The sequence below is a fragment of the Oncorhynchus masou genome, chromosome 12 (assembly GCF_036934945.1).
Source record: "Oncorhynchus masou masou isolate Uvic2021 chromosome 12, UVic_Omas_1.1, whole genome shotgun sequence".
NCBI lineage: Eukaryota > Metazoa > Chordata > Actinopteri > Salmoniformes > Salmonidae > Oncorhynchus > Oncorhynchus masou.
This window is the reverse complement of record NC_088223.1, coordinates 63,053,925-63,126,013: the sequence shown is the minus strand read 5'-3', so window position 1 is coordinate 63,126,013 and position 72,089 is coordinate 63,053,925. Positions and strand designations below refer to the sequence as shown.

Sequence of the window (72,089 nt, the reverse complement as noted above, 5' to 3'; positions counted from 1 at the left end):
AACCTCATGCTAAACGCATTAGCCTACGCTAGCTCAACCGTCCCGTAGGGGACCCACCAATCCTGAAGAAGTTTTAAACCCAGAAACATGGATTCTGACGTGAGACTGTGAGAGCTGGTTGCAGCACCAGGGGCTGGTTATGCCATTCAGCCCCACTCTGGAGCAGTAAAACACTGGGTGTCCCCTGGTCCTGTACATGGTCCCCTGGGTCTCAGATGGCACACAACACTAACACATTTACTGTCCTCGTTTGTTCACAAATTGGCCAAGAGATAGGGTGATATGGAACATGAGCCACCACCACATGCTGCTACAAATATTGCTGTTATTTAGAAAATGTTTATTCCATGGATGTTTTTTTAATACATGAGATGGATGTGTTCAGTGGTGTAAAGTACTTAAGTAAAAAATACTTGAAAGTACTAGTTACAAGTTGAAAGTCATTTTTGGGGTACCTGTAATTTACTTTACTATTTATATTTTTGACAGCTTTTGCTTTTACTTCACTACATTCCTAAAGAAAATGATGTACTTTTTACTGTATACATTTTCCCTGACACCCAAAACTACTTGTTAGATTATGAATGCTTAGCAGGGCAGGAAAATTGTCTCATTCACACACTTATCAAGACAATATCCCTGGTCATCCCTACTGCCTCTGATCTGGAGGACTCACTAAACACATGCTAAATTTGCACATTTGTAAATGATGTCTGAGTGTTGGAGTGTACCCCTGGCTATCCGTAAATAAAATAAAAACAAGAAAATGATGCCGTCTGGTTTGCATCACATAAGACATTTGAAAATATTTATACTTTTACCTTCAATTTTGTATAGTTTAGTAATTACATTTACTTTTTATACTTAAATATATTTAAATTGAAATACTTTTAGACTTTTACTCAAGTAGTATTTCACTGGATGACTTCAATTTTACTTGAGTCATTTTCTATTAAGGTATGTACTGTATACTTTTACTCAAGTACGAAAATTGGGTACTTTTTTCACCACTGGGTGTGGTAGACTATTATTGAATTGCATATTACTTTGTGTTTTACTTTTATTTTCTTGTGGGAATGTCATAGCAAAAAGGGTTAGAGTCAAAGTCAAATGTGCCCAGCATGTCTTTCTCCCACATGTACACATATTCTGCCTATTTCTAAAAACAACATACCAACAAAAGTATTGAACAGTAGTTAACTATTTCCCCCAATATGTTGTCACACTGAGCAGTCCACTGATACCCTTTCCCTCCTTTGCGCACACCCAAAATAAGCTTAATGTTCATCTAATCCCCCTCTCTCTCTCCATTTTCCTCTCCATGATCCCTCCATCTCTGTCTCCTGAGACTAATATGAGAGTGTGGCACGGACCGTCTTAAATAGGGACTAAGAGGATGCTTCAGGCTGTCAACACACCACTATTGACCTCTGCTGTGCTGAGGGGATGACTCTGTGTGTAGGGCTGCATGGGGATGGGGAGGGGTTTAAGTATGCTAAATGAGGATTTCCTCATCGTTTATTAGGAAAGTAGGCATGCACTCCACTTGATACCTTGGGTGGCAGGGTAGCCTAGTGGTTGGAGCATTGGACTAGTAGACTAGTTGCAAGTTCAAACCCCCGAGCTGACAAGGTACAAATCTGTCGTTCTGCCCCTGAACAGGCAGTTAACCCACTGTTCCTTGGCCGTCATTGAAAATAAGAATTTGTTCTTAACTGACTTGCCTAATTAAATAAAGGTAAAAAATTTAAAAAAGCGTCGGGGCCTGTGTGTTTCAAGTTGCATTAGTCGTATGTACAGGATATACATGGTATACACCGCCCAATGAAATGCTTACCTGTAGGTTCCTCTGCAACAACAATAATAAATAATCAAATATAAGAATACAAACAAAGTAAATGGCTCAATAGAATAGAATAAACATTTTAGCATAAGTATAATACAGGAAGACAAAATTTACAGACCAATATTTACACATGTATCAGGGAAGGCGGGATGGTGCAGTATTTAGAAGTCATAATAAGAGACTGGTAGCAGCAGCAGTTATTTGTGTGCGTGCGCGCGTGTGTGTGTGTGTGTGTGTGTGTGTGTGTGTGTGTGTGTGTGTGTGTGTGTGTGTGTGTGTGTGTGTGTGTGTGTGTGTGTGTGTGTGTGTGTGTGTGTGTGAAAGTGAGTGAGGGTATGCGTGCTAAGGTGCGGCGAGTCCAGTTCAAGTGTTCAGCAGACTGATTGTCTTGCAGATAGAAACTGTCTCTGAGCCTGCTGGTATCAGACCTCATGCTCCGATACCGGCGGCCCAACAGTAAGGGAGTGAACAGCTCATGGCTGGAGTGTGTGGGGTCCTTGTTAATGCTGCAGGGCTTCCTCAGGCACCGTTTCAAGTAGATGTCCTGGATGGGTGGGAGCACAGTTCCAGGCTGTCTTCATCACCCGCTGGAGGGCCTTGCGGTTGCTTCCTGAAGTCAACAATCAACTCCTTTGTTTTGCTGACGTTGAGTGAGAGGTTTTTGTCCTGACACCACAATGCCAGTTCACTTACTTCCCCTCTATAGACTGACTCCTCGTTGTTTATAAGGCCTCCAATCGTGGTGTCGTTAGCAAAGTTGATGATGGAGTTGCAAAGCCACACGTTCATGGCTGAAGAGGAAGTACAGCAGAGGGCTGAGGACACACCCCCTGGGAAGCCCCTGTGTTAAGAGTCAGTGTGGAGGAGGTGTGGTTGCCAGTCTTCACAGCCTGTGGTCTGCCCATCAGGAGGTCCAGGACCCAGTTTCAGAGGGTGGTGTCCAGACCCAGGGCTCCAAGCTTGGTGTCGAGCTTGGATGGAACAATAGTGTTGAATGCTAAACTAGCCAATGAACAGTATTCTCACATAGGTGTTCCTCTTTTCCAGATGTGTTACGGCCATGTGAATAGCGATGGAAATGGTATCTTCCGTGTATCTACTGGAGCGGTAAGGAAATTGGAGTGGGTCCAATGTGCCTGGTATGCTGGCCTTGATGTGGGCCATGACCTGCCTCTGGAAGCATTTCATGATGACCGAGGTGAGTGCGACGCGGCATGTCACCTTGTTTTTCTTGGGCTCTGGGACGATGGTGGTCTCCTTGAAGCAGGTGGGGACTATGGCCTGGGAGAGCGAAAGCACCTGGTCGTCCAGAGTCTCCCTGGATGACTCGGTATTGTCTGCCTCGAAGCGAACATAGAATGTGTTAAGTTCAGCTAGGAGGGAGGCTTTGGTGGTCACCATAGAGACGGATTTGCCTTTGTAGTCATGATGGTTTGTTGTCCTTGCCACATGCGTCATGAGTCTGAGTTGTGAAATATCAATTCAAGTTGAAGCCGCTATTGTCTTTTTTCTTTCATAATAGATTTGCGGAGCTCGTACCTGCTTGCCTTGTATGCGTCACCCGCCACCGAGTCATCGGGGTTCATTCTGCTGACATTGAATGCTGCATTACAGGCTCTCAGCATGGTATGGATATCTCCGTTCGTCCAGGGTTTTTGGTTGGGGTATGTCAGGATTGTTATTGTGGGTGGGTGTGTGTGTGTACCTGTGTAAATGTTCAGTATTTGTGCTTTATAGTTTGTTTTTGTTGTTGTTGTTGTTTTTTACAGTACAGCACCTGGCAGCACTCATTTTTATTGACTGTACCTGGGCTCTCTTGGGTATGTGAGACAGTTGGTAGAGAGTGTGTGAGACAGTTGGTAGAGAGCGTTTGCGTGTGCATGCGTGTGCGTGTGTAACTCAGGGGAAAGAAAGCTACTTACTCACACACACACACATGCACGCACACGCGCACACACACACAAGCACACACACTCTTCCTGGGTTGGCTGCTCTGACGGAGACAGCCGCTAATGGGTTAATTTAATTCCAGCAGGCAGGGCACTCCGTCTTGTTGGGAACAATTAGCGGGGAATGGAGTGGTGAATATTTCATGAAGAGCAAGGTAGAAAAAGAAAACAGAGGATGAAAGAAAAAAAGCTTATTCCACTTAGCAGAGCGCAATGAGGGAGCAAGCTCACCCACCCTGCTGTCTTCCCCTGCCTCACTCGCTCTCTCCACAGCTCTCTCTGCCTTTCTATAGTCCCTTACCAAACCTGCCCCTTCCCTCTGTTGTTCAGAACAAGCAATGTACTGCATATTTTTATTTTATTTTTACCTTTATTTAACTAGGCAAGTCAGTTAAGAACAAATTCTTATTTTCAGTAATGGCCCAGGAACAGTGGGTTAACTGCCTTGTTCAGGGGCAGAACGACAGGTTTTTACCTTGTCAGCTCAGGGATTCAATCTTGCAACCTTTCGGTTACTAGTCCAACACTCTAACCGCTAGGCTACCTGCCGCCACATGTGTGTATATACTCTACACGCTTGTGCCTTTGTGGTGTCTACGTACTTGTGTGTGCTATGCACATACGTTGTGTGTTAACCTTACACCCCTCACCCACTGAGACTCACTCAGAGCTCACACAGAGAGACTATATAATAGATAGACTATACAGTGCTTGTTGATTGACAGGTGCTGTTGGTCAGTAGAGGCTCAGTATAGCCTGTGGCCTGAGGTGACTGACTATAATACAATACACTACAGTTACTAGCTTCTATCTGTCAGTCAAGCTGTCCTCCCAGACCCCAGAGAGGAGAAAAACAAACACAACTCGTTAATTGATTTATTGATCGTTACCAGCCAATCAAATGGTTGAATTATTAATCAAATAATTAAGGATACTGTATGTAGATAAACCAAAAATGTTATGTAGTGTAATGGCTTTGATTGGGGACACCCAACACTTATATGTTGTCATGGCAATAATGGGAGTGTTAGTCATACTATGGAGGAGGATATTGATTGGCTGTCTGACAGCTTTAGTGTTCAGCCCATAATCTTCTTCTGCTGGTCTGGACTAGTCAGGGAAGGGCTTTGCAGGGGTTAACTCATGAATGTCACTGTGTAGCAGATTGTTTTGGTGCAGTTGTTATGCTTGGTTGTCCATACACAGCAAGAAGCAACGACCTTAGTGTATTTGAATTTGGTATTTGAGGTCAGTGTTGTCTGAGGTAGGTAGGAAGTGTGATGTCTGTAACATCTTTGAATCCATAACACAGGGTTAGTAATCTAGTGCTCTCTAAGAACGCTCCTTTACCCTATTCTCCTGTGTATTCTCCCTCAAATGAAGTGCAGGGATATAATGCACCATATTGATATTTGACAGACAGTACTTCAATAATGAAAAACAACAACAGTAGAAAATGACCCAGTGTGTCTATCCCTTTTGCAGACTCTATATGATCCATACATCAACAGACCATCTCACAGCCAGGTGCATTAATGCCTTTTGTTCATATCAGCAGTTCAGAGACCATTAAGAAGAGAGAAGAGCATTGATAGAACTGTGAAGCCTGTTGGATCAGACAGTAACTGATGACAAGCTGCTCCTATAGCAGAAGTCTCTACAGAACTACAAAACATCCAATAACGTACAGATGTCATTTAAGCCAGTTTGCTACAACAGGAACATAATCCTGCAGCAACTGGAAATGTGAATTATTATGTGTATTATAATTCATGTATATTGTGTGTATGGGTTGATACACTCTTTGTTGGGGCAAATCAAATTAAGATCATACATATTTATTGATTCAACAAATCCTAACAATTAAATTAGTTATTCGAATAGCGGTAAATCTCGGATTATTGTGATATGATTTCACAAGAGCAAATAATTTGAAACAAAAAAGTGTTGAAAGTGTTATTATACTCACAGTGCAGGTTAACAATGTTATTTGATAAATATTTTAAACTGACACACACACACACACACACACACACACGCACGCACAGGCGCGCACGCACACACGCACGCACACACACACACACACACACACACACACACACACACACACACACACACACACACACACACACACACACACACACACACACACACACACACACACACACACACACACACACACACACAAACACACTCACTCTCTCTCTCTCTCTATCTCTCCATACACCCTCTTTACTAATCCAACAGTATTTTTTATTTTTGTCTTTTTCTTTGTCTTTCTTTTCTGTCTCACAAAATCCTTATCTGTCTTTCTCTCCTTCCCTTCTTTCTCTCTCTCTCTGAAAGTGTTATTATACTCACAGTGCAGGTTAACAATGTTATTTGATAAATATTTTAAACTGACACACGCACGCACGCACGCACACACACACACACACACACACACACACACACACACACACACACACACACACACACACACACACACACACACACACACACACACACACACACACACACACACACACACACACACACACACACACACACACACACACACACACACACACACACACACACACACACACACACACACACAGAGTGGCTGTATGTTTACAGACAGACAGGGAGCAGGATGAATAAGTGATAGCACTGATGTATAATGGATGCTCTTTGTTCCTTACACATTCTCACAATCAAGAGGCCATTCCACAGGCCAAGAGGCCTGGATGCTGCCTCGGTCCTGGGTGGATTCATTGTAGACCTGCTGTGTGTCTCTCTGTCCAGGCCTTTTGGAGTTGATAAAGGTATAATTGCCACAGTATGTGGGATTGAAAACACCTGTACAATTGTCAGACAAAGGTACAGTCAAAACCAGCTTTGTTTAGCAATATGTTTAGCCTGACAGCATGGAGTCAATCACCCCAGCAATACCAGCAAGATGCAGATTATCAGTGATGTTTATGTTCCCAGACACACAGAGGGGATGCCAAAGATATCATGAATGAAAGAGGGATCCAGTGAAAGAGAGACGGGAGAGGGGAATAAAACATCCCCTTAGGGATGAAACCAGGGAGAAAGGTGATGATGACTATCTCTGGTTTTGTAGGTGTGCTCATATAACTCCTCCTCTCCTCTTCCTCCCGCCCCCACCCCTCCAAGCATGCCATATGATGGGCGATGGGGTGTCCCTCCCAGGCCCATAGTGGTGTGGAGCTGCTGCGTCAGCTGGGAGGCCTGGCTGGGAGGCCTGGCTGTGGGCCGTGCGTGGCCATGCTGTAGCCCAGCTCAGGGTTTTGTCGGCTGGGCAGAGAGGCTGAGAGGGCTGGGCCCTGCCTTACCAATTACCAGCTTAGCCTATATTCATTACAGCTCACCCCCACTGACGGGACACAATGGGCCTAGGGTCAGCTGCTACTCTGTGTGGTACTCCGTGTTTGTGCTGCTGTGCTTTTAGCTTGATCAACAAAGTCTGTACAGTGTCTGTCTGTATAGTCAGGTTTCATTCACTATTTCCCTTTGTGTCTGTTTCTCTCTCTCATTGATCCTCTGTCTTGTCTGTCTGTCTGTCTGTCTGTCTGTCTGTCTGTCTGTCTGTCTGTCTGTCTGTCTGTCTGTCTGTCTTGTCTGTCTGTCTGTACAGTTGAAGTCAGAAGTTTACATACACTTTAGACAAATACATTTAAACTCAGTTTTTCACAATTCCTGACATTTAATCCTAGTAAAAATTCCCTGTCTTAGGTCAGTCAGGAACACCACTATTTTAAGAATGTGAAATGTCAGAATAATAGTAGAGATGATTTATTTCAGCTTTTATTTATTTTATCATATTCCCAGTGGGTCAGAAGTTTACATACACTCAATTAGTAATTGGTAGAATTGCCTTTAAATAGTTTAACTTGGGTCAAACGTTTCGGGTAGCCTTCCATAAGTTTCCCACAATACGTTGGGTGAATTTTGGCTCATTCCTCCTGACAGAGCTGCTGTAACTGAGCCAGGTTTGTAGGCCTCCTTGCTCGCACACGCTTTTTCAGTTCTGCCCACACATTTTCTATGGGATTGAGGTCAGGGCTTTGTGATGGCCACTCCAATACCTTGACTTTGTTGTCCTTAATTAAGCCATTTACCACAACTTTGGAAGTATGTTTGGGGTCATTGTCTATTTGGAAGATACATTTGCGACCAAGCTTTAACTTCCTGACTTACGTCTTGAGATGTTTCTTCAATATATCCACATAATTTTCCTTGCTCATAATGCCATCTATTTTGTGAAGTGCACCAATCCCTCCTGCAGTAAAGCACCCCCACAACATAATGCTGCCACCCCCGTGCTTCATGGTTGGGATGGTGTTCTTCGTCTTGCAAGCGTCCCCCTTTTTCCTCCAAACATAACGATGGTCATTATGGCTAAACAGTTCTATTTTTGTTTCATCAAACCAGAGGACGTTTCTCCAAAAAGTACAATCTTTGTCCCCATGTGCAGTTGCAAACCGTAGTCTGGCTTTTTTATGGCGGTTTTGGAGCAGTGGCTTCTTCCTTGTCGAGCGGCCTTTCAGATAATGTCGATATCGGAATCGTTTTACTGTGGATATAGATACTTTTGTAGCTGTTTCCTCCAGCATCTTCACAATGTCCTTTGCTGTTGTTCTGGGATTGATTTGCACTTTTTGCACCAAAGTACGTGGTGTTTATACTTGCATACTATTGTTTGTACAGATGAACATGGTACCTTCAGGCGTTTGGAAATTTCTACCAAGGATGAACCAGACTTGTGGAGGTCTACAATTTTTTTCTGAGGTCTTGGCTGTGTCGCGTTCTGACCTTAGTTCTTTTGTTATGTCTTTGTTTTAGTATGGTCAGGGCATGAGTTGGGTGGGTTGTCTATGTTAGTTTTTCTATGATTTGCTATTTCTGTGTTTGGCCTGGTATGGTTCTCAATCAGAGGCAGCTGTCAATCATTGTCCCTGATTGAGAACCATATTTAGGTAGCCTGTTTTCTATTGTGTTTCGTGGGTGATTATTTTCTGTTTAGTGTGTGTCGCACCTGACGGAGCTGTTTCGTGTGTTCTCTTTTGTTACTTTGTATTTAGTGTTCAGTTCAGTTTATTAAAAGGATGAACACTCACCACGCTGCGCATTGGTCTGACATTTCTTACTCCTCATCAGAGGAAGACGACGAACGTTACAGGCTGATTTCTTTTGATTTCCCCATGATGTCAAGCAAAGAGGCACTGAGTTTGAAGGTAGGCCTTGAAATACATCCACAGATGCACCTCGAATTGACTGACTCAAATTATGTCAATTGCCTATGAAAAGCTTCTAAAGCCATGTCATCATTTTCTGGAATTTTCCAAGCTGTTTAAAGGCACAGTCAACTTAGTGTATGTAAACTTCTGACCCACTGGAATTGTGAGACAGTGAATTATAAGTGAAATAATCTGTCTGTGAACAATTGTTGGAAAACTTATTTGTGTCATACACAAAGTAGATGTCCTAACCAACTTGCCAAAACTATAGTTTGTTAACAAGACATTTGTGGAGTGGTGGAAAAATGAGTTTTAATGACTCCAACCTAAGTGTATGTAATCTTCCGACTTCAACTGTATATATTTCTCTTTCCCTCTCATCAACCTTTTTCCTCCTCTCTCTCTGTTCCTCTCTCTATATCTGGTAATTAACTCCATTGCCTGTATGTTTGTAAATGGGAGGTGACGGGAGTTCAACTGGGAAGACGAATAGTCCCCGCAATATGCAACTGTTCAGGGAAGTCAGGAACCAATACACGCAGTCAGTCAGGAAAGCTAAGGCCAGCTTCTTCAGGCAGAAGTTTGCATCCTGTAGCCCCGACTCCAAAAAGTTCTGGGACACTGAAGTCCATGGAGAACAAGAGCACCTCCTCCCAGCTGCCCACTGCACTGAGGCTAGGTAACACGGTCACCACCGATAAATCCATGATTATCGAAAACTTCAACAAGCATTTCTCAACGGCTGGCCATACCTTCCGCCTGGCTACTCCAACCTCGGCCAACAGCTCCGCCTCCCCCCCCGCAGCTCCTCGCCCAAGCCTCTCCAGGTTCTCCTTTACCCAAATCCAGATAGCAGATGTTCTGAAAGAGCTGCAAAACCTGGACCCGTACAAATCAGCTGGGCTTGACAATCTGGACCCTCTATTTCTGAAACTATCCGCGCCATTGTCGCAACCCCTATTACCAGCCTGTTCAACCTCTCTTTCATATCGTCTGAGATCCCCAAGGATTGGAAAGCTGCCGCAGTCATCCCCATCTTCAAAGGGGGAGACACCCTGGACCCAAACTGTTACAGACCTATATCCATCCTGCCCTGCCTAAGGTCTTCGAAAGCCAAGTCAACAAACAGGTCACTGACCATCTCGAATCCCACCGTACCTTCTCCGCTGTGCAATCTGGTTTCCGAGCCGGTCACGGGTGCACCTCAGCCACACTCAAGGTACTAAACGATATCATAACCGCCATCGATAAAAGACAGTACTGTGCAGCCGTCTTCATCGACCTTGCCAAGGCTTTCGACTCTGTCAATCACCATATTCTTATCGTCAGACTCAGTAGCCTCGGTTTTTCAGATGACTGCCTTGCCTGGTTCACCAATTACTTTGCAGACAGAGTTCAGTGTGTCAAATCGGAGGGCATGCTGTCCGGTCCTCTGGCAGCCTCTATGGGGGTGCCACAGGGTTCAATTCTCGGGCCAACTCTTTTCTCTGTATATATCAATGATGTTGCTCTTGCTGCTGGCGATTCCCAGATCCACCTCTACGCAGACGACACCATTCTATATACTTCCGGCCCGTCCTTGGACACTGTGCTATCTAACCTCCGAACGAGCTTCAATGCCATACAACACTCCTTCCGTGGCCTCCAACTGCTCTTAAACGCTAGTAAAACCAAATGCATGCTTTTCAACCGATCGCTGCCTGCACCTGCATGCCCGACTAGCATCACCACCCTAGATGGTTCCAACCTTGAATATGTGGACATCTATAAGTACCTAGGTGTCTGGCTAGACTGTAAACTCTCCTTCCAGACTCATATCAAACATCTCCAATCGCAAATCAAATCTAGAGTCGGCTTTCTATTCCGCAACAAAGCCTCCTTCACTCACGCCGCCAAACTTACCCTAGTAAAACTGATTATCCTACCGATCCTCGACTTCAGCGATGTCATCTACAAAATTGCTTCCAACACTCTACTCAGCAAACTGGATGCAGTTTATCACAGTGCCATCCGTTTTGTCACTAAAGCACCTTATACCACCCACCACTGCGACTTGTATGCTCTAGTCGGCTGGCCCTCACTACATATTCGTCGCCAGACCCACTGGCTCCAGGTCATCTACAAGTCCATGCTAGGTAAAGCTCCGCCTTATCTCAGTTCACTGGTCACGATGGCAACACCCATCCGTAGCATGCGCTCCAGCAGGTGTATCTCACTGATCATCCCTAAAGCCAACACCTCGTTTGGCCGCCTTTCGTTCCAGTACTCTGCTGCCTGTGACTGGAACGAATTGCAAAAATCCCTGAAGTTGGAGACTTTTATCTCCCTCACCAACTTCAAACATCTGCTATCTGAGCAGCTAACCGATCGCTGCAGCTGTACATAGTCTATTGGTAAATAGCCCACCCATTTTCACCTACCTCATCCCCATACTGTTTTTATTTACTTTTCTGCTCTTTTGCAAACCAATATATCTACCTGTACATGACCATCTGATCATTTATCACTCCAGTGTTAATCTGCAAAATTGTAATTATTCGCCTACCTCCTCATGCCTTTTGCACACAATGTATATAGACTCCCCTTTTTGTTCTACTGTGTTATTGACTTGTTAATTGTTTACTCTGTGTTGTCTGTTCACACTGCTATGCTTTATCTTGGCCAGGTCGCAGTTGCAAATGAGAACCTGTTCTCAACTAGCCTACCTGGTTAAATAAAGGTGAAATAAAATAAATAAAAAAACGGGGTGGGGGGAGTGTTCAAGGGGTGTGTCGGCTGGAGAACAAGGCTTGTCTATGACCCTGGGGCCCCTCTCCCACTGTGCCTGATTGGAAGAGAACAATAGAACCTGCAGGTCAGCCGAGTGTTCTACAAGTGATCCACAGCAAGACATTTGTCATTGGGCCATACGGAAATGTCTGTGCGCCTTAGAGCCAGCCTCACTACACAAACACTTGTGTAGTGATGATGAATTTGGAGGGTACTATGGTGTTAAATGCTGAGCTGTAGTCGATGAACAGCATTCTCACAGGTATTCCTCTTGTCCAGATGGGTTAGGGCAGTGTGCAGTGTGGTTGAGATTGCATCGTCTGTGGACCTATTTGGGCGGTAAGCACTCAACTCCAGCCACGTTAATAATGGGAATTGATGGGAATTGATGTAAAATATATCACTAGCCACTTTAAACAATGCTACTTAATATAATGTTTACATACCCTACATTATTCATCTCATATGTCTACGTATATACTGTACTCTATATCATCTACTGCATCTTTATGTAATACATGTATCACTAGCCACTTTAACTATGCCACTTTGTTTACATACTCATTTGATATGTATATACTGTACTCGATACCATCTACTGCATCTTGCCTATGCCGCTCTGTACCGTCACTCATTTATATATCTTTATGTACATATTCTTTATCACTTCACACTTGTGTGTATAAGGTAGTAGTTTTGGAATTGTTAGTTAGATTACTCGTTGGTTATTACTGCATTGTCGGAACTAGAAGCTCAAGCATTTCGCTACACTTGCATTAACATCTGCTAACCATGTGTATGTGACAAATAAAATTTGATTTGAACACACACACTGCTACACGTGATGACAAATTCCACCCATTGCTATGGGTAATGCTCCATAGTGCTCTATACTGTTGCTTAGAGTCAATAGACTGCCATTTATCTATATTTCATTGTTCTCTCTTTCGTATTGCTCATTCTCTCTTTCTATCACTCCCTCTCCTTATTTATGTCATATCACTCTCTTTATCTTTCTCTCTTTCACATCAATCTGTCTCTCTCTAATGTAACTTCAGTTTGAGACTCCAACAGGTTGTTTTGGTGTGGAGTGGATTGTTTTGGTGTGGATTGTGTAAATCCTTTATTTCCCAGTGTGTCTTTGTCTTGGGGCCAGAGGAATCATGTCAGTCCAAACCGTCCAACTCCTCTCTTATCTCCTCTGCATTGTGTGGTGTGTCTGTACCCATTGTTCCCAGCATTCATTTTGTGTGTGTGTGTCCTGTCAGGTGTGTGTGTGTGTGTGTGTGTGTGTATCATATGACCAACCTTGAGTGTTGGCGGGGGATTTCAAAAGGTGTGTGTGTCCAGCCTGGCGTGTGTGTATCACATGACATGCCTGAGCATTGGCGGGGGAATTGAAAAGGTGTGCGTGTCCTGTGTAACGTCTTTCCTCTTCCTCTTCTGAGGTGGAGTTGCAAGGATCGGACCAATACGCAGCGTGGTAAGTGTCCATGATACTTTAATAATCACTGAACACAACAAAATATAAAAATAACAAAGTGAATGAAAACGAAACAGTCCTGAATGGTGACAAACAACAAAACAGGAAACAATCACCCACCAAACACAGGTGGGAAAAGGCTACCAAAGTATGATTCTCAATCAGAGACAACTAACGACACCTGCCTCAAATTGAGATCCATACCAGGCCAAACACAACATAGAAAAACGAACATAGACAACCCACCCAACTCACGCCCTGACCATACTAAAACAAAGACATAACAAAAGAACTAAGGTCAGAACGTGACATCCTGCCTACTTTGTCTTGCATGAGCAGCCTGCAAGTGTGGCGGGGGATTTGAAAAGGTGTGTGTGTGTGTGTGGGCACTAGGTGATTCCATTGTGTTTTGTTGGGTCCCTAAAGGTGTTGAGTAGGTTCCCCTGTGGGTGAGATAATGCACCATGATTCTACAAAACCTTGACACATCTGTCTCTGACCTGACTCGACAGTATTAACAGTATTGATGACCTTACTGTCTCTGACCTGACTCAACTGTATTAATGACCTTACTGTCTCTAACCTGACTCAACAGTATTAATGACCTTACTGTCTCTGACCTGACTCAACAGTATTAATGACCTTACCGTCTCTGACCTGACTCAACAGTATTAATGACCTTACTGTCTCTGACCTGACTCAACAGTATTAATGACCTTACTGTCTCTGACCTGACTCAACAGTATTAATGACCTTACTGTCTCTGACCTGACTCAACAGTATTAATGACCTTACCGTCTCTGACCTGACTCAACAGTATTAATGACCTTACCGTCTCTGACCTGACTCAACAGTATTAATGACCTTACCGTCTCTGACCTGACTCAACAGTATTAATTACCTTACCGTCTCTGACCTGACTCAACACTATTAATGACCTTACCGTCTCTGACCTGACTCCACAGTATTAATGATCTTACCGTCTCTGACCTGACTCAACACTATTAATGATCTTACCGTCTCTGACCTGACTCAACAGTATTAATGATCTTACCGTCTCTGACCTGACTCAACAGTATTAATGATCTTACCGTCTCTGAACAGACTCAACAGTATTAATGACTCAACAGTATTAATGACCGTCTCTGACCTGACTCAACAGTATTAATGACCTTACCGTCTCTGACCTGACTCAACACTATTAATGACCTTACCGTCTCTGACCTGACTCAACACTATTAATGACCTTACCGTCTCTGACCTGACTCAACAGTATTAATGACCTTAGTATTGACCTGACTCAACCTGACTCAACACTATTAATGACCTTACCGTCTCTGACCTGACTCAACACTATTAATGATCTTACAACAGTATTAATGACGTCTCTGACCTGACTCAACACTAACAGTATTAATGACCTTACCGTCTCTGACCTGACTCAACAGTATTAATGACCTTACCGTACCTGACTCAACACTATTAATGATCTTACCGTCTCTGACCTGACTCAACACTATTAATGATCTTACCGTCTCTGACCTGACTCAACACTATTAATATTAATGACCTTACCGTCTCTGACCTGACTCAACACTATTAATGACCTTACCGTCTCTGACCTGACTCAACACTATTAATGACTCAACAGTTAATGACCTTACCGTCTCTGACCTGACTCAACAGTATTAACAGTATTAATGACCTTACCGTCTCTGACCTGACTCAACACTATTAATGACCTTACTGTCTCTGACCTGACTCAACAGTATTAATGACCTTACTGTCTCTGACCTGACTCAACAGTATTAATGACCTTACCGTCTCTGACCTGACTCAACAGTATTAATGACCTTACCGTCTCTGACCTGACTCAACACTATTAATGACCTTACTGTCTCTGACCTGACTCAACAGTATTAATGACCTTACTGTCTCTGACCTGACTCAACAATATTAACAGTATTAATGACCTTACCGTCTCTGACCTGACTCAACAGTATTAATGACCTTACCGTCTCTGACCTGACTCAACAGTATTAATGACCTTACTGTCTCTGACCTGACTCAACAGCATTAACAGTATTAATGACCTCACCGTCTCTGACCTGACTCAACAATATTAATGATCTTACCGTCTCTGACCTGACTCAACACTATTAATGACCTTACCGTCTCTGACCTGACTCAACAGTATTAATGATCTTACCGTCTCTGACCTGACTCAACAGTATTAATGACCTCTCTGACCGTCTCTGACCTGACTCAACACTATTAATGACCTGTCTCTGACCTGACTCAACAGTATTAATGATCTTACCGTCTCTGACCTGACTCAACACTATTAATGATCTTACCGTCTCTGACCTGACTCAACACTATTAATGATCTTAACATCTCTGACCTGACTCAACAGTATTAATGATCTTACTTACGTCTCTGACCTGACTCAACAGTATTAATGTTCTTACCGTCTCTGACCTGACTCAACAGTATTAATGATCTTACCGTCTCTGACCTGACTCAACAGTATTAATGATCTTACCGTCTCTGACCTGACTCAACAGTATTAATGACCTCACCGTCTCTGACCTGACTCAACAGTATTAATGACCTTACCGTCTCTGACCTGACTCAACAGTATTAATGATCTTACCGTCTCTGACCTGACTCAACAGTATTAATGATCTTACCGTCTCTGACCTGACTCAACAGTATTAATGATCTTACCGTCTCTGACCTGACTCAACAGTTAATGATCTACCGTCTCTGACAGTATTAATGACCTTACCGTCTCTGACCTGACTCAACACTATTAATGACCTTACCGTCTCTGACCTGACTCAACAGTATTAATGATCTTACCGTCTCTGACCTGACTCAACAGTATTAATGATCTTACCGACCTCTCTGACCTGACTCAACACTATTAATGATCTTACCGTCTCTGACCTGACTCAACAGTATTAATGATCTTACCGTCTCTGACCTGACTCAACAGTATTAATGATCTTACCGTCTCTGACCTGACTCAACAGTATTAATGATCTTACCGTCTCTGACCTGACTCAACAGTATTAATGATCTTACCGTCTCTGACCTGACTCAACAGTATTAATGATCTTACCGTCTCTGACCTGACTCAACAGTATTAATGACCTTACCGTCTCTGACCTGACTCAACAGTATTAATGATCACCGTATTAATGATTAATGATCTTACCGTCTCTGACCTGACTCAACAGCATTAACAGTATTAACAACAGTATTAATGACCTTACCGACCTGACTCTGACCTGACCTGACTCAACACTATTAATGACCTTACCGTCTCTGACCTGACTCAACAGTATTAATGATCTTACCGTCTCTGACCTGACTCAACAGTATTAATGACCTTACCGTCTCTGACCTGACTCACTATTAATGACCTTACCGTCTCTGACCTGACTCAACAGTATTAATGATCTTACCGTCTCTGACCTGACTCAACAGTATTAATGATCTTACCGTCTCTGACCTGACTCAACACTATTAATGATCTTACCGTCTCTGACCTGACTCAACACTATTAATGACCTGACTCAACAGTATTAATGACCTTACCGTCTCTGACCTGACTCAACAGTATTAACTTACCGTACCTGACTCAATATTAATGACCTTACCGTCTCTGACCTGACTCAACAGTATTAATGATCTATTAATGACCTTACCGACCTGACTCAACAGTATTAATGATCTTACCGTTCTGACCTGACTCAACAGTATTAATGACCTTACTGTCTCTGACCTGACTCAACAGTATTAATGACCCTGACTCAACAGTATTAATGACTTACCGTCTCTGACCTGACTCAACAGTATTAATGACCTTACCGTCTAAACAGTGACCTTACCGTCTCTGACCTGACTCAACAGTATTAATGATCTTACCGTCTCTGACCTGACTCAACAGTATTAATGACCTTACCGTCTCTGACCTGACTCAACACTATTAATGACCTTACTGTCTCTGACCTGACTCAACAGTATTAATGATCTTACCGTCTCTGACCTGACTCAACACTATTAATGATCTTACCGTCTCTGACCTGACTCAACACTATTAATGATCTTACCGTCTCTGACCTGACTCAACAGTATTAATGATCTTACCGTCTCTGACCTGACTCAACAGTATTAATGATCTTACCGTCTCTGACCTGACTCAACAGTATTAATGATCTTACCGTCTCTGACCTGACTCAACAGTATTAATGATCTTACCGTCTCTGACCTGACTCAACAGTATTAATGATCTTACCGTCTCTGACCTGACTCAACAGTATTAATGATCTTACCGTCTCTGACCTGACTCAACAGTATTAATGATCTTACCGTCTCTGACCTGACTCAACAGTATTAATGACCTTACTGTCTCTGACCTGACTCAACAGTATTAATGATCTTACCGTCTCTGACCTGACTCAACAGTATTAATGACCTGACTCAACAGTATTAATGATCTTACCGTCTCTGACCTGACTCAACAGTATTAATGACCTTACTACCTGACTCAACACTATTAATGATCTTACCGTCTCTGACCTGACTCAACAGTATTAATGATCTTACCGTCTCTGACCTGACTCAACAGTATTAATGATCTTACCGTCTCTGACCTGACTCAACAGTATTAATGATCTTACCGTCTCTGACCGACTCTGACCTGACCTGACTCAACAGTATTAATGATCTTACCGTCTCTGACCTGACTCAACAGTATTAATGATCTTACCGTCTCTGACCTGACTCAACAGATCTTACCGTCTCTGATTAATGATCTTACCGTCTCTGACCTGACTCAACAGTATTAATGATCTTACCGTCTCTGACCTGACTCAACAGTATTAATGACACTGTATTAATGACTCAACAGTACCGTCTCTGACCTGACTCAACACCGCACCTGACTCAACAGTATTAATGATCTTACCGTCTCTGACCTGACTCAACAGTATTAATGATCTTACCGTCTCTGACCTGACTCAACACTATTAATGATCTTACCGTCTCTGACCTGACTCAACAGTATTAATGATTAATGACCTTACTTACCGTCTCTGACCTGACTCAACAGTATTAATGATCTTACCGTCTCTGACCTGACTCAACAGTATTAATGATCTTACCGTCTCTGACCTGACTCAACACTATTAATGATCTTACCGTCTCTGACCTGACTCAACAGTATTAATGATCTTACCGTCTCTGACCTGACTCAACAGTATTAATGACCTTACCGTCTCTGACCTGACTCAACACTATTAATGATCTTACCTGTCTCTGACCTGACTCAACAGTATTAATGATCTTACCGTCTCTGACCTGACTCAACAGTATTAATGATCTTACCGTCTCTGACCTGACTCAACAGTATTAACAGATTAATGACCTTACCGTCTCTGACCTGACTCAACAGTATTAATGATTAATGACTTACCGACCTGACTCAACACAATTAATGATCTTACCGTCTCTGACCTGACTCAACAGTATTAATGATCTTACCGTCTCTGACCTGACTCAACAGTATTAACAGTATTAATGACCTTACCGTCTCTGACCTGACTCAACAGTATTAATGACCTTACCTGACTCAACAGTATTAATGACCTCTCTGACCTGACCTGACTCAACAGTATTAATGATTAATGATCTTACCGTCTCTGACCTGACTCAACAGTATTAATGATCTTACCGTCTCTGACCTGACTCAACAGTATTAATGATCTTACCGTCTCTGACCTGACTCAACAGTATTAATGACCTTACCGTCTCTGACCTGACTCAACACTATTAATGACCTTACTGTCTCTGACCTGACTCAACAGTATTAATGACCTTACCGTCTCTGACCTGACTCAACAGTATTAATGATCTTACCGTCTCTGACCTGACTCAACAGTATTAATGATCTTACCGTCTCTGACCTGACTCAACAGTATTAATGATCTTACCGTCTCTGACCTGACTCAACAGTATTAATGATCTTACCGTCTCTGACCTGACTCAACAGTATTAACAGTATTAATGACCTTACCGTCTCTGACCTGACTCAACACTATTAATGATCTTACCGTCTCTGACCTGACTCAACAGTATTAATGATCTTACCGTCTCTGACCTGACTCAACAGTATTAATGATCTTACCGTCTCTGACCTGACTCAACAGTATTAATGATCTTACCGTCTCTGACCTGACTCAACAGTATTAATGATCTTACCGTCTCTGACCTGACTCAACAGTATTAATGATCTTACCGTCTCTGACCTGACTCAACACTATTAATGATCTTACCGTCTCTGACCTGACTCAACACTATTAATGATCTTACCGTCTCTGACCTGACTCAACAGTATTAATGATCTTACCGTACCTGACTCAACAGACCTTACCGTCTCTGACCTGACTCAACAGTATTAATGACCTTACCGTCTCTGACCTGACTCAACACTATTAATGATCTTACCGTCTCTGACCTGACTCAACACTATTAATGACCTTACCGTCTCTGACCTGACTCAACACTATTAATGATCTTACTGTCTCTGACCTGACTCAACAGTATTAATGACCTTACCGTCTCTGACCTGACTCAACACTATTAATGATCTTACTGTCTCTGACCTGACTCAACAGTATTAATGACCTTACCGTCTCTTACCTGACTCAACAATATTAATGACTTACCGTCTCTGACCTGACTCAACAGTATTAATGACCTTACCGTCTGACCTGACTGACCTGACCTGACTCAACAGTATTAATGACCTTACCGTCTCTGACCTGACTCAACAGTATTAACACTATTAATGACCTTACCGTCTCTGACCTGACTCAACACTATTAATGACCTTACCGTCTCTGACCTGACTCAACAGTATTAATGATCTTACCGTCTCTGACCTGACTCAACACTATTAATGATCTTACCGTCTCTGACCTGACTCAACAGTATTAATGATCTTACCGTCTCTGACCTGACTCAACAGTATTAATGACCTTACCGTCTCTGACCTGACTCAACAGTATTAATGACTCTGACCTGACTCAACAGTATTAATGACCTATTATTAATGACCTTACCGTCTCTGACCTGACTCAACAGTATTAATGACCTTACCGACCTCTCTGACCTGACCTCAACAGTATTAATGATCTTACCGTTCTGACCTGACTCAACAGTATTAATGACCTTACCGTCTCTGACCTGACTCAACAGTGACCTGACTCAACAGTATTAATGATCTTACCGTCTCTGACCTGACTCAACAGTATTAATGATCTTACCGTCTCTGACCTGACTCAACAGTATTAACAGTATTAATGATCTTACCGTCTCTGACCTGACTCAACAGTATTAATGATCTTACCGTCTCTGACCTGACTCAACAGTATTAATGATCTTACCGTCTCTGACCTGACTCAACAGTATTAACAGTATTAATGACCTTACCGTCTCTGACCTGACTCAACACTATTAATGAATGACTCAACAGTATTAATGATCTTACCGCCTCTGACCTGACTCAACAGTATTAACAGTATTAATGATCTTACTCAACAGTATTAATGATCTTACCGTCTCTGACCTGACTCAACAGTATTAACAGTATTAATGAACTTACCGTCTCTGACCTGACTCAACACTATTAATGATCTTACCGTCTCTGACCTGACTCAACAGTATTAACAGTATTAATGATCTTACCGTCTCTGACCTGACTCAACAGTATTAACAGTATTAATGATCTTACCGTCTCTGACCTGACTCAACAGTATTAACAGTATTAATGAACTTACCGTCTCTGACCTGACTCAACACTATTAATGATCTTACCGTCTCTGACCTGACTCAACAGTATTAATGATCTTACCTGACTCAACAGTATTAATGACTCTGACCTGACTCAACAGTATTAATGATCTTACCGTCTCTGACCTGACTCAACACTATTAATGATCTTACCGTCTCTGACCTGACTCAACACTATTAATGATCTTACCGTCTCTGACCTGACTCAACAGTATTAATGACCTTACCGTCTCTGACCTGACTCAACAGTATTAATGATCTTACCGTCTCTGACCTGACTCAACAGTATTAATGACCTTACCGTCTCTGACCTGACTCAACACTATTAATGATCTTACTGTCTCTGACCTGACTCAACAGTATTAATGACCTTACCGTCTCTGACCTGACTCAACACTATTAATGACCTTACCGTCTCTGACCTGACTCAACAGTATTAATGACCTTACCGTCTCTGACCTGACTCAACACTATTAACAGTATTAATGACCTTACCGTCTCTGACCTGACTCAACAGTATTAATGACCTTACCGTCTCTGACCTGACTCAACAGTATTAATGATCTTACCGTCTCTGACCTGACTCAACAGTATTAACAGTATTAATGACCTTACCGTCTCTGACCTGACTCAACACTATTAATGACCTTACCGTCTCTGACCTGACTCAACAGTATTAATGATCTTACCGTCTCTGACCTGACTCAACAGTATTAATGACCTTACTGTCTCTGACCTGACTCAACAGTATTAATGACCTTACCGTCTCTGACCTGACTCAACAGTATTAATGACCTTACCGTCTCTGACCTGACTCAACAGTATTAATGACCTTACCGTCTCTGACCTGACTCAACAGTATTAACAGTATTAATGATCTTACCGTCTCTGACCTGACTCAACAGTATTAATGACCTCACCGTCTCTGACCTGACTCAACAGTATTAATGACCTTACCGTCTCTGACCTGACTCAACAGTATTAATGACCTTACCGTCTCTGACCTGACTCAACAGTATTAATGATCTCTGACCTGACTCAACAGTATTAATGACCTTACCGTCTCTGACCTGACTCAACAGTATTAATGATCTTACCGTCTCTGACCTGACTCAACACTATTAATGATCTTACCGTCTCTGACCTGACTCAACACTATTAATGATCTTACCGTCTCTGACCTGACTCAACAGTATTAATGATCTTACCGTCTCTGACCTGACTCAACAGTATTAATGATCTTACCGTCTCTGACCTGACTCAACAGTATTAACAGTATTAATGACCTTACCGTCTCTGACCTGACTCAACAGTATTAATGACCTTACCGTCTCTGACCTGACTCAACAGTATTAATGACCTTACCGTCTCTGACCTGACTCAACAGTATTAATGACCTTACTGGACCTCTGACCTGACTCAACAGTATTAATGACCTTACTGTGTATTAATGACCTTACCGTCTCTGACCTGACTCAACAGTATTAATGACCTTACCGTCTCTGACCTGACTCAACAGTATTAACAGTATTAATGACCTTACCGTCTCTGACCTGACTCAACAGTATTAATGACCTTACCGTCTCTGACCTGACTCAACAGTATTAATGATCTTACCGTCTCTGACCTGACTCAACAGTATTAATGACCTTACCGTCTCTGACCTGACTCAACAGTATTAATGACCTTACTGTCTCTGACCTGACTCAACAGTATTAATGACCTTACCGTCTCTGACCTGACTCAACAGTATTAATGACCTTACCTGACTCAACAGTATTAATGACCTCTGACCTGACTCAACAGTATTAACAGTATTAATGATCTTACCGTCTCTGACCTGACTCAACAGTATTAACAGTATTAATGATCTTACCGTCTCTGACCTGACTCAACAGTATTAATGACCTTACCGTCTCTGACCTGACTCAACAGTATTAACAGTATTAATGAACTTACCGTCTCTGACCTGACTCAACACTATTAATGATCTTACCGTCTCTGACCTGACTCAACAGTATTAATGATCTTACCGTCTCTGACCTGACTCAACAGTATTAATGACCTTACCGTCTCTGACCTGACTCAACAGTATTAATGATCTTACCGTCTCTGACCTGACTCAACAGTATTAATGACCTTACCGTCTCTGACCTGACTCAACAGTATTAATGACCTTACTGTCTCTGACCTGACTCAACAGTATTAATGACCTTACCGTCTCTGACCTGACTCAACAGTATTAATGACCTTACCGTCTCTGACCTGACTCAACAGTATTAATGACCTTACTGTCTCTGACCTGACTCAACAGTATTAATGACCTTACCGTCTCTGACCTGACTCAACAGTATTAATGACCTTACCGTCTCTGACCTGACTCAACAGTATTAATGACCTTACCGTCTCTGACCTGACTCAACAGTATTAACAGTATTAATGACCTTACTGTCTCTGACCTGACTCAACAGTATTAATGACCTTACCGTCTCTGACCTGACTCAACAGTATTAACAGTATTAATGACCTTACCGTCTCTGACCTGACTCAACACTATTAATGATCTTACCGTCTCTGACCTGACTCAACAGTATTAATGACCTTACCGTCTCTGACCTGACTCAACACTATTAATGACCTTACCGTCTCTGACCTGACTCAACAGTATTAATGATCTTACCGTCTCTGACCTGACTCAACAGTATTAATGACCTTACCGTCTCTGACCTGACTCAACAGTATTAATGACCTTACCGTCTCTGACCTGACTCAACAGTATTAATGACCTTACCGTCTCTGACCTGACTCAACAGTATTAATGACCTTACCGTCTCTGACCTGACTCAACAGCATTAATGACCTTACCGTCTCTGACCTGACTCAACACTATTAATGATCTTACTGTCTCTGACCTGACTCAACAGTATTAATGACCTTACTGTCTCTGACCTGACTCAACAGTATTAATGATCTTACCGTCTCTGACCTGACTCAACAGTATTAATGATCTTACCGTCTCTGACCTGACTCAACAGTATTAATGATCTTACCGTCTCTGACCTGACTCAACAGTATTAATGATCTTACCGTCTCTGACCTGACTCAACAGTATTAATGATCTTACCGTCTCTGACCTGACTCAACAATATTAACAGTATTAATGACCTTACCGTCTCTGACCTGACTCAACACTATTAATGACCTTACTTTCTCTGACCTGACTCAACAGTATTAATGACCTTACTGTCTCTGACCTGACTCAACAGTATTAATGATCTTACCGTCTCTGACCTGACTCAACAGTATTAACAGTATTAATGACCTTACCGTCTCTGACCTGACTCAACACTATTAATGATCTCACCGTCTCTGACCTGACTCAACACTATTAACAGTATTAATGACCTTACCGTCTCTGACCTGACTCAACACTATTAATGATCTTACCGTCTCTGACCTGACTCAACAGTATTAATGACCTTACTGTCTCTGCATGTTGTCTGTACTGTCTGTCCATGTCTGTGGAACATCTCCAGTAGACCAACTGACTTTTTCATATTGTTATTTCATCTGCAGTACCCATTCATGAACACACCATATCGTTATTTCATCTACATTACCCATTCATGACCACACCATATCGTTATTTCATCTACAGTACCCATTCATGAACACACCATATCGTTATTTCATCTACAGTACCCATTCATGAACACACCATATCGTTATTTCATCTGCAGTACCCATTCATGAACACACCATATCGTTATTTCATCTACAGTACCCATTCATGAACACACCATATCGTTATTTCATCTGCAGTACCCATTCATGAACACACCATATTGTTATTAAATAACATTATTAATATTATTAATAACATTATTAAATAACAGTAGTATTAAATCTACAATACCCATTCATGAACTTACCATATCGTTATTAAATAACATTATTAATATTATTAATAACATTATTAAATAACAGTAGTATTAAATCTACAATACCCATTCATGAACGCAACATATCGTTATTAAATAACATTATTAATATTATTAATAACATTATTAAATAACAGTAGTATTAAATCTACAGTACCCATTCATGAACACACCATATCGTTATTAAATAACATTATTAATAACATTATTAAATAACAGTAGTATTAAATCTACAGTACCCATTCATGAACACACCATATCGTTATTAAATAACATTATTAATAACATTATTAAATAACAGTAGTATTAAATCTACAATACCCATTCATGAACACACCATATCGTTATTAAATAACATTATTAATATTATTAATAACATTATTAAATAACAGTAGTATTAAATCTACAGTACCCATTCATGAACGCACCATATCGTTATTAAATAACATTATTAATATTATTCATAACATTATTAAATAACAGTAGTATTAAATCTACAATACCTATTCATGAACACACCATATCGTTATTTCATCTACAGTACCCATTCATGAACACACCATATTGTTATTTCATCTACAGTACCCATTCATGAACACACCATATCGTTATTAAATAACATTATTAATATTATTAATAACATTATTAAATAACAGTAGTATTAAATCTACAATACCCATTCATGAACACACCATATTGTTATTTAGTCTACAATACCATTTAATGGACACACCATATTGTTATTTAGCCTACAATACCTATTGGTGAACACACCATATTGTTATTTAGTCTACAATACCCATTGGTGAACACACCATATTGTTATTTAGTCTACAATACCATTTAATGGACACACCATATTGTTATTTAGTCTACAATACCTATTGGTGAACACACCATATTGTTATTTAGCCTACAATACCTATTGGTGAACACACCATATTGTTATTAGTCTACAATACCCATTGGTGAACACACCATATTGTTATTTAGTCTACAATACCCATTGGTGAACACACCATATTGTTATTTAGTCTACAATACCCATTGGTGAACACACCATATTGTTATTTAGTCTACAATACCCATTGGTGAACACACCATATTGTTATTTAGTCTACAATACCCATTGGTGAACACACCATATTGTTATTTAGTCTACAATACCCATTGGTGAACACACCATATTGTTATTTAGTCTACAATACCCATTGGTGAACACACCATATTGTTATTTAGTCTACAATACCCATTGGTGAACACACCATACTGTCTATACTATTATCTGCTGCTGCTGTTGTAAATAGATGTAGGATTTATTTCCATGTTTTGAGCTGGGTCATCTCTAGCACCATAATAACACATTCCATGGAGGATCATGGTGAACCACAAACATTTGCATCAGAATGGTAATTCTGATTATAGTGAAGATGAATAATAGTAGCTGTTCTTTGCTTGTCAATAGCTCTAATTATATGCTGGTTTTAAAGTGAATGCCAATAAAGGAAGCCATTCTAAAGTGTTAGGTGCAGATCATATGTGACCACTATTGACTGACCTGGTAGGGAAATGTCTCTAATGATTCATGTATAAACCAGTGAAACCTTTCTGAAGTGCAACCAAACTGGATGAATAATGGGGCATGGGTCCAATAAACCAAATCAAGGAACACATTTAAAAAAGGACTCTAAAGTGCTGGTATTACACGCCTCCTTGTCTCCTTTCCTTCATCTGTATTGATGTCAACGAATTGTACAGATGAAAGCAGACACGTGGCGTAGCATGCATCCATTATATTGACGTCACTTATTCTGGCTAAATCAGATCAGTACAAGCAAAATAAAGGAGAAGCAACAAGGAGAGGAAGCAACTTTAGAGTATTGAGATGCACCCAAAGTTTTTCATTGGGAACGGTACTTATTGTTCCCATTCCTAAATCCTAGGCGTTCCCAGGACAGGGAGTGTGTCTGGGGAGCCTTGTCACCAGGCTGTTGGAGTCAGGGATCAGTCGGAAAACAGCTTTGTGTGATTTCCCTCCCGATCAATAACCTGGCTGGGAAAGATGGATGGAGCTCCCCACTCGTTAGCCTAGCACTGTCGTCTCTGCCCGTCGCGGTCACCACATCTCCTGGATCACAGAGCAGACAATCCCCTGGGACAATCACACACAGACACACATTTGCACCACTTAGATGGTCGTTTGGAGTTCATCATTGGGTTTTATTTGAATTTCACATTGATGGAAGACACCAAGCTTTGTTGAGTTGATTTGTGACAGCAATAGCTGTGTCTAAAGAACTTGACTGAGCATGTTTACATTTGTTTATATAGTATCTAAAGGACAAACAAACTTGTTCCCGTATTAATTTAAGTACCATATTAAATCACTCTTCCCCAGTTTATGTAAATATATAGTGGCATGTAATATGTACATGTATCAAAAACGCTGGAAAACTAACATAACAGTTACTTTTGTCCCCCTAAGAGGATGTGGACGTGCCAATAATAACACATTTAAAAATACAATAAAAAATAAACTATATATATATATATATAATGTTTAATATTTTGTTTAAATACCTCTTATGTGAAATGATCAGTTGTTGTATCTCTACACTCTGGAATTTAGTCAAATGAGAGAATTGATAAGATCAGGGATGGCCCTCAACACAGTAACCACAGTCTGCTTTAAAGCTGTCATGGCCACTGCTCCCTGAACAGCCAGACCAGATCTGCATCATTTAGTCACCTACCTGCCTACCATTTACCTCCAACCCCCCACAGACGCTGATAAAAGACTCAAGCTGACATTCTTTGAAAAGGGCATGAGGGGGGAGGACAGGGGACTAGTATATTGTTTTGCTACAGTCCTTACTGTGACAATAGCACAATCTGTTTCCATTGTGTACCCCTCTTCCTTTCCCCCCTACACACTCTTTCCACCATGCCAACAGCAGGTGTGTGATCACAGGACTTGGAGGGGAGTTTGGGCCCTGGAGCAGAGAGCATAGAGTGGAGGGATGTCCTCTCTGGATGAGCAGCAGAGGGGACACACACACACACACTCTCTCTATGGGGTGAGATGGTTGTGCCAGTAAGTGAGCCGTTGATGCAGCAGATTGAGAGAAAGAGGAATCAGACCTTATTCTGTGGAATACACTTAGCTACCATTTGATGCTACACAATATAGTATGCAAATATGTTGGCAAAGTAATTGTTTTTGAAATTATTTATTTATTTCTGAGTTTTATTGAAGTTGGTTTGATATCAGGGCATGTTCTTCTGTCAGGGGAGGAGTGTTGAGTGTGTAAACCAGTAGGTGGGTTATTACACAACCCATCCCTTCCAGGGGGAACAGTAGTCAATAAAACATCTGCCACCTTCAGAAATCTCATCTCTTAGATCCAGCCCAGTTAGTTCTGATATGACCCTGCTCTCTGGTTTCCTAGAAGACCAACAGTCCCAGACCCAAGCTCATAGCTATCTACCAACAAAGACATGTTCACCACTCCCTGCTTCAGGCTTAAAGGGCCTATGCAGACGTTTTTTATCTCAATATCAAATCATTTATGGGTAACAATTAAGCTTGCTGTGATTGTTCTCAATTAAAATGGTCAAAAAGAAACCAAAATAGCTTCTTAGCTTTGCTAGGACTGTCTGGGAGTAGTCTGAGAGAGGGGCCATATTGGAGGAGCCAAACATTAGCGATGTGTAACCTGAAAACTAGCTGTTATTGGCAGAGAGGAGGGCAAACTCTCTTTGTTATTGATCTATTAACTTATAGTGCCTGGTGATGTCATTTTCAAACAGCTCTTACACTAAAAGTGCATTATCATAACTTACACAATTTCACACTATATTTATAAAACACAGGAAAATATGGAAAAATTATGTTTTTGACTGCACTGCCCATTTAAGGTTTCTTTAAATGCTGTCTTAGGGTCTCTGCTAAGTCTGTGCCTAGGCTCAAGGTTGGGAGTCTCCGGATGCAGCCATCAGATACTGGTTGACTGACTTGTGTTACCCTCAGACACACACAGACATCATGGTCTCACATCCTGGTTCCTACCTTAACCCTAACCCTACCTTCATGTCCACATCACTGTTCAACACCAACCATAGCAATAACCTCTCTTACACTCACTCCCAGCACCTTAGCACACATGCACTCACTAACACACGTCAACACAAAGGCTCAAACACACACACAAACACTCCCATTCACACACATCAATGCTACACGGCCACTTCATGACTGCTGCTACTGGACTTATTATTACTCCACAAGCTGTTGCACAATATACATATGTAAGTCGCTCTGGATAAGAGCGTCTGCCAAATGACTTAAATGTAAATGTAATGTAAATGTAAATGTCCTACTTTAATTTGTTTGAGTTCCTTCTTGTATTATATTTTTGCTCAATGTTTATCCTATTTCTATTCATTGAACATTTATTGTTATTACTCTTTTATACACTTAGCCTACTTACTTTCCTATTGTTGTTGTAATGTCGAGTGGTGAGCCTGCAAGTAAGCATGTTGTTGCACTGTGTACTCCATTAGCATGTACAGTATATCATGTGTATATCACAAAATAAACAAACTTGAACCCTAACCCTACACTCTATCTAGGTGTATTCTAGAACCTAAAAGGTTTTTTCGTCTGTCCTCATAAGAGAACCCTTTTGGTTCCAGGTAGAACCCTTTTGGGTTCCATGTAGAACCCTGTGTGGATCTAAAAAGGGTTCTCCTTTGGGGACAGCAAAAGAACCCTTTTTGGAGTGTCCACATCATGGTTCATCCCTAACCTTTAACCATAACCCTAACCTTAATCCTTTCCTGATTGGCTCCATCTGGGGTGACTCTGACGGATCCATGATCTCTTGACCGCCCCTGTTCCCAGTATTTAAGCTGCAATAGTTTATGTGCTGGGGTTCTACCTGCTTTATCTTATGTGTGGTCTTCGGCATGTTGCCACTAACTCTGTCTTTCTCTCTCTTTGTTCCTACTGCAGCTGCTGAAGACACGACACCCTGATGTGCCTGTCCTAAGTCCACCTGGTCATGCTGCTGATCCCTCCTCACCTGTGACCTCTACCTCCATTGGATCTACACACAGCCTATCCTGTCCATCTTATCCGTTTGAGTCTGATTGCTCTCAATATTTATTTTTCTTTCTAGGGAGTTTTCTTTGCTTCAGCCTGCTCCTTGAGGTCTAGGCCGGGTAACTCTAATGTTGGTGACGTAAAAAGGGCTTTATAAGTAACATTTGATTGACTGATTGATTAATTTTCAGCTGCTGTGTTATTATGAAAGTCAATCACCCCTCTCCTTCCCTGATACGTGATCTTCCTGTCTGGATTGGCGCCTCCCCTTGGGTTGTCCCGGTCGGAGATCTTTGTGGGCTATACTCAAATCAAATCCAATTTTATTTGTCACATACACATGGTTAGCAGATGTTAATGCAAGTGTAGCGAAATGCTTGTGCTTCAGGTTCTGACAATGCAGTAATAACCAACGAGTAACCAAACCTAACAATTCCACAACTACTACCTTATACACACACATGTAAAGGGATAAAGAATATGTACATAAAGATATATGAATGAGTGATGGTACAGAACGGCATAGGCAAGATGCAGTAGATGGTATAGAGTACAGTATGTACATATGAGATGCGTAATGTAGGGTTTATAAACATAAAGTGGCATAGTTTTAAGTGGCTAGTGATACATGTATTACATAAAGATGGCAAGATGCAGTAGATGATATAGAGTACAGTATATACTTGTCTCAGGATGGTAAGTTGGTGGTTGAAGATATCCCTCTAGTGGTGTGGGGGCTGTGCTTTGGCAAAGTGGGTGGGGTTATATCCTTCCTGTTTGGCCCTGTCCGGGGGTATCATCGGATGGGGCCACAGTGTGTCCTGACCCCTCCTGTCTCAGCCTCCAGTATTTATGCTGCAGTAGTTTGTGTCGGGGGGCTAGGGTCAGTTTGTTATATCTGGAGTACTTCTCCTGTCTTATCCGGTGTCCTGTGGGAATTTAAGTATGCTCTCTCATCTAATTCTCTCTTTCTCTCTTTCTCTCACTCAGAGGACCTGAGCCCTAGGACCATGCCTCAGGACTACCTGGAATGATGACTCCTTGCTGTCCCCAGTCCACCTGGCCGTGCTGCTGCTCCATTTTCAACTGTTCTGCCTGCGTCTATGGAATCTTGACCTGTTCACCGGACGTGCTACCTGTCCCAGATCTGCTGTTTTCAACTCTCTAGAGACAGCAGGAGTGGTAGAGATATTCTTAATGATCGGCTATGAAAAGCCAACTGACATTTACGCCCGAGGTGCTGACTTGCTGCACCCTCAACAACTACTGTGATTATTATTATTTGACCATGCTGGTCATTTATGAACATTTGAACATCTTGGCCATGTTCTGTTATCTCCACCCGGCACAGCCAGAAGAGGACTGGCCACCCCTCATAGCCTGGTTCCTCTCTAGGTTTCTTCCTAGGTTTTGGCCTTTCTAGGGAGTTTTTCCCTAGCCACTGTGCTTCTACACCTGCATTGCTTGCTGTTTGGGGTTTTAGGCTGGGTTTCTGTACAGCACTTTGAGATATCAGCTGATGTACAAAGGGCTATATAAATACATTTGATTTGATACTCTTTCATTCACTCTTCTGTCTTCTCACTCTCTCTGTCTTTCTCTCTTGTTAGTTCTCCCACTGTTCAAGCCCCATCTTGTGTCAACTCTCAGCGGTAGGCGGTTTCTGTGTCATATGGCCATAGCGATTTGTGTGTGTGTTTGTGTTCTGCTTCCCTACCGGAAGCAGCATTTGAATTCAAATAAATTCAACTGAGAAAGGAAGCATGAATGTCTCATTCCTTTGACTAGTCCTTTACCAAAAGCATCTGCCACTTATTACTGCATAGAATAAACTTACTATTTAAAATATTAGCTTGATTGCAACTCAAACAGTATTTTCTTCATGAGATTGGTTGGTCCTTCCATTCTGTAGTGTTTGATGCATTCAGGGAAATGTTTTTAATGTTATATTTAATAACATTTAAGTGAGTTATGAATTAGTGTAAACCTACAAAAGGATCATAGAATATTTACAGACTACTGTAATTAAAAAATGCATTCAAGGTGAATGAGTCTCTAAAATCGAATGTTTCATCCATATTTTTTTTACACAGTATTGGTCACCATATGTAAAAAATAAGCATATGTATAGTGATTTGTAGAATTCATTAGCAATTTATGTGTGTGCATGCGTGTGTTTAACAGTACAATATATCATTTCAATTTCATATTTTTTTATGCCAGAGGGGGTTATGTCGGGTTATGCTTGTGTCATCAGTTTGATGGCCTGTCATTGGTGGATCACTGAGAGTCCCTCAGCATCTGTGATCTCCTGTGATTGACGGCTATATGGTATAGCGCTGTGTACCTGCTCTGATCCTACCGCAGTGTATTGACAGTGACAGACAGACTGACTGTGTGCTTACTCTCTTCACTACACACACACACACACACACACCTGTATATTCTTAAGGCACCAGTAATATCCCAGATAGACAGATCGTTATGGTAATGCTGTGAGAGGAGAGGAGACATGTCCCATACAGGCTAATTTGTCATATGGACATGTCCCGGGTGTGTTTTTATCTTCTGCACACACCCCATCCACTGACCACTGATTTATGTCCTCTGAACTCTACCCCTGATCCCCATAGCCAAAGGAAGTCGTTTGGGGGTTGGGGTGCTGCAATTTTCTTCTTCAAAAAATGTTCAGGGTGTGCTGCAGCACTCTCAGCACCCCTACTTCCCGTGGCTCTGCTGATCCCCCTCTTTCTTTCTCTCTTCTCTATACTCTTCTTTATTTTGGGACCATGATACAAGTGGCTCCTAGTGTTCTCCGCTCGGTGAAGTGAGACTTTAATATTTCATATTTTTCTTCATATAATACGCCTTTCCAATGCCCCGCAGCTAGGAGTGACACAGCAGCACATGGCGCCCTATGAAAAATGTATCCCATCAAGCCAACACTGTGTGGGAATTCCACCGCAGGGAAGGAAGAGGCCAAGAGTTTGATCTCACTCCTCCTGATGAAAAAGTGATGTCTTGTCTTCATATCTCGCTCTACGGTGGAACAGGGTTGTGGTGGAGGGGTTGGAGGAGGGATGTGTTGAAGGATAGAGGGGTGGAGAAAAGGGCTGTTCAGGTGTAGAGGGTTTCATGTAAAACATGCTGGCTGTACAGTAACAAAGCACTGTTACAGCAAATAAAGGCCCTGCACTGCAGCATTGGGCTGGGTCCCATTCACTGATATGCAGTGCAGGAACACTTCATGAATTGAACCCTGGGTTTTTGTCAGACCATGTGACCTAAACAGGAAAAACTCAAGGCCATATTTATAGCTTGAGAATTGGTACTGAAGTGGTGGTGCTGAACTTTGGAATTCCGATCACGCCGCTGTCCGCTTCAGTGGTGCTGAACCGCCACTTACACTGCATATTTGTTTAACATCAGACCTTTCATTTCTTTGACAAAGCTACCACAGGTACTGATCTAAAGGAACAGGGAAAGTGTGACGAGAGAGAGAGAGAGAGAGAGAGAGAGAGAGAGACTGTGTGTCTCTGAGGTGTACTGAAGAGGGAGTGGTTTGTTGAGGGGAAGAAAGCAGACTAATGGACACTTCCTAATGGCAGCAGGGTGATTAGTACAGGAAAGCCCCAGGACCGATGAACCTATACTCTACTCTGAGCCTAATGAACACTGCCTGACATAGAGCACAAACACACACACACCCACATAACAACTCTTGCTCATATTGTATATACTCTAATATTGAAAAGAACAGTTTCATTCAATATTCTACTGTTTTGTTCAATATTCTACTGTTAAGTTCAATGGTCTACTGTTTCGTTCAATAGTCTAGTTTTGTTCAATATTCTACTTAGATTGATTCATGCAAAAAGAGAATCATATCACCCTCAGTTGAAAATAACACCTTAAAATATGATATTGTGTCAGAGATGGACAATCTGACAATGAACGACATACGTAAATACATTAGAGTTGACAGATGCATTTATTATCATACTTGATTTGTTTTCCAAATCAGGGCTGAGGAAAGGGCTTTGTTCAATTTATCCTCTCACAACTGTATGTGTGTGTGTCTGTTGTGTGTGTGTGTGTCGTGTGTACATACTGATGTCTTAATTACTGCCTATTATTATGACATTCTGTCCTGAGACGTGGCTCTAGCACAGCTCTCTACGGGGCTTTTCCTCTGTCTTCATTAAGGAGAACATCAGGTGCAAATTTAGCAGAATAACTTGTCCCTAATATAAACATGGCCCTTTGCCAAACACAGTATCTGTGTGTCTATCAATGATGTGTATATAGCTTGGATGACTGACAGGGGGCGCTGTATTGAAGCCACCTTGCAGCCATTTTGGTACTCCTCCATTGTAAAAAAAAAAAAATGACAAGCTTGCGAGATCTTATACCTGTTGTTCTATGAGGTCATATCAATCAGTTAAACAGATCTTTATGAAATATGAAGCTTTTATGTGCTTTATGTACTTCTTTGGTTAGATAAATTATTCAAAATTTACAAAAGTGATGTTAGCTGACGAACATGATCTTACAGAACTAAACGTATAAGATCTCCTAAGCCTGTTTAACACAGACCTTATTTTCAGTGTTTATCCAAAAACCCATACAAAAATGACATTCATTTCCCCATAGACTTGTGCTTATAAAAGTGCACCATTACTGTTGCTCTGTATCGTTGCTTCAATCCAGGGTTTCTGTACATCATCGATCTCTGTCTGCCATCTGGTGGGGAAGGGGAACTGGTGCAGGGAGGACTGTATGGGGAGAGGATGTTGGAAAGATGACAATATATCTTGAACCAGGTCAATGGGAGCAGGCAGGTGTGCACAGGTCCAGTCGTCAAGGGCTGCAATCTACCTATTTTAATCTGCCTCCTAATTAGGGACTGATTTCTGATATGGCTGATGGGAAATCAAGTGTCTTCCTTAAAACCCTATGCACCTCCAAACCCCTTCAAACTACCTCTTGAAATAGCTTCTTCGACTGCCACCTTCTGGTGAGAGGTGACTGGTGCATGGAGGACTGTTCATCTAAATAATCTCTTCAAAGCCCTCCAGACCCCTTCTGCAGGATATAGCTACAGTGCCTTCAGAAAGTATTAAGACCCCTTGACTTTTTCCACATTTTGTTAGGTTAGAGCCTTGTTCAAAAAATGGATTAAATAATCACCCCCCCATCAATCTACACACAATACCCCATAAAGATAAAGCAAAAACTGTTTTACAGAAATGTTTGCTAATTTATATTTTAAAAAAAAGTTAAATATCACATTTACATAAGTATCCAGACACTTAAGTACTCAGTACTTTGTTAAAGTATCTTTGGCAGCGATTACAGCCTCAAGCTTTCTTCGGTATGACGCTACAAGCTTGACACACCTGTATTTTGGGAGTTTCTCCCATTCTTCTCTGCAGATCTTCTCATGCTCTGTCAGGTTCGATGGGGAGCATTGCTGCACAGCTATTTTCAGGTCTCTCCAGAGATGTTCAATCAGGTTCAAGTCCGGGCTCTGACTGGGCCACTCAAGGACATTGAGACTTGTCCCAAAGACTTGTCTTGGCCGTATTTCCTAGGGTTGTTGTCCTGCTGGAAGATGAACCTTTGCCCCAGGCTGAGGTCCTGAGAGCTCTAGAGCAGGTTTTCATCAAGGATCTCTCTGTACTTTTCTCCATTCATCTTTGCCTCGATCCTGACTAGTCTCCCAGTCCCTGCCGCTGAAAAACATCCCCACATCATGATGCTGCCACCACCATGCTTCACCGTAAGGATGGCAACAGGTTTCCTCCAGACATGACGCTTGGCATTCAGGTCAAAGAGTTCAATCTTGGTTCCAAACTTCTTCCATTTAAGAATGATGGAGACCACTGTGTTCTTGGGGACCTTCAATGCTGCAGAAATGTTTTGGTGTCCTTCCCCAGATCTGTGCCTCAACACAATCCAATCTCTGAGCTCTACGGACAATTCCTTCGAACTCATGGCTTGGTTTTTGCTGTGGGACCTTATATAGACAGGTGTGTGCCTTTCCAAATCATGTCCAATCAATTGAATTTACCACAGGTGGACTCCAATCAAGTTTAAGAAACATTTCAAGGATGATCAATGGATACAGGATACACCTGCACTCAATTGTGTGTCTCATAGCAAAGGGTCTGAATACTTATGTAAATAAGGTATTTCAGTTTTTGGGCTTGTTTTTGGGCTTGTGGGAGGGTTTTGAGGGGTCATTGTTCTAGAAACTTCTGCTTAACCTGGCAACCCTGGACAAAAGGCAAAAATACCTCATGACAACATATACAACTTAAGGAGGATATCTGCTTTTTGTTACTTGCTTTGTTTGGCTCTCAAGCAATTTATGGAATTTCTTGTAAAGCATTGCTTGTAAACAGGGTTGAGATCCTTTAAAATGTCCATTAAATAAGAGAGCGGGTGAAGGCTTCCTCTTTAGTACTCATCAGGTCCTCTTTAGTACTTAGTACTCTTTAGTCTTCATATTACAACAGCACTCAAGCTGATTCAAATCCATACTGTCGCAAAAGCAAGCTGTGATTTCCTGCTTTCCTTTTATGGGCAGGACCTAACCCTTGTTTATTTCATGCAAAATGGACCCCATAGCCTAAATAAGCGAGTGTACTGTGTGTGTGTGTGTGTGTGTGTGTGTGTGTGTGTGTGTGTGTGTGTGTGTGTGTGTGTGTGTGTGTGTGTGTGTGTGTGTGTGTGTGTGTGTGTGTGTGTGTGTGTGTGTGTGTGTGTGTGTGTGGCTCTTAGATTACTTATTAGCTTACCCCTTGGAAGGAGTCCATTCAAACCCATAGCCTCAGAGAAATCTCTCTGGGGACAGACAGTCACAATGTCACCACCACAGCCTAGCCCTCCATCCCTCCAACCCCTATACCTCTCCGCCTCTACTCATCCACCCCTCCAGCCCCTCCATCCCTCCAACTCTATTCCTCCACCCTTCCGTCCACCCCACCCCTTCTAACTCTACTCCCTTGTCTCTCTTCAGCCACACTACCCTCCTCTATCCTCTATTGTCTTGTCTCTCTTCAGCCACACTACCCTCCTCTATCCCCTATTGTCTTGTCTCTCTTCAGCCACACTACCCTCCTCTATCCTCTATTGTCTTGTCTCTCTTCAGCCACACTACCCTCCTCTATCCTCTATTGTCTTGTCTCTCTTCAGCCACACTACCCTCCCTCTATTGTCTTGTCTCTCTTCATCCTCTATTGTCTTGTCTCTCTTCAGCCACACTACCCTCCTCTATCCTCTATTGTCTTGTCTCTCTTCAGCCACACTACCCTCCTCTATCCTCTATTGTCTTGTCTCTCTTCAGCCACACTACCCTCCTCTATCCTCTATTGTCTTGTCTCTCTTCAGCCACACTACCCTCCTCTATCCTCTATTGTCTTGTCTCTCTTCAGCCACACTACCCTCCTCTATCCTCTATTGTCTTGTCTCTCTTCAGCCACACTACCCTCCCTCAATCCTCTATTGTCTTGTCTCTCTTCAGCCACACTACCCTCCTCAATCCTCTATTGTCTTGTCTCTCTTCAGCCACACTACCCTCCTCTATCCTCTATTGTCTTGTCTCTCTTCAGCCACACTACCCTCCTCTATCCTCTATTGTCTTGTCTCTCTTCAGCCACACTACCCTCCCTCTATCCTCTATTGTCTTGTCTCTCTTCAGCCACACTACCCTCCCTCTATTGTCTTGTCTCTCTTCAGCCACACTCCTCTATTGTCTTGTCTCTCTTCAGCCACACTACCCTCCCTCTATCCTCTATTGTCTTGTCTCTCTTCAGCCACACTACCCTCCCTCCCTCTATTGTCTTGTCTCTCTTCAGCCACACTCCTCTATTGTCTTGTCTCTCTTCAGCCACACTACCCTCCCTCAATCCTCTATTGTCTTGTCTCTCTTCAGCCACACTACCCTCCCTCACCCTCCCTCAATCCTCTATTGTCTTGTCTCTCTTCAGCCACACTACCCTCCCTCAATCCTCTATTGTCTTGTCTCTCTTCAGCCACACTACCCTCCTCAATCCTCTATTGTCTTGTCTCTCTTCAGCCACACTACCCTCCTCTATCCTCTATTGTCTTGTCTCTCTTCAGCCACACTTCCTCAGTCTTGTCTCTCTTCAGCCACACTACCCTCCCTCCTCTATCCTCTATTGTCTTGTCTCTCTTCAGCCACACTACCCTCCTCAATCCTCTATTGTCTTGTCTCTCTTCAGCCACACTACCCTCCCTCAATCCTCTATTGTCTTGTCTCTCTTCAGCCACACTACCCTCCTCTATCCTCTATTGTCTTGTCTCTCTTCAGCCACACTACCCTCCCTCAATCCTCTATTGTCTTGTCTCTCTTCAGCCACACTACCCTCCTCTATCCTCTATTGTCTTGTCTCTCTTCAGCCACACTACCCTCCTCTATCCTCTATTGTCTTGTCTCTCTTCAGCCACACTACCCTCCCTCAATCCTCTATTGTCTTGTCTCTCTTCAGCCACACTACCCTCCTCTATCCTCTATTGTCTTGTCTCTCTTCAGCCACACTACCCTCCCTCAATCCTCTATTGTCTTGTCTCTCTTCAGCCACACTACCCTCCCTCAATCCTCTATTGTCTTGTCTCTCTTCAGCCACACTACTTCCTCTATCCTCTATTGTCTTGTCTCTTTCAGCCACACTACCCTCCTCTATCCTCTATTGTCTTGTCTCTCTTCAGCCACACTACCCTCCTCAATCCTCTATTGTCTTGTCTCTCTTCAGCCACACTACCCTCCTCTATCCTCTATTGTCTTGTCTCTCTTCAGCCACACTACCCTCCTCAATCCTCTATTGTCTTGTCTCTCTTCAGCCACACTACCCTCCCTCAATCCTCTATTGTCTTGTCTCTCTTCATTGTCTTGTCTCTCTTCAGCCACACTACCCTCCCTCAATCCTCTATTGTCTTGTCTCTCTTCAGCCACACTACCCTCCCTCAATCCTCTATTGTCTTGTCTCTCTTCAGCCACACTACCCTCCCTCTATCCTCTATTGTCTTGTCTCTCTTCAGCCACACTACCCTCCCTCAATCCTCTATTGTCTTGTCTCTCTTCAGCCACACTACCCTCCTCAATCCTCTATTGTCTTGTCTTGCCACACTCTCTCTATCCTCTATTGTCTTGCCAGCCACTACCCCCTCAATCCTCTATTGTCTTGTCTCTCTTCAGCCACACTACCCTCCTCCTCAATCCTCTATTGTCTTGTCCTCCTCAGCCACACTAATCCTCTATTGTCTTGTCTCTCTTCAGCCACACTACCCTCCTCTATCCTCTATTGTCTTGTCTCTCTTCAGCCACACTACCCTCCCTCAATCCTCTATTGTCTTGTCTCTCTTCAGCCACACTACCCTCCCTCAATCCTCTATTGTCTTGTCTCTCTTCAGCCACACTACCCTCCTCTATCCCCTATTGTTTGGGGGCTCCTGAGTGGTGCAGTGGTCCAAGGCACTGCATCTCAGTGCTAAGCACATCACTACAGACACTCTGGTTCAAATCCAGGCTGTATCACAACTGGCTGTGATTGGGAGTCCCATAGGGCTGTGCATAATTGGCCCAGGGTCTTCTGGGTTTGGCCGGTGTAGGCTGTCATTGTAAATGAGATTTTGTTAACTGACTTACCTAGTTTAAAAAAAGTATAAGTCTTGTCTCTCTTCAGCCATACTACCTTCCCTACTCTTTTCCCTCAGAACACTTTTTCCTATTATTCTGTAGCCTCATTCCTTATCACATCCCCTCTCCCCACCACTGGGCTACTGTGTTTATCACATTATGATACGGTGGGGCAGTGATCACACCCACATGCCTGTGTTGCCTTATGGTTGTCATTGAAAATGCATGTGTGTGCTGTTGGCATAACAGGAAGTGTTGGTCTGATGTGTGAACAGACCCAGCAAAATGATAATCACACACGAGTTGAGGTGATTTGGCGGCAGCTTGGCCCCATACTGCAACAACGACCTTATCCACAGATGTGTGTGGGGGCGAGGCGCTGTGTATCTGTGTGTGTGTGTGTTTGTGTCTGTGCGTGTGAGTGTGTGTGGCAACCCCATTAGCTCTCTAGGGTGTAGTGGATTAAGGCACAGTCTCTCTGGAGGGGTCATTAGACGCCACTGATTATCTAAGAACCCCTGACCCCCTCCATCACCCCCAAAGCCCCCCACGCTAACCCAACACCACCCCCACAGTACCTCATGTCCCCCCCCACATCCCCTCATCTCCTTGGGGCCCAGGTGGGGGTGGGGTGGGGTGGGGGCTGCAGAGGTGTGTCATCTGATATGATGAGTACAGGAGTGACCCTATAAAGTGCCCTCGGGAAAGTATTCAGATATTTCTTATTTAATCCATTTTAGAATAAGGCTGTAAAGTAACAAATTGTGGAAAACATAAAAGGGTCTGAATACTTTCTGAATGCATTGTATACATAAATCCGACAGGAGAGTTTGAGTGATGAAAGTTGGATGGAAGATCTCGAAATGTCTATGCGAGAAACACTAGACAAACTTTTAAAAAGAATGTTAGCCTATTTTCTGGCAACTGGGCCTTTATTATGTGTTATGATGTGTTATTATGTGTTATTATTAGTTATTATGTGTCAGATGTTGAGACTACAAACTGGTATAAATGGCCTATTTGCGAGATTTCATTTTTATTTCAATAGACACTGCTACTGACTAAAATGTGGGTTTATAATTGTAATTCAACTTTGCCATGGTTTGCTGAGCTAGATGCAGGTAGCCTATAGCCACTGATAGGCCAACATCTCATTTCAGGGAAATGTCCACGATGAAACTGACATTAAATGCAGAGAATGATACATTTGCAATAGAGCTGTGACCATGATCTCAATTGATAATTTTAATTGATAATTGGCGCAGTACATCACTTGGGTCAAGCTTCCTGCCATCCAGGACCTCTACACCAGGCGGTGTCAGAGGAAGGCCCTGAAAATTGTCAGAGACTCCAGCCATCCCTCGTAGACGGTTCTCTCTGCTACGGCGCAGCAAGCGGTACTGGAGCGCCAAGTCTAGGTCCAAAAGGCTTCTTAACAGCTTCTACCCCCAAGCCATAAGACTCCTGAACAGCTAATCAAAGGGCTAGCCAGACCCCTCTTTTACACTGCTGCTACTCTCTGTTTATTATCTATGCATGGTCACTTCTACTCTACCTACACGCACTTATTACCTCAATCACCTTGACTAACCGGTGGCCCTGCACATTGACTCTGTACCGGTACCCCCTGTGTATAGCCTTGCTTGTTATTTTACTGCTGCTGTTTAATTATTTGTTACTTTAATCTTCTATTTTTTACTTAACACATTTTTTTTATTATTATTAAAACTTCTTAAACCATTGTTGGTTAAGGGCTTGTAAGTAAGCATTTCACTGTAAGGTCTACTACACCTGTTGTATTCAGGGATATGTGATAAATACAATTTGATTTGAATTGAATTAACTAAACATGGCCATTAATATTTGCATAATAACACAAGGCTACAACAATAGAGTAATATGCTGTTTATTAAATATGTTTGCCAGCTTCAGGTACGCTACACAACTGGCACAAACTGATTTGCGATGACTCCAGTGATATCTTAATTTCAACATATTTATTGTATCAAATATGAGGTTACAGTAGCCTACAATGGCATATAAATGAATAGTCTATTTGATGGCCAACTGAGGAAAATGTAGCCTATCATTCTGCACATTTAATGTAATTTTCATTGTGGACTTTTTCCCATAACAGAAGCATGCTAGGGAGTTCCATAACTTCCATTTCCAATTTCCACACGCGCAGCGCTCCAGACCCTAGAACTGTGCATGAGTAAAACATTTGACTTTAAACCACTTCTGAGCGAATGTACCTAAAGAGCTCTTGTGCGCCTAAAGTCCTTTTTAAATTCTTGTCGCTGTTATATCAGTTATTGGGCATTAATATGTTTTATGAACATATTAATAAACACACCCCTCCCCCACCATTCACTCACTCACTCACCCAATAACAGCATGCTCACTGCCTGATATATATATATATATATAGCATATAAGAGAAATGGCATGTCGGTTGCGGTGAAATTGAGAAGTATGCCTAAACTCGCCACAAAGACATTTTCATCTGCGACATCTTTTTCAAAGTAGACCAATTCGCAGAAAAATCGCGGACATGGCAACTTTGCTTTCGTCACAAGATAGCAAGTGCAAAGAGGGAAAAAATGACTCAGTTTTGTGGTTGTGGTCCCGAATGTTGAAAGAAAATTCATGCTTCTGCTTTCTCTGTCAGTTAGGTATTTGACTTAGATTGGGATGCAATGGAGCTGTCTGAAAGGTGCAGCATTCCAATGAATGATTATGAGGATGCCACAGGGTTACAGACCCCAGGTGCAGGGACACCTGGAACAGAAAACATCTACCAGTCTCTTCGGTCTCCAAACATACCGTCAATACAGAGACAGGCAAGTGAGTATTTTGTTCATATTTTCTAGTACACTCAAATGAAATCGGTCAGTTGTGACTTTAAATTACTAAATGACTATGTAGTCCTGCATGACTAATAATCAAGTATTATTGACGAGACAGTATTAATCTAATTGTGTCACTTCTGCATTTCAGAGCCACATAACAGGATGCAACGGAAAACGCCTGTGTTCCCTCTACTCCTCTTCAATGCACTTTTACTGATTATCATTCTGGCAATTGTTGGAGTTCACTGTAAGTAATTGAATCAACAATATGCACTACTGAATATTTGATTTGATGTGATGTTTATTGTGTGAGGTTCTAAAAATGAAGTATAGCTGGGGTTTGGGTGTAAAAGACAGCTATGTCTGTCACCAACCACTGTTCCTAACCAAGTGTTCTACTCTTGTAGTTCATACTCTGAAACCTGAATATTATTGGTCGGTTAAACTATACAAGACCCAAACCTGTTCAACCTATTAGTCGTCTCAGGATTAAATACATATTTTTTAAAAGAGCAGCTTTGTTGTTATTTTTTGCTAGATTCCCATTTCGCCGGGTCATTGTCATCTACAAATGGAGGTGGGTGACTTCATATGGCTACTGTACTATATATGTTCAATAAATCACACAAATGACCTCTATTTAGTAGATCAAGATGAAACACAACATGTGGAATGTCTTGCTGTAGTTGTAGTTGTTTAATTAGAAAGTACTGTGTTCTATTTCATTACTGGCGAATCCTAACTTCCAAGTCACATTTTCACTTAGTCTCTCATTGACATTAATGCATGATGTAAAAAAAATGGATTTAACTGGAAGTTAGGATTCACCACTAACATTATATATTCACCACATTTGACGTGGTTACCTTTCACACTGGGATATTTCAACAGCATGGAGGAGCCCTAACTGCCAATAAGAGTATGCTTATGTTCAGATTTCAGACAGAATGAAGAAGGGTGGCATCTCCATCACAATGGGTTCTATCTATTCTGGCAGAGTGTGGGGGATTGCTTAGCTGCTGATAGCTTCTGTCAGCAGAACAACGCTACTCTGACCACATTGCAGCCACATAACACGGTATGTATGTATACAGCATGTATACTCTGTCTGTGAAATTGTATATGCTTGCAGTGTAAGTATATAGAATACAATTAACTTTCAGTGTCCGGTCATACATTTTCAGTTCAAAAATATTTATACTGAGCTAAAGTTGTAAAATTCATAAAGATTAAACGCATGAGTTTGAATACATAGGTTTGGTTGGTGGCCAGGGCCAGAGGACAGCACCTTTGGGTCCGTGAGCTGAGGGATATGACCGAGGGTTCTGCAGATGGTGCCACAGAGGTTCAGAACAATCCAATCTCTCATAATCCTTTTTGTATTATGTACAGTACTTCATTAAGGAAATGTTTTGTAATAAGTTAATTTTAACCTTTGTTTGATCCTCCTCAGGATGATTCTGAATATTATGCTGATTGTGCCCTCTTGACTGGTGATCCCACCCAGCCCTCAATGAGTCCAGACCACATGGAGAGCCAGGGGTGGGTGTGTGAGAGGAAGGCCTCTCCACCACACATCTCTGGAAATCATTAAGATCGAATGTATTCCATTCAGGAAGGAAAGCAGCTTTTCCTTGAATTTTTTCACTTTTTGTCACAATATGAATAGTTTTTTATTTTCTTGAACAATGTCCTTGTTTTAATGACCAAAATGTCTTGCTTAATTTTGGTAGTTAATATGCTTTGATTCCATCCTGCATTGCAGGGCAACCGCTTGTGTCAGTGAACACAAGAGGGTGCTATGTAATTGTAGAGATTCAATAAGGTCTGCAAAGAACATTCTGTTCACAGGAGAACATTAATGAAACATGCACACGTTTTCTTTACATGCAGAAGAAGTCACTGACCTGTAGATAAAACCATAAGCTTGCTAGGCTTCTCATCATCATTCAAATGATGACTGAAGCACTACAAAATGTAGCTGAAACATCTGTTTTAAAAAAGAATAGTAATTTAGCAAGGCAAGTCAGTTAAGAACAAATTCTTATTTACAATGACGTCAGCCTACCCCAGCCAATCCCGGATGACTTTAGGCTAATTGTGCGCAGCCCCATGGGACTCCTAATCACCGCTGGATGTGATGCTGCCTGGTTATAAACCACGGACTACAGTGACACCTCTTGCACTGCCTGTGCCTTAGACCGCTGCGCCACTCGGGAGCCCAACACTTCAGATATATTCTCATCTAAAAATGTACTTTTATTTTAGTCCAAACCACAGTAGACTGTATGAAGAAATAACTGTAAATGTTGAGACATTTACTAAAATTAGTTAGTAGCGAAACACTTTCCATAAAAATGTATCTTCGTGAAATGTCTTCAGATAGACCTGAGCTGAAACATTAAACAGTCTCAATTGTATCTCCTCTTCTTGTTTTTCCTATTGTACAACTTCATCCATAATCACGGGTTTATATTGTATGCTAAATCACATTAAGTTCCACTCAAATAGTGAAAGAAGGTTTGGGAAGAAATAGCTGTGTATTTGTGTGTTACAACCACCCTTACATAGTCCTTACCAACACTGTGTGTATGTTGTGTGGATTCAGAAGCCTCTGATGCTATGAGGTGACATACTGTATGTGTATAAGGTGGAGGAAGGACTGGGACTGTCTGTATTTAGGGAGACTGGGATTATACACACATACAGCCAAGCAGCACCGCCTTTGTCCCCCAGCCTTAAAGCTCATTTATGCATGATCTGCAAATGTGGTCGGAGGCGCAATACGGATGGCGTGAGGCATTTGCGGAGCCTCGGGAGGCATGCAGAGGCCAAATTGAGCTCTGTACCGCATCGCTGTGTGCCTCACATTTTGTAACAATACGGAGGGCTCCGTGAAGCTCCGCATTGGCATGATTGGTTGATGGTCGGTGAAGGCGGAAGGTCCTGTATGAACACAAACTCACTTTGTTGACAACTTCATTCACAACAGTTTTGCGCTGCTCGGCAAAGCGCAAGAAGAATGAATACCCTGACCTCTGCAGAGGCCATATCACTGTAAATGCTGCACGGCCAATACAGACATCGGATTGATCGTGACTTTTATCCTTCCTTCACGGTGTACTCACTGATGGCTTATTAGAGTCTAGGCCACTTGTCAAACTCATTCCATGGAGGGCTGAGTATCTGCAGGTTCACTCCTCCCTTACTTGATTGATGAATTAAGGTCACTAATTAGTAAGGAACTCCCCTCGCCTGGTTGGTTTTTCCTTTCAATTGAGACCTAAACAAACACCAGCAGACACTAGGCCCTCCATGGGAGGAGTTTGACACCCCTGGGCTAGACTGACTGAATACTTTGTTTGTTTAGGGAATTATATCATTAGATCTGAATAACACTGTCATATATCTAGGAAACAGACATGTGACACAAAGTTTGTTCATTCCATTTCATTTCTTAGCTTTTTAAAGAAACAAAGTGACATTGTTTACATCACAGGCAATAATCATCAACATTATTCTGTTTTGAACAGAAATCTTTTCCATAACATTTCCATGAACCTCATGCCCATATCCCTCCCCTGAAGCCTACCCCCTTATACACAGAAATTCTGTGCATACACATAGATCCTTGTCCTTCTCCTCTTTACAATAGAATACATCAGTCGGTCATAGTATTATTAAGAGCATTAAAATAAGTACACAGCTCTCTCCTAACAGGAAACATTACCCTGATTGTACTTCAAATACCCTTTTCCCACAACAACAGGTATAACCTTTGATACGGTGAGGGGTCTCAGTATATAAAGTACCAGTCGAAAGTTTGGACACGCCTACTCATTCAAGGGCTTTTCTATATTTTTTTTACTATTTTCTACATTGTAGAACAATAGTGAAGACATAAAAACTATGAAATAACACCTATTGAATCCTGTAGTAACCAAATTTTTTTAAACAAATCAAAATATCTTACATTTGAGATTCTTCAAAGTAGCCACCCTTTGCCATGATGACAGCTTTGCACACTTGGAATTCTCTCAACCAGCTTCATGAGGTAGTCACTGCAATGCATTTCAATTAAAAGGTGTGCCTTGTTAAAAGTTAATTTGTGGAATTTCTTTCCTTCTTAATGCATTTGAGCCAATCAGTTGTGTTGTGACAAGGTGGGGTTGGTATATAGAAGATAGCCATATTTTGTAAAAGACCAAGTCCATATTATGGCAAGAACAGCTCAAATAAGCAAAAAGAAACAACAGTCCATCATTACTTTAAGACATGATGATTAGTCAACACGAACATTTCAAGAATTTTGAACGTTTCTTCAGGTGCAGTCACAAAAACCATCAAGCGCTGTGATGAAACTGGCTCTCATGAGGACCGCCACAGGAAAGGGAGACCCAGAGTTACCTCTGCTGCAGAGGATAAGTTCATTAGAGTTACCAACCTCAGGAATCTGCAACTAACTGCACCTCAGATTGCAGTCCAAGTAAAACACATCTCAACATCAACTTTTCAGAGTAGACTGAGTGAATCAGTCCTTCATGGTCTAATTGCTGCAAAGAAACCACTACTAAAAGGACACCAATAATAAGAGGAGACTTGCTTGGGTCAAAAAATACAAGCAATGAACATTAGACCGGTGGAAATCTGTCCTTCGGTCTGATGAGTCCAAATTTGAGATTTTTGGTTCCAACCGCCTTGTCTTTGTGAGATGCAGAGTAGGTGAACGGATGATCTCCGCATGTGTGGTTCCCACGGTGAAGCATGGAGGAAGTGGTGTGGGCGTGCTTTACTGGTGACACCTTCTGTGATTTATTTAGAATTCAAGGCACACTTAACCAGCATGGCTGCAATAGCATTTTGCAGCAATATGCCATCCCATCTGGTTTGTGCTTAGTGGGACTATCATTTGTTTTCAACAGGACAATGATCCAAAAAACACCTACAGGCTGTGTAAGGGCTATTTGACCTAGGAGAGTGATGGTGTGCTGCATCAGATGACCTGGCCTCCACAGTCACCCGACCTCAACCCAATTGAGATGGTTTGGGATGAGTTGGACCGCAGAGGGAAGGAAAAGCAGCCAACAACTGCTCAGAATATGTGGCAACTCCTTCAAGACTGTTGGAAAAGCAATCCAGGTGACTACCTCATGAAGCTGGTTGAGAGAATGCCAAGATTGTGCAAAGCGTTCATCAAGGCAAAGGGTGGCTACTTTGAAGAATCTCAAATTTAAGATATTTTGATTTGTTTAACACTTTTTTGGTTACTACATGATTTCCTATAAGTTATTTCATAGATTTGATGTCTTCACTATTATTCTACAATGTAGAAAATGGTAAAAAAATGAATGAGTAGGTGTGTCCAAACTTGAATGAGTAGGTGTGTCCAAACTTTTGACAGGTACTGTATGTCTCATTTCTACATCACTTTGTACACGTCTCTGCAGTTCACCAAACTAAGAATCTTCAGACTTGTCAGAATTCTGGTTATTCTAGAATGCAAAGCGCCTTTATACAGCTGCTGTGTGGTATTATGTGAGAGTTAATATTGAAAATAATAAGGCATTAAAAGATGGTCTAACGATACCCAGTCCAACCGAAAGACTCTTAACTGGACTTGGCCTTGGTAGTTAAGTGAACCAAAACGTAGGAGACCTTCTCAGACGACCTTGGGGATTTAAGACCAACTGTCACGTCTGTTCAAATTCTTTAGACATGATTATGAGGTAAGAGAAGCTCATTAATGGAAATCCCCAATTAATAATAATATATTTAAGATAATAAAAAGAATGGTATATTATAAAAGTCACAACAAGCAATGCCATTGGCCTGTATGGTGAGACAAACTTAAGATCAAAAACAGAGTAAGTCTACCATAGTGAAGTATGAGTAATCCATTGATCTATGGCTGTGTTTACACAGGTAGCCCAATTCTGATGTTTTTTTCCACAAATTGGTCTTTCGACCGATGACATAAGATCTTTTCACATCAGATTTTTTTCATAGTTGATCTGATTGGTCTAAATACCAATTACTGAAAAATAGATTAGAATTGGGCTTTCGTGTGAACTCAGCCTATGTAATACAGGATTTTGGCACTAAAGTTCTCTGCATTAAAGCACAAGATACTGGCAGTAATGGGCTATGTTCAAATGGTTAAAGGGATTTCATAAAACTGAATCACCACATCAAAAATACCACTTGTTTTTTTCTGCAAGAATATCTAACTGGTACGGGAAGGGAAGTAAGATATAAGGGAAGGGGGGGACTTAGTGAGAATGAGTGAGGGTAACCGTTAGTGTGTGGACACCAAATAACACAGGCAGCCAGGCACTTGAGTGTCTTTTTCGGATGCACAGAGGACGTAGCCTGGTGCCTGATCTGTTTGTGCTGTCTTGAGTTGGCAAGAAAGAACAAACAGATCTCGGACCAGGCTACAGGGGATGTGTGTGTGATATGATTTTCAGTCACTGTGGTTATAAAGCATGTGGGAATGAAATGACTATTATTAATCCATAAATAACAATGACCCTGTTGATCATTGTGGGAGGCCATAACGTGGTCTGGAAATATCTTCAATAACTGATATCCAGCACCACTGTAATCATGCTTTTTCTCTCGCACCTGCACGCACAGCATTCTTTAATCACATTGATCACACATTCAATACCATTCTCAGCCTGTTAGTGTCATAATATTCTGGCAAACACAAGTAGTAAATGTCACAGCAGTAAATGTGAAGACTATCAACCTCACCTACTCAGCTGAACCACACGGATGACTATTCAAATGTGTGTGTGTGGTTGGCATTATACAGCGCTGGTTTTTGGCTTAGCTCCAGCTGGTACTGGTAGGGTTCAGGCAGGAGAGGAAACGAGAGCGTTCATTGTGGCTGAAGAGTGAGGCACAGCATAAAGTAAAGAGGCTATTCTTTTAGCACAGTTCAAACACAGTAAGGCAGTTTGATTATGCTTACTATATAACAAAAAATGACATTTGAGACATAAACATAGTTTTCCCTCTCACAGACCAGTTCCAGATTCCCTGTGTAAAAATGTCTACAAACAAAACATTAGGCACTTTTTAAAAAGTATAATATATATATAGATGTATTTATTTATGTAGCTTTCATCAACATATGTATACTATATACTTTTTAGTATGTACCTTTCTACTATTTCACATTTGTATAACAATTTCCATAAGATTATGTTAAGGAAAAAAAAATGTAATCTTGATTGGCTATATTCTTCTACCTCAGCGAACCCTGTTGTGTTGGTTTGGACCAGTAGTCTTTTGGCACACATTAGTATTGGATAGCAACAACTGGACAGGATGACAAAGAGTTAATGATGATTTGATGGGTTTGCCTTCACCTCTCTTACTCCTCTTCCAGTGAGAAAGGTCAGAAGATAAACAGACTGTTGCCAACCAATCCCACCATGGTTAGTTAGGACAGTGCTGCTCAACGCCAGGAGCCATGTCCAGATGAAGATGGATCATTAACATTCTGAAAGAAAAGAGGAAACAAATCATAACAAAACCGAAAAAGAGAGGTCTGGATCTAGGATTTACACCTTCGTAGCCAATAGAACGTTTTTCTAGTCTTCTTCTCTGTCTGTACACAGGTCATTTAACAATGCCACTAGAATATTTTTCAGTCTGAGAGTGAGCTATACGGAATCCCCCACCCATTTCATCATGTGACATTTTTGAAAGCCGCAACAAATCTTGGATTTACAAGTCTTGGATTTAGCATTACAAAAGCATGGGTTTTGAAAGATAAATTAACATTACATCTGTGAGTGTATCACTGGAGTAAAGCAGGTTTAGTTAACACACAAATTGCACACAGCACAATAGAACATTCAGGAAGAAAAGAGAATCGTCACAGGGCCACTGTGACGAATAATCTCTCGTGGAAGTGTTGAAGTGGATGTTTGTGGGCATCACTATAGAGTAAGTAGAACGACACAGAAGGATATCAGGGTTCTGCTTGGGAGCAACCAGCTTGGGGATGAGGATTGGAGCCAAACAGGGCAAAGGGGAGTAAACACTAAACCCAAACACAAAACAAGGGGCGCTTGGCATGCTGGGGAAGTGTTTCAGTGGTGGCAACAACACAACACATTCCACTCCTGCTACACTAGATATGAGTCAACAAAATAACAACAGCAGACCCGTTATAATGTGATCAAATCAAATCATTATACATTTTGAAAATAACTAAATATTTGTCTGAAGAAACCGTTTTTAAACAGGGTAGCCTACCCTCACTCACTACTCATCTACAGCACAAGAAGCACAGACAAAAAGAATTCATGAATCCACCTCAGATCAGAGTGATTCTGCTCTGTTCTGCCCACCAGCCACATCTGCCTCCTCTACTGTTACAGTTAATGCTTCCCTCAGTTAGCGCTGGAAACTCTCAACACAAGCACTTGTGTAAAGAGCTGAAATAAGGACTTCTTACCACACTCCTCAAGAGTGCTCAGCACTCTTCTCTCTCTAATTCCTTTTGATTACAAAGTGCAACACACGCGGGATAAGAACCCAGGTCTCCAACAGGAGCAACAAACATCTTAGACCATTAGACCAAGAGGCAATTCCATGTTGGCTCAAGGGCAGACACTGGTTTCGAAGTTTGCAGGCATAGCTACCTAAACAAGTGACCATGTCCAACTCATGTCCACTACAAAATCATCTGCATTCTGTTGCCATAATTCAATATTTCAACATCCACAACTGAATACAAATCATTCAGCCCCAACTATTCATATCTCAATTTGACGGCAGTAAAGAAAATGTCAATGCCAAACCATAACCCTCTCGTCTCCTGCATCATCCTCTATTCCAACGCAGGCTTTGTTCCCTTTAACAAAACACCTCCAGTCAATGGATCATGTACTCTGGAATCCATCGCTACAAAACATACAAACACAACATCTTACAGTATTAGCCATGTGAAAGCCAAAAGACAACAAGACACCCACACATTAACACAAACACCTGGCGACAGTCCTGGCCCCTCCACCTCCACCCATGTGAAATGGCTCATTACCAGCAGACAAATCAATTAGCTTCGCTCTCTGAACGCCCACTTGTGAAAATGAGAGACTCTCTTTATACAACCCTCAGCCTGGCAGGCAGCTATACAACCCTCAGCCTGGCAGACAGCTATACAACCCTCAGCCTGGCAGACAGCTATACAACCCTCAGCCTGGCAGACAGCTATACAACCCTCAGCCTGGCAGACAGCTATACAACCCTCAGCCTGGCAGACAGCTATACAACCCTCAGCCTGGCAGACAGCTATACAACCCTCAGCCTGGCAGACAGCTATACAACCCTCAGCCTGGCAGACAGCTATACAACCCTCAGCCTGGCAGGCAGCTATACAACCCTCAGCCTGACAGACAGCTATACAACCCTCAGCCTGGCAGACAGCTATACAACCCTCAGCCTGGCAGACAGCTATACAACCCTCAGCCTGGCAGGCAGCTATACAACCCTCAGCCTGGCAGACAGCTATACAACCCTCAGCCTGGCAGACAGCTATACAACCCTCAGCCTGGCAGACAGCTATACAACCCTCAGCCTGGCAGCCAGCTCAACACTTCTTCTCACAGACCGGAATCCAAGCTGCACATCAGACATGGCTGAAAGCTTTAGGGTGAAAACAAGAATCCATAGATCAAGTGTATTTGGCTGGCTGAGTGTTGAATGTTGCACTGAGAGGAGTAACCACTTTATGTTTGGTGATTGTTGTTACCACACAAGAGCTGTGTGGGCTGTTTAATCACACACTAAAGGATAAGCACATTGGGGTTGATGAAATGGCTTCATAACAAGGAGGAGATGAAGAAGAGTGTGAAAATAGGTTGTGAAGGTGAAAACAGCCTGGGTGGAACAGGGTAATTTGGCAAGGGTGGGTGGGGGCAGAAGGATCAGAATAAAAACAACAACACTTTCAGTGGCATTACTAAGGAAACGAAGCGAATAGGACTTCCTTTGACGTAAGGAAAATCAAAGAACCAAAAATACCTGTCTCCTTTCTCCAGGCTCTGTAACATACTGCACATGCTGCTGACACAGGGCTCAGGAGTCATTATTTGACATACAGTGGGGCAAAAAAAGTATTTAGTCAGCCACCAATTGTGCAAGTTCTCCCATTTAAAAAGATAAGAGAGACCTGTAATTTTCATCATAGGTGCACTTCAATTATGACAGATGAAACGAGAAAAAAAATCCGGAAGATCACATTGTAGGATTTTTAATGAATTTATTTGCAAATTATGGTGGAAAATAAGTATTTGGTCACCTACAAACAAGCAAGATTTCTGGCTCTCACAGACCTGTAACTTCTTCTTTAAGAGGGTCCTCTGTCCTCCACTCGTTACCTGTATTAATGGCACCTGTTTGAACTTGTTATCAGTGTAAAAGACACCTGTCCACAACCTCAAACAGTCACACTCCAAACTCCACTATGGCCAAGACCAAAGAGCTGTCAAAGGACACCAGAAACAACATTGTAGTCCTGCACCAGGCTGGGAAGACTGAATCTGCAATAGGTAAGCAGCTTGGCTTGAAGAAATCAACTGTGGGAGCAATTATTAGGAAATGGAAGACATGCAAGACCACTGATAATCCCCCTCGATCTGGGGCTCCACACAAGATCTCACCCCGTTGGGTCAAAATGATCACAAGAATGGTGAGCAAAAATCCCAGAACCACACGGGGACCTAGTGAATGACCTACAGAGAGCTGTGACCAAAGTAACAAAGCCTACCATCAGTAACACACTACGCTGCCAGGGACTCAAATCCTGCAGTGCCAGACGTGTCCCCCTGCTTAAGCCAGTACATCTACAGGCCCCTCTGAAGTTTGCTAGAGAGCATTTGGATGATCCAGAAGAAGATTGGGAGAATGTCATATGGTCAGATGAAACCAAAATAGAACTTTTTGGTAAAAACTCAACTCGTCGTGTTTGGAGGACAAAGAATGCCGAGTTGCATCCAAAGAACACCATAACTACTGTGAAGCATGGGGGTGGAAACATCATGCTTTGGGGCTGTTTTTCTGCAAAGGGACCAGGACGACTGATCCGTGTAAAGGAAAGAATGAATGGGGCCATGTATCGTGAGATTTTGAGTGAAAACCTCCTTCCATCAGCAAGGGCATTGAAGATGAAACGTGGCTGGGTCTTTCAGCATGACAATGATCCCAAACACACCGCCCGGGCAACGAAGGAGTTGCTTCGTAAGAAGCATTTCAAGGTCCTGGAGTGGCCTAGCTAGTCTCCAGATCTCAACCCCATAGAAAATCTTCGGAGGGAGTTGAAAGTCTGTGTTGCCCAGCAACAGCCCAAAAACATCACTGCTCTAGAGGAGATCTGAATGGAGGAATGGGCCAAAATACCAGCAACAGTATGTGAAAACCTTGTGAAGACTTAAAGAAAACGTTTGACCTCTGTCATTGCCAACAAAGAGTATATAGCAAAGTATTGAGATAAACTTTTGTTATTGACCAAATACTAATTTTCCACCATAATTTGCAAATAAATTCATTAAAAATCCTACAATGTGATTTTCTGGATTTTTTTTTCTAATTTTGTCTGTCATAGTGTAAGTGTACCTATGATGACAATTACAGGCCTCGCTCATCTTTTTAAGTGGGAGAACTTGCACAATTGGTGGCTGACTAAATACCTTTTTGCCCCACTGTACGCTGACAGCAAACAATCTCTACCACAGGTAATGAAAACCACTGACACTGGTCAGGGCCCAGGGGATGACATGGTTCTACACACAGCCTGCTGACCACCAGACATGTCATAGTTTATCGTTCAACTTCAGTCATCCGGTTCTAAAGGAGGATATCATGTAACCTAACCTGTATCCCACAGGTCTTTATACACGGCTTACGGTACGTCAGCCTAAAGGGTCTCCTTGACCTGAGAAGTAGTCATTAATTAGACCAGCAGTAAACACTCTAGAAAAGGGTGTCCTTGCAACAGTAACAATAGCATTTATAAAGGCAATCATGCTGTGTTCTTAGGCTATTAATGCTAATAATTTTACATAATAGTTCGGTGCCAGTGCCACTCCGATCTACTGCAACCCCTATACAATGGAAGCCATTATTTATCCAGCCATCATTGGGCTACATTTTAGCTTTCATAAGCCAGCACAATCCATTGTCTAGAACATCCTGATCTCATAGCATTTCGTATTATTATGTACGTAAATCCGTGACTCTCCATTTAATATGCTATGTTACAATTTGTATGATGTGTTACTTTGTGAATGTCCATCACCCATTTCATATGATATGTTACGAATTACAATTCGTATTATATGTTACGAATATGCAAAATGTATCATATGTTACAAATTCTAGCTAGCTGGCTAATGTTACCTTGGCTATGGGTTAGGGTTAAGTTTAGGAGTTAGATTAAAGGGGTTAAAGTTAGGGTTAGGGGAAGGGTTAGTTAAAAGGGTTAAGGTTGGGGCAAGGGTTAGCTAACATGCTAGTTAGTTGCAAAGTTGCTAATTAGCTAAAATGCTAAAGTTATCCACGATGAGATTTGAACACAACCTTTGGGTTGGTAGACATTTGCGTTATACGCCCACCTATCCACTCCACTTAGATTTTTCCTTAAGTAACCATCTGTTTTATGTGACCATATCAAATGTAACAAATCATAATAATTTGAGTGTCACGGATTTAAGTTTACTATGTTACGTGTATTCTAGGAGACCAGGCTGCTCAGAGAAGGACAACAAGGTGACCGGGTTTATTTGAGAAAGGAGTATTTGTGTTACATGCTTCCCTCTGTATAAAGATGACTTTGCCCTTGCAAACTCTGATGGTGATATAAGATGCTTTTTCAACTCAAGGGAGGCAGAAGTCATTTTAAGTGAGGATGCCAGCCAACACCTCAACTCTGAGCCTCAGATGGTAGCCTAGTGGTTAGAGCGTTGGTCTAGTAACCGGAAGGTTGCAAGTTCAAACCCCCGAGCTGACAAGGTACAAATCTGTCGTTCTGCCCCTGAACAGGCAGTTAACACACTGTTCCTAGGCCGTCATTGAAAATAAGAATTTGTTCTGAACTGACTTGCCTGGTTAAATAAAGGTAAAATAAAAACCCTGCAATTTTTTGTATACATTTCTTTACTTCAATTTATTTAGTAAATATTTTCTTAACTCTTATTTTTCTTTCTCATTGTTGGTTAATGGCTTGTAACGAAGTAAAGAAGCATTTTACAGTGCATGTGTAAAATTTGATTTGAAGAAATTGTGTACAAGAAATGTACTCCATAACATCGGTAACACTTTATCTGACACACAGCGTCATAACAGAATGCCAAGAGTGTGTAAAGCTGTCTTCAAGGCAAAGGGTGGCTACTTTGAAGAATCTAATATAAAATATATTTGGATTTGTTCAACACTTTTTTGGTTACTACATGATTCCATATGTTATTTCATAGTTTTGATGTCTTCACTATTATTCTACAATGTAGAAAATAGTAAAAATAAAGAAAAATCCGAGAATGAGTAGATGTGTCTAAACTTTTGACTGGTACTGTATATATACATTTTTTTATTGACCATATTAAATTATCATTGTATTTACGCACACATTGATGTCAGACAATGTACCACAATGCTCTGTTGCTGATGACTGGGATAAATGCAGGAGCAGATTTAAGGAGCAGGACAAGACACCCTCTTTTTGGTCAAATAAATGACTAACATACCCATTAGTGTGTGTTTGAGTGATAACACAGAGAGAGAACAGGTGTTGAGTACCTTTACCTTTTACATCGTTCCTGCTGCTCTGGTGAAGTGCCCTCAGCTCCTCTGATTTGAAGAAATCAATACTGGCGTAGCCCGGGTTGTTCCCCAAACCAGTAATGTCTCCCATCATGACTCCCCCACCAGCCCCATTGTGGACTGGAGCAAAGATGTTATGGGGGGCAGTGGCTCCCCCCTCCAGTTCATTCTGAGAGCTGTCCTTATTAAAGGCCAGATCCAGATCAATGTAGTTAAGGCCTTGTTTAGAAGACCCAGAGGACGAAGCCTGGGATGCTGCATCTGACTGGGCATTCTCCCATGGTGAACCCCTCTCTAGTCCTCCTTGTCGATGAGGTGCTGCTGCCTGGGCACTATCTAAGAACAAGGAGCCTGAGGAGGACAGCTGGAGGGGGAGAGGGGGAGGAGTAATGATGAACGTCTCAGAGCGGTGGCGTCTCCGTCCCAGTTGGTCGCCCCTACCAACCCTGTCTCTGGCCAGCCTGCTGCTCTGGTTCTGGTCAGGAGATGAGTAGGACCTTGCTGAGGGGAAGTCCAAGCCTGATTCCTGCTCCATTGATGAAGCTTGGGCAGCATGCATGGCGGGCGCTGCAGGGTTAGGCTCTGAAACTATTCTGAAGGCCATCTCTATGTAGTTTGTATATGAAGTGGGTAAGTCTGTTGGCACTGCAGCCCTATGCCCACCTACATTGCCCTCTGCTGCCCTAGGAGAGGGCCTATTACGGGCCACAACTGGGGGCTTGGGGGCAATAGCTGGGGGCGGGCAAAAAGGTGATTTAACAGGGGTCCCAGTGGAGGGGCAAGGGGAGTTTCCCAACCCCAAATCCATGTTGACGTACTCAGTAGAGGCAGCCAAGGCAGCAGAGGTGGCCAGCGGTGCAGAGAAGCTGCGGGGGAGGTTGGTGGAGCCACCGTGGCAGAGGGCTGGACGGTGATGGGGCCTCTGGGTTCCATGGGTCACTGACAGTCCGTGCTCTGGCCCCCACTGGCCCCCTCTCCTACCCCCCACGTCACCACCCCTGAACACTATGCTGACATACTCCCCAGGGCTCTGAGACTCTGTGGGGAAGAGGTTCTCCTTAACCTTGGGCAAGGTGTTAGCTTTAGACATGTCCACAGACACACTGAGGGGACGAGGCTTCCTCTGCTGGCCCCCTGGGCCATGCGATACACGTTTCTGCTGATAGGATCCATCCTTAGAGCGCGCTCCCCCGTTCCTGAACCCTGGCCCTGTTCTTGTTAGTCGTAGCCCTCCCCCAGCTGCCACTGACATGGGCCGATCCTCCAGGCTCTCACTGCTAGCTGAGCTGGAAGAGAAGGAGGAAGAGGAGAGGGAGAGTTGACAGCCTCCTGCAGGGCCAACTGTGGCTGTGTCCCTCTTGCTGTAGCCCACTTGTCCACCCCGATTTCCAGCACTGTCTTGGTCACTATGACCCCCCTCCTTCCTTTTCCCTTGATCCAAGTCATCCTCAAAGCGTGTGGAGAGCGTGTGTTTGTAGGATCGTGGCAGAGAGAAGTAGGAGTAGACCATCTTGTGTTGTAGCGGGTTCTGTTCGGGTTGCGAGGGGGGTGTGCTGCAAGCCGAGCGGATGCTGATAGGAGACATGTTCATGTAGTCACTGCCAGCCCGGCTCTCCATGCTGCCCCGGCTCCCCCATATGGCCATTCCATGCATGTCTGGGGAGCAGCTGCTGTTGGGGGACATGACCATGTAGCCCTCGGAGACAGGCAGACTGATGTGCTGGGGGGGGACACGCTGCTGTTGGGGGTCATGGCCATGTACTCATCATCAGCCCCAGGCTTGGCGCTGACGTCAGACACGGCCACAGACAGGGAGAGGGAAAAAGGAGGAGCCGTCACTCCAGGTAACATGGACATGTAGCCACTGTCCACTGGTCCCCCTCCTCCCGCCTCTCCTCGGACCACATCAACCCTCACCTGGGTCTCCCCAACGACGGCCCCTGCTTCCAAGCCCCCTGCTGCGAAGCCTCCTGATCCGTGCCGCCGTGACACAAAGGCGTCCCTGCTAACACTCCGTGACATGACGGCATACTCTTGGTCCGTATCCTCCTCTTCCTCCTTCCTACGAGGGGCCAGGCATTCATGGGCAGTCAGGGGCAGGGAGGCCCTCTTGCTGAGGAGTCTGCGCTCTGCCTCACACTCCCTGCTGGAGGAACGCCGCAGCATCCTGCGGCCCTGAGGACGCTGATGGGACCCAGGGAGGCTCTCTCTCTGGCCCATCACTATGTAGCTGGAAGAGCCCTCTCCATGAGCATGGTGTCCCATTCCACCATTGGACCCTCCAGGTAGACTGGGGACCAGTAGGGAGTGCTCTCCAGGGCTGGAGCCATACTCGTCTGAGGAGCCGTAGTCACTAGGGGAACCCGACATAGATACTCTCTGAGGGACGCGGGTGTAAGAACAGATCGCTACACCTCCCATTGCCCCTCCGACTAGTCCACACTCTGAGCCATGACCAGAGCTGGAGGAGAGGCTTGGGGCTGGGGAGGTGGCTGGGTTGGGGGTGTAGCGGGCCAGGCTGAGAGTGATCTTAGCTGGGGTTGGAGCTCTGGTGGGCTTAGGTCTCAGGGTGGGTGTAGTGGAACAAGATCCGTTCAGGCTGGGACTGGAGCTTGCCCATGCCCCTCTGGCTCCACCTCCACCCTCCTCCGTCCTTCCCCCGATGCTGGCTGTGCGTGCCCTGGGGAACCCGTGGCGTGGCGTTGGTGAAGTGCTGGTGCAGTTGGCCCCACCTGCTCCAGGGGTCTCAGTCCGGGCTCGTCTGCCAAAGCCCACCTGGCTGGGGGGCAGATTGGGGTGGTGGCGGCGGGTGGGGACACTGATGGGGTTGGAGGCGGTGCCCCCGCCGCCTGTAGCACCCACAGACTGAGACTTACTGCGCAGGCGGAACTCCTCACTCAGTGCCTTCATGGCCTCCAGCAAGGTCTCATGCATGTTCTGGGCCACCACCGAGTCCTCCACCTGCATCCAGAACTCCCCAGGCCCCGTCATGGCCGAGCGGCCCACCTCGATGAAGAAGAAGTTCTCTGAGTGGCCGCAGCGACGTACGTTCATCAGTTGTAGGACCACGGCGGCCACGTCAGAGTTGAGCTTGACAAAGTTGACCGTCTTGTCGGTCAGGCACAGACGGTGGATGCCCACTAGGTTTCGGGCCTGGCCAAGCCCTTTAGGCCACACCTTGACCTGCCACACCTCCTTGAAGGTGGGGCCTGGAGGAGAGGGGAGTCCACACTCTCCACCACTACCACAGTCCTCTGGGTTTTTACCTGCAGAAGATCAGAATGAAGACACATCTCAATAAACAACAAGACAGAAAACTATGCAAATAGATATAGAGACAGAGAAAGCCAGACAAATGTTGGAAATAGAATTGACAATATTCGGAGGAATCATGGGGTAGCACAAGACGAGAGTTGACAGTCAGGAGACAAAAATATTGTATACAATATTCATATATTGTCAAGGTTAAAGTGACGGACAGTTGTAGCACATTCAGCACATTTAGACACTGAACTCTGACTGGTTAAATATGTGACAAGCCTCATCATTCATCCATGCAGGCTCTGTTTCATGAATGCATTCATAATAAACATTCATTGAACAAAAACACTCACTTAACAAAAAACTATCCTGTTGCATGATGGTTTAGAGCGTGTGGTGGATTGACATTTGATATTGTGTGAATAAGGCCGTTCTTCAACACCATTTCTTTAAAAAATATTATTGGGTTAGTACAATAAAATAAATAAAGACTTAATAATCATGAAAATGATCAATCTTTATAACCTACAACATGTAAATACTCTGTAACTACAGATTATTACAAAAGGTAGCCTAGCGGTTAAGAGCCTTGGGCCAGTAACCGAAAGGTTGCTGGTTCGAATCCCTGAGCCCACTAGCTGAAAAATATTTCGATGTGCCCTTGAGCAAGGTACTTAACCCGAATGGCTCGAGTAAGAAGAGACAGCTAAATTACTAAAATGTCAAATGTAAATATAAAATACTAACCATCGCATTGTAACTCCAGATGTGTTTCATTTAGCAACATTATTGCTCCCCTGAAGAAACCCACATCTATTCCTAGGTCTACTGTTTCATTTGTGTAAAAGCTGTAGTCTATAGACGTTAATGACATTGGCCTATTTAACATTTAAAAAAATACCATAACCAGAGGTGTAAAATAAAGAAGAAATAATACAAATCATATATGCAATCAAATATAGCCACATTATTACAATCATTATTAAGATTATTGATTCCATATTACTACTGAAACGATAGCAGGGTTGGGGTTAGTGTCACAGCATAACAACCTAAACACGAGGGAAACCGATAGAAACCAGTTTTCCAATGAAAGCACGCAGACGCTGCGGATTCCTCCCTGCCAGGCAACGCCATAGCACAGAAATGTAGGTTATGCGCACGACATGCAGAGGGACGTGTAGAAAAACAAAAACAGAGAGCACTCGGGTGCATGGCTGCGTCCTCTGCAGTAAACGCTTTGAACGATGTTGTGCTGCAGCCTATTTGGTCGCGAATACGAAGAAAAAATCCTATTGGTTCATGCACGTTGCAATAATTGTGTAGGCTAACATGCAGCAAAATGAAAATGGTACAAAAGATTGGTTAATATACCAATAAATGATTCAGATAAGCTACTGCTCAGACACACCGCATGCAGTGGTCCACCACCTCTCTTGGACTGATATGCAACTGTTCATTGGATAGGCCTGTATGTAATATTTATAATAGCAATATCCTGTATTTAAGGTAATATAGCCAAATTTCTACAAAGAGCATCGCACGTGTGATGGACAATAAAAAATCAAAAACATGTTATCGCGTTACAGATCTGAATGTGAAATTGATGTCAATCCAGAATGTCTAGCTGGACCAACACTGGCCAATGCAGACTAAACGTGCAAGGAGAATATTGGGCATAGTAAACCCTTGTATGGCTTACATTTCCACTGAAGGTCCAGCATGGCCTGGTACCATTCATTCTGGACATCCTCACTGTCTGCTGCAATGGCAAAGCTCTCCCCGCGGGTATACATCACTATCATGTGCTTGTTCTTGGAATCCGCCCGCTTGTTGATGTTGAAGCAAGTCTCCAGATTCAGCGCTTTTTTCGGGACAGGTGACTTGCTTCGGAATTTCTTCTCGTTCTCATAATATTCTAGACGGGCAGGGCCCTCTTCCGAGGCTTCCCTCAAAACGAAAAATCGCCGGTGCATAGATTTCTGTTTACGGAGATACCCGCTTTTCCGAACGTCCTCGTAGCTCTGCTGCTGTTGTAGCAGCTCTGCTGCATGGTTCTCCATTACTAGACAGGTCTCTTGTTTTGCTTGCTTAAAATCTCCCCACTAAAACGAGCAGACTATTCATTAATTATAGCCACATTCCTCTTCTCCTTCTCATATTATCCATAGAGTATAAAGCATCCAACGTGCGTGCCCGGAATAAGCGAGCTAATTTGAACATGTGCTATTTATATCAAATCAGCTTTTTCCCCTCGTCTGCGTGCACACACAGGCGTGCACATGCGGCGAGCGACGTCTGCACACTGCTCCCTATAGCCAACCTATGCTGCTTGCTGGAGTACTAGGACTACTCCTACTCAGTCTATTTACTTTAGCCTGACCTACTACTCTGCATGGACTCTCACATTGATGTGCCTCTATGCATGTTCATCTACTGCACAGTGATAGCCTGTTATCGCATGTTTCACCATCGATGGACTGATCAATAAATATCCATATGTTAGCAATAGGCTAAGTCCTATAATTAGCCTATTTATGTGCTTACAGAAGTGCACCTCTTAACTAGCCAGAAAGAGAAAATAAGAGCAGTCAACTACGGAATATATTTTTGCTAGCCATATCACTCAATTTCTATCCCAACATTTTTTTATTAAATTATTCAATGCGGAATCCCTTCTCCTGAGCATTGATATATTTATCAAATCATGCTTTCTTCAGAGCGTTTGCGACACCCGTTGGTCACTCCCTGTATGGGTTTATATTTTTGCACATTTTGTGGGCTATACATCAAGCAGACTGCATTGATCTACCCGGGAGAAGCTACAGGCAATACCAACAGTATCACTTTTTGGGCGCATAAGTAAACATTCAGCACCGTGGACAGCACCGAGGTCAGCGCTGAAAGCAAAAAGATTAATGCTGAATCAGCAACCACATCCGTGAACAGCCCCACAGTCAGCTTTTCAACACCGTCAACTCTTCAGCACCATGACTGTGAACAGCGCCGTGGTCAGCGCTTCAGCACCACATCTGCGGACAGGGCCACAGTCAATTACTCAGTACCTTGCCACAGAGTTTTCAAACCACATACACAGTTTACAGCAGGTATAAAGGTGCAGCGAAATGCTTATGTGCTATCTTCCTCAACAAAACATTACATTAATCATCAATAACAATCAAAAGAGTCAAGTAAAAAGTAACAAGTAGATGAAGTAATAGAAGAGGTAGTCTGCATAGTAATAATGCTTTATTTACCTATTTACAATTAAACTAAAAGTATGAGGACACCCCTTCAAGTTAATGGATTCAGCAATCTCCATAGACAAACATTGGCAGTAGAATGGCCCGTTCTGAAGAGCTCAGTGACTTTCAGTGTGGCATTGTCATAGGATGCCACCTTTCCAACAAGTCAGTTCGTCAAATTTCTTCCCTACTAGAGCTGCCCTGTTAAGTGCTGTTATTATGAAGTGGAAATGTCTAAGAGCAACAACGGCTCAGCCGCGAAGCGGTAGGTCACATAAGCTCACAGAGCGGGACCGCAGAGTGCTGAATCACGTAGCATGTATAAATTGCCTGTCCTCGGTTGCAACACTCATTACCAAGATCCAAACTGCCTCTGGAATCAACATCAACACAATAGCTGTTTGTCAGGAGCTCCATGAAATGGGTTTCCATGGCTGAGTATCACACAAGCCTAAGATCACCATGCACAATGCCAAGCGTCGGCTGGAGTGGTGTAAAGCTCATTGCCATTGGACTCTGGAGCAGTGGAAATGCGTTCTCTGGAGTGATGAATCACACTTCACCATCTGGCAGTCCTACGGACGAATCTGGGTTTGGCGGCTGCCAGGAGAACGTTACCTGCCCCAATGAATTTGGAGGAGGAGGAATGGTCTGGGGCTGTTTTTTAATGGCTCGAGCTCGGCCCTTTAGTTCCAGTGAGGGGAAACCTTAACGCTACAGCATACAATGACATTCTAGATGATTCTGTGCGTCCAACTTTGTGGCAACAGTTTGGGGAAGGCACTTTCCTGTTTCATCATGACAATGCCCCTTGCACAAAGCGAGGTCCATACAGAAGTGGTTTGTTGAGATCGGTGTGGAAGAACTTGACTGGCCTGCACATAGCCCTGACCTCAACCCAATCAAACATGAATTGGAACGCCGACTGCATACCAGGTCTAATCGCCCAACATCAGTGCCCGACCTCACTAATGCTCTTGTGGCTGAATGGAAACGAGTCCCTGCAGCATTTTTCCAACATTTATTGGACAGCCTTCCCCTTAAGAGGGGAAGCCGTTATAGCATCAAAGGGGGGACCAACTCCATATTAATACCCATGATTTTGGAATGAGACGTTCGGGAAACAAGTGTCCACATACTTTAGGTAATGTAGTGTATTAAGTGTGTTGTGGAATCAATATTATAGAATATAATAGCAGCATTGACTGTGTGTGTGTGATTATGGGTGTTTGTGTGTAAGGTTGTGTGTAAGGGTTGTGTGTGTGTGTAGTCAGTGCAAGTAATTTCTAAGGTGCTGATAGTCTCTTCGATGCAAATAGTCTGTGCAGGTCAAAGGTGCAGATAGTCTGTGCAGAGAGACAGCTAGGTTTAGTCTGATGGCCTCCTACCAGCAGTCTGATGGCCTGGTGGTAGGAGCTGTCTCTGAGCCTTTTTGTCTGTGACCCAATACTCCGACACCTCTTGCCAGATGGTAACCGAGTGAACAGTCCGCGGCTCGGGTGACTATCTTTTGGGCCCTCCTCAGACACTGCCTGGTGTAGATGTCCTGGAGGGCAGGTCGCTCGCCCCCAGTGATGTATTGTGCCATCTGCACCATCCTCCGTAGGGCCTTCTGGTTGAAGACAGAAGGTTGCAAGTTCAAACCCCCGAGCTGACAAGGTTCAAATCTGTCGTTCTGCCCCTGAACAGGCAGTTAACCCACTAGGCAGTCCTAGGCAGTCATTGAAAATAAGAATTTGTTCTTAACTGACTTGCCTAGTATAATAAAGGTTAAACAAATATTTTTTTAAAAGGTCTGGATTACATGACAGAGAGAACTTGTTGCGAAGGGGAGAGCCTTGTGATACATAAGAGAGAGTGTATTTTGTTACAAAATACAGCACTGAAGCAGAGAACATTAAAAGAATCAATGACGGCCTAGGAACAGTGGGTTAACTGCCTGTTCAGGGGCAGAACGACAGATTTGTACCAAGGTGTCTGGCTAGACTGTAAACTCTCCTTCCAGACTCATATCAAACATCTCCAATCTAAAATCAAATCTAGAGTCAGCTTTCTATTTCGCAACAAAGCCTCCTTCACTCACGCCGCCAAACTTACCCTAGTAAAACTGACTATCCTACCGATCCTCGACTTCGGCGATATCATCTACGAAATAGCTTCCAATACTCTACTCAGCAAACTGGATGCAGTTTATCACAGTGCCATCCATTTTGTTACTAAAGCACCTTATACCACCCACCACAGCAACCTGTATGCTCTAGTCGGCTGGCCCTCGCTGCATATTCGTCGCCAGACCCACTGGCTCCAGGTCATCTACAAGTCCATGCTAGGTAAAACTCCGCCTTATCTCAGTTCAATGGTCACGATGGCAACACCCACCCGTAGCATGCGCTCCAGCAGGTGTATCTCACTGATCATCCCTAAAGCCAACACCTCATTTGGCCGCCTTTCGTTCCACTTCCCTGCTGTCTGTGACTGGAACGAATTGCAAAAATTGCTGAAGTTGGAGACTTTTATCTCCCTCACCAACTTCAAACATCTGCTATCTGAGCAGCTAACCGATCGCTGCAGCTGTGCATAGTCTATCGGTAAATAGCCCACCCAATTTTACCTGCCTCATCCCCATACTGTTTATATTTATTTACTTTTCTGCTCTTTTGCACACCAGTATCTCTACCTGTACATGACCATCTGATCATTTATCACTCCAGTGTTAATCTGCAAAATTGTAATTATTCACATACCTCCTCATGCCTTTTGCACACAATGTATAGAGACTCTTTTTTTTCTACTGTGTTGTTGACTTGTTAATTGTTTACTCCATGTGTAACTCTGTGTTGTCTGTTCACACTGCTATGCTTTATCTTGGCCAGGTCGCAGTTGTAAATGAGAACTTGTTCTCAACTAGCCTACCTGGTTAAATAAAGGTGAATTTTTATTTTTAATTCAGTCAAAATAATTGGGGAAATCATCCAAAGTGATACGCTACTACGCCAAGTCTTCCCTGAGCCACATTTCATTAACTGCAAAACCACTCATGTCATCTATAGATTGGAATGTCCACAGTGCAATGTGTTCTACATTGGACAGACAAAGAGACACCTTCAAGACTGCTTAGCGGAACACAAGTACGCCATACGGATAGGCAATGAAGAATACTCCATGGCAAGACACTACAAGTCCTTACACAATGGCAACCCTGCCTCCCTACAAGCTATGGGTATTGATCATGTTCCGGCCTCAATTAGAAAAGAGGGCCGTCTTAAACAGTTTAACCAAAAGGAAAGTTTGGGGATTTACAAACTACAGGCCACTAAGTACCCTGGTTTAAATGAAGATATGGATTTACAAACTACAGGCCACTAAGTACCCTGGTTTAAATGAAGATATGTATTTACAAACTACAGGCCACTAAATACCCTGGTTTAAATGAAGATATGTATTTACAAACTACAGGCCACTAAATACCCTGGTTTAAATGAAGATATGGACTTCTCACCCTTCCTGTAGGGTCGTGATGGGTCCATTTTCTGTCATCTAGTGGATATTTTGCTCAATTGCCCTCAGCTATGTTTAGACTGTTGTTGTTAATGTTTGCCGTGTTCTAGTGTAGTATGGAATATATTGCTTTCTTTTCCTTGACACTTCTCCCAGTCATATTTAAGGCTAGAACTACCTTTCTAGGCATTCTGATACTTCTAGCTTGGAGTTAATTTTTTTTGATAACATAGCTACAATATTTCACTTTTTAATGTTTATAGTATTGCTTACCAGGTGTTTCCAATCAATTTTGTAACCACTCCCTCTTCAAATTAGAGCTAATTGGAAAAGCTGTTCAAAAGAGGACATTGTATTATTTCTTTGTACTCCATGATGAAGGCCATGCACCTGAAACGCGGCGGATTTTGAAAACTTTGTTTCTATACAAATAAAGGCATTTTAATTAATTATATGAAGAGGGCCTTGGTCCTCCTTTCTTTTTGATGACCAATTCACCCCTTTTACCAAAGAGCACCTTCTGTCTACCAAAATGTACTATTGGGAACCTTAGTAGCACTTCCCTTCCTCTTCTTTCTACTAGACCAGACTGGGGTTTGTGAAGTCAATGGGAGTGAAAAAATGTATCCTAAATTGTACATTTTCTCGAAATCTAAGACACAATCTAGATTTGAGTCAATGTCTTATTAAAGGAAAATTCCATCCCAAAACTATCTTTTGGTATTTGTTTCATTAGTCCATTGTTAACATTGTCCCAAAATGTTTTGCATGTCAGCAATCAAGTTTAAGAGATCTCACTTTCTAAATACAGAAAGAGAGTCGGCTGTATTTCTTACTGGTTGAATTTCTGTATTTAGAAAGTTATATATCTTGAAAACTTTGTTACAACCCCACACGTTTGAATTTCCATCAAAAACAACTTTTTAGTGAAGTAATGCCTTTGTTTCGATGGCCTGCACATGCACAGTTCAGTAAAACATAACCATTAGGCCCAATGACGTCTTTCTGTGCATGAGTTTAGCTAGCATGTTGCCATGACATCGCTTACAAGCATGTTCGGGGATTTCTATTGGAAAAACTGTTTCTGTATAGGCTCTTTGACCAGCACCGTGGTCAGCTCTAAATGACCTATGTTGTTGTGTGGCTAACAAAGGCATAAGACATTATGTATATTAAAAAAAAAATCATACGCCCTTTAAAAGGGCATAATTCTTCATTTGTTTAACTCTTTCCCCACAATGATCAAAACAATAATGGTTTACTCACTAATTTGCCAGTAGTCATCATTTTCAAGCAGGGAAGGAAGGAAGGATGCATTTGGCGAGCACGTATTCGAACAGGGCCATTTTATGTGAAATAAACGGCCAAGTAAGTCTCAGCCCAGAGTTTAACATTTGCGTTTGTTTTTCACATGACTTGATAAACACATAACATTAATCGTGTATATTCTAAATTCGGAGTTTATATTAAACGAATTATAGTTACATGATCTATTATTTATCCTCTTGAAATATATTTCTGTTGTAGTCTACAATTTGAAGGTACAGACACCGGTTGGCCCTAACCGAAAACAGGAAGAAACTTCCGCTTAGAGTCGAGGAAAGATACGAAATGGAAAGCGTGCAATAATTATTTAAATGTAACTTGAAATGATAGTCACAAAAGAATGTGAAACTAAGTGTTATGTACAGTCTAAACGCTTTACTCGCTAGGTAAGTAAAGTGAACAAGCGAAGGGACAGCGTTTAGGCAAGGAGTGATTATAGTGAGTACACTCCCTGCCAGATAGAGCTACTTATTATGCAGGCCTATGTAACTAGCCAAGCTAACACACTTAGGTACTAGTTAGCTTGTTTACCTGGTTTGAAAACATCTCTGGACATCAGTATTTTTCATAAGTAATGACTTCGGAGGTCAGAATTTGACGAGGGTAACACGAACATGTCGGCAAACGTGAGTCCTCCAAACACTGCTTTAGTAGCGGAATTATCTTTCTCGTTTCAGGATGAATTGACTGCTACTATTCAAAATGCACTAGGAGTAGCAGTGGAGATAGCGGTGGTTGAGATTACAAAACTAGTCGGCCAAGTGTTGAGGGACGTGCGGGATCAAATGCACGAGACGCTGCGGGACAATAAGTCCTTAAAGTTTCGCTTGCAAGCAGCCGAACTTGAAATATGTGCAGCGCGAGGAGAGGAGCGTCAAGTACAATCAATAATAGGGGAAAAAAACAGCACCAATAGCAGAATCCAACAGGTTCATCAGCAGCTGAATTCTCTAAACGTCTCACAAAATAAAATAAAATCAGGAAGCGAAGGAGAGCACAGAGTTCTTGAATCCAATCAGTCTCTTGGTACAACAAATGTTGGGGATAGGTATGAAGAATTTGAATCAGAAGTTGTTGATAACCCTGCATTTCTTAACGAGTCGTTTTGTGAGATCCGTGAGGATGGTAGGGTGTGCACTCAAGATATTAAACCGGATTGTTTTACTTTAAATCAGGAAGATGAAGCTGGTAAGTTGGGACTGTCACTCACTACTATTGATTTACATTTAAAATATTCTGTATTATTTCAGCAAAGCTATAATGCATGTTATCTATGTAAATATTTATTCACAGGGACTAAAGAAGAGGTTGTCTCAAACATGTACTCAGACAACCATGAACATTTTAACCGCGCGTGCACAGAGCCAACCACGCTACATGATACATCAAGAGCCCATGCTGACGGCCATCCCTTCCCTGACGGTACCATGAAGGATGCAGATGTGAAGTGTCTGGTTGAGGTGAAGGTGGAGTCTGTAGACCTGGGAAGCAGTAGGAACTGTGGTCCCAATACTGGAGGGGGAGAAGAGGACTACTGTCCAGACGGTCTCTCTTTGGCTCAAACCAGGCTGCTGGAGGATTGGAGGCCAGCGGCACTGCAGCTCCCACTCAGTGACCCAGACTCATTCACCCCCTCCACCAGCCACTCTCTATGTAAGTCCCGCACTAAGAACCAGTTTCCTGCATACAAATTAAGCCTAGTCCTGGACTGAAAAAGCTATTTCAATAGAGAATGTTTAGTCCCGGACTAGCCTTAAGTTGCCTGGGACCCCAGCCCAAGCAGTTCTGTAGTAAATTGGTTTTGATCTCATGTCAGTGATGATGATGATGATAGAATTTCAAGTGGTTAATGGTTGATTCATTTTCTCTTCTTTGACTTTGAAGCGGACTCCCCCATCTTCACCCCAAACATACCAGACTTGGACATCCTATCGTCTTCTTCAGCTACAGGTCTCCATGCAGGCTTTGGTAAACAACAGCAGTACCCACCCAGAGAGACTGCTGGGGCTTCCACCTCTCACTCACACCAGATGTACAGCCCTCAGACAGGTGAAGTGAACAACATGGTTGCAGCACAGCACATCTGCAAGATCTGTGGAGAGAAGTTCCATCTGTCTGAGGAGCTGCGGCGACATCGTAGTCTTATTCACCCAAAGGATATGAACAAGCTCCCCAAGCGCAACCTCTACCCCCCTGGGCGGAGCCCGTACCACTGCTCCCTGTGTGGTCGAGACTTCAACCGCATGGAGCACCTGAAGATCCATCAGCGTATTCATACTGGAGAGAGGCCTTATGCCTGCACCGTGTGCAATGCACGCTTCCGTCACTCTTGGGCTCTCACAAGGCACTTCCGTATTCACACAGGAGAGAAGCCCTACACTTGCAGCCAGTGTGGCAAGACTTTCCGAAACTGTGGGGGTCTGCGCTTTCACCAACGTACTCACTCAATGGGAGGGCTCGGCTGATAAGGCCTTCATGATGGACTGTAAAGGATGGAAAGTCAGGGAGCAAGAAATGCACTGGGGATATACGCAGAGGGGGTAACATTTACTGTTATCAAATTTTTACATGCACTGAATATAACAGGGATACCTTACAGTGAAATGCTTACTTGCAAGCCCTTAACCAACAATTCAGTTAAGAAAAATGTGTTAAGTAAAAAAAAAATGGTTAAAAAGACAAAATAATTAAAGAGCAGCAGTAAAATAACAGTAGCGAGGCTATATACAGGGGGTACCGGTACAGAGTCAATGTGCGGGGGGACAGGTTAGTTGAGGTAATATGTATATATGTAGGTAGAGTGACTATGCATAGATAATAAGCAGAGAGTAGCAGCAGTGGAGGAGGGGGGTAGACCTTTGATTAGCTATTCTGGAGTCTTATGGTTTGGGGGTAGAATCTGTTAAGCCCTTTTGACCTAGACTTGGCTCTCCCGTACCGCTTGCCATGCGGTAGCAGAGAGAACCGTCTATGACTAGGGTGGTTGGAGTCTGACTATTTTTAGGGCCTTCCTCTGACACCGCCTGGTATAGAGGTCCTGGATGGCAGGAAGCTTGGCCCCAGTGATGTACTGGGTCGTATGCACTACCCTCTGTAGTGCCTTGTGGTCAGAGGCTGAGCAGTTGCCATACCAGGCAGTGATGCAAACCAGTCAGGATGCTCTCGATGGTGTAGCTCTTATGTATTAAAGCTTACTGTAAATTTCAATACATTTATCCTGTGTTTTACTGGAAGGAACAGAAATAATTGGAGTCAAAGGAGGCAGAACTTTGTGTGGAGCACAGTTGTTAGTCCGGTTCATTCAAGGTGAGATGAGATGGATCATTGATGTAGACTAATGTAGGGCTTGAAATATCCTGTAAAATGACAGTCTATTCCCAGACACATGAAATCAACTGGTTTTGTACTATGGCCTCACTTATTTTACTGTAATGAAGGAGTCCCATGGAGATTGACATGTTTATGGATTAATACATCACAAAACAGATTTTGTGTCCTTTGTCTTTATTATCTCATGCTAGATGTATTCTGTCAAAACAAATCAGATTTCAATACAGAAACATGATCTTTAAACATTTCTTTGGGATTTCCCAAACTCTGTCCCCCCCACCCCCTTCCAGGTGCACATTTTGTTTTTTGCCCAATCACTACACAGCTGATTCAGTTGGTTATTTTAATGTGTAATGCTAGGGCAAAAACCAAAATGTGCACCCATGGGGGGGACCCAGGACCAACTTTAGGAAACCCGGATTACTGCAATCTACTGTACTGATCTGGGAGTTCCTCAATGATTCAGCTTTAGTTGAGGATCTAATTGCCTCAGCATGTATATGGAAAAGGTCTCCTCCCTAGTTGTAATCTAAGGTCAGGAGAATTATAGGATCCAGCTATACCACCACCAGTGGAGACTCCTCAGAGGAGAAAAAATGGCAAAACATTTAAAGTTATTTTCTTAAGACATAACTATACTAAATATATTGTCATCAAATAATTGATAAAAACACTTTTTTTGCAATGAAGGTAGCCTCAACAGCACTCTTTAGGGTAGCACCATGGTGTTGGCAGAGGACAGATAGGTTCCGTCCTCTGGGTACAGTGACTTCAATACAAACCTAGGAGGCTCATAGTTCTCACCCCCTTCCATAGACTTACACAGTAATTATGACAAGTTCCAGAGGACGTCCTCCAACATGTTGTCCACCCAAT

General features: G+C 42.8%; 3 protein-coding genes across 4 annotated transcripts; 2 read left to right on the top strand and 1 right to left on the bottom strand.

The window, feature by feature from the left end:
• The first annotated feature begins 42,544 nt into the window (after positions 1–42,544).
• On the top strand, positions 42,545–45,137 carry LOC135549191 (uncharacterized). Of its 2 annotated transcripts, none has more exons than XM_064979228.1 (6): positions 42,545–42,712; positions 42,866–42,964; positions 43,256–43,294; positions 43,715–43,795; positions 43,973–44,062; positions 44,171–45,137. In XM_064979228.1, the coding sequence occupies exons 3-6, from the start codon at positions 43,289–43,291 to the stop codon at positions 44,309–44,311; spliced, it is 318 nt and encodes a 105-aa protein (XP_064835300.1). In that variant the 5' UTR covers positions 42,545–42,712; positions 42,866–42,964; positions 43,256–43,288; the 3' UTR covers positions 44,312–45,137. The 2 variants fall into 2 exon arrangements, with proteins under 2 accessions (XP_064835300.1, XP_064835299.1); XM_064979227.1 differs by having other exon boundaries at positions 43,653–43,795.
• A 1,607-nt stretch (positions 45,138–46,744) lies between these two features.
• Positions 46,745–62,105, bottom strand: LOC135550625 (insulin receptor substrate 1-B-like). The gene is given in 4 exon segments (XM_064981615.1): positions 46,745–50,227; positions 56,536–58,284; positions 58,287–59,819; positions 61,517–62,105. Coding segments are annotated over 4 exon segments (3,651 nt in total). The 5' UTR covers positions 61,878–62,105; the 3' UTR covers positions 46,745–50,219.
• Positions 62,106–68,043: 5,938 nt separating this feature from the next.
• si:ch211-284e13.5 (uncharacterized protein LOC793850 homolog) lies at positions 68,044–71,370 on the top strand. The gene is made up of 3 exons (XM_064981614.1): positions 68,044–69,071; positions 69,177–69,536; positions 69,768–71,370. The coding sequence occupies exons 1-3, from the start codon at positions 68,498–68,500 to the stop codon at positions 70,346–70,348; spliced, it is 1,515 nt and encodes a 504-aa protein (XP_064837686.1). The 5' UTR covers positions 68,044–68,497; the 3' UTR covers positions 70,349–71,370.
• Positions 71,371–72,089: the final 719 nt, after the last annotated feature.

Coding starts and splice junctions, on each gene's coding strand:
- LOC135549191 (XM_064979227.1), top strand. CDS start 42,565: ATGGAGCTGTCTGAAAGGTGCAGCATTCCAATGAATGATTATGAGGAT. Junction 42,713..42,865: donor GTCAATACAGAGACAGGCAA/GTGAGTATTTTG, acceptor TCTGCATTTCAG/AGCCACATAACAGGATGCAA. Junction 42,965..43,255: donor GGCAATTGTTGGAGTTCACT/GTAAGTAATTGA, acceptor ATTTTTTGCTAG/ATTCCCATTTCGCCGGGTCA.
- si:ch211-284e13.5 (XM_064981614.1), top strand. CDS start 68,498: ATGTCGGCAAACGTGAGTCCTCCAAACACTGCTTTAGTAGCGGAATTA. Junction 69,072..69,176: donor AAATCAGGAAGATGAAGCTG/GTAAGTTGGGAC, acceptor ATTTATTCACAG/GGACTAAAGAAGAGGTTGTC. Junction 69,537..69,767: donor CTCCACCAGCCACTCTCTAT/GTAAGTCCCGCA, acceptor TTGACTTTGAAG/CGGACTCCCCCATCTTCACC.